At 35.1% G+C, this 71,174-nt stretch overlaps 9 protein-coding genes across 9 annotated transcripts; 4 read left to right on the top strand and 5 right to left on the bottom strand.

Annotated features, from left to right (window-relative positions):
• The first annotated feature begins 3,307 nt into the window (after nucleotides 1–3,307).
• LOC113766886 (UDP-glycosyltransferase 75C1-like) lies at nucleotides 3,308–4,815 on the top strand. The gene has a single exon (XM_027311050.1). It carries the CDS (start codon nucleotides 3,344–3,346, stop codon nucleotides 4,742–4,744), a length of 1,401 nt encoding a protein of 466 aa, XP_027166851.1. The 5' UTR covers nucleotides 3,308–3,343; the 3' UTR covers nucleotides 4,745–4,815.
• An 8,134-nt stretch (nucleotides 4,816–12,949) lies between these two features.
• Nucleotides 12,950–14,341, top strand: LOC113766048 (crocetin glucosyltransferase, chloroplastic-like). The gene has a single exon (XM_027310276.1). It carries the CDS (start codon nucleotides 12,950–12,952, stop codon nucleotides 14,339–14,341), a length of 1,392 nt encoding a protein of 463 aa, XP_027166077.1.
• A 7,638-nt stretch (nucleotides 14,342–21,979) lies between these two features.
• On the bottom strand, nucleotides 21,980–22,993 carry LOC113766047 (LRR receptor-like serine/threonine-protein kinase GSO2). The gene has a single exon (XM_027310275.1). The coding sequence runs from the start codon at nucleotides 22,991–22,993 to the stop codon at nucleotides 21,980–21,982; it is 1,014 nt and encodes a 337-aa protein (XP_027166076.1).
• Nucleotides 22,994–25,631: 2,638 nt separating this feature from the next.
• LOC113764740 (probable metal-nicotianamine transporter YSL6) lies at nucleotides 25,632–32,778 on the bottom strand. The gene is made up of 7 exons (XM_027308718.1): nucleotides 32,332–32,778; nucleotides 29,954–30,126; nucleotides 29,483–29,580; nucleotides 29,110–29,247; nucleotides 28,176–28,365; nucleotides 27,203–27,335; nucleotides 25,632–26,740 (listed from the first exon to the last, which is right to left on the bottom strand). Exons 1-7 carry the CDS (start codon nucleotides 32,711–32,713, stop codon nucleotides 25,815–25,817), a joined length of 2,040 nt encoding a protein of 679 aa, XP_027164519.1. The 5' UTR covers nucleotides 32,714–32,778; the 3' UTR covers nucleotides 25,632–25,814.
• Nucleotides 32,779–34,823: 2,045 nt separating this feature from the next.
• Nucleotides 34,824–35,726, top strand: LOC113766046 (crocetin glucosyltransferase, chloroplastic-like). The gene has a single exon (XM_027310274.1). It carries the CDS (start codon nucleotides 34,824–34,826, stop codon nucleotides 35,724–35,726), a length of 903 nt encoding a protein of 300 aa, XP_027166075.1.
• A 636-nt stretch (nucleotides 35,727–36,362) lies between these two features.
• Nucleotides 36,363–38,708, bottom strand: LOC113766045. Its single transcript, XM_027310273.1, has 8 exons — nucleotides 38,612–38,708; nucleotides 38,249–38,508; nucleotides 37,974–38,177; nucleotides 37,801–37,893; nucleotides 37,625–37,726; nucleotides 37,198–37,530; nucleotides 36,701–36,937; nucleotides 36,363–36,572 (listed from the first exon to the last, which is right to left on the bottom strand). Exons 1-8 carry the CDS (start codon nucleotides 38,706–38,708, stop codon nucleotides 36,552–36,554), a joined length of 1,347 nt encoding a protein of 448 aa, XP_027166074.1. The 3' UTR covers nucleotides 36,363–36,551.
• Nucleotides 38,709–38,899: 191 nt separating this feature from the next.
• LOC113766769 lies at nucleotides 38,900–40,347 on the bottom strand. The gene is made up of 4 exons (XM_027310924.1): nucleotides 40,241–40,347; nucleotides 39,848–40,156; nucleotides 39,645–39,744; nucleotides 38,900–39,556 (listed from the first exon to the last, which is right to left on the bottom strand). Exons 1-4 carry the CDS (start codon nucleotides 40,321–40,323, stop codon nucleotides 38,909–38,911), a joined length of 1,140 nt encoding a protein of 379 aa, XP_027166725.1. The 5' UTR covers nucleotides 40,324–40,347; the 3' UTR covers nucleotides 38,900–38,908.
• Nucleotides 40,348–40,355: 8 nt separating this feature from the next.
• Nucleotides 40,356–42,474, bottom strand: LOC113766044. Its single transcript, XM_027310272.1, has 2 exons — nucleotides 40,542–42,474; nucleotides 40,356–40,435 (listed from the first exon to the last, which is right to left on the bottom strand). Exons 1-2 carry the CDS (start codon nucleotides 42,472–42,474, stop codon nucleotides 40,356–40,358), a joined length of 2,013 nt encoding a protein of 670 aa, XP_027166073.1.
• Nucleotides 42,475–66,635: 24,161 nt separating this feature from the next.
• LOC113766043 lies at nucleotides 66,636–67,964 on the top strand. The gene has a single exon (XM_027310271.1). It carries the CDS (start codon nucleotides 66,636–66,638, stop codon nucleotides 67,962–67,964), a length of 1,329 nt encoding a protein of 442 aa, XP_027166072.1.
• Nucleotides 67,965–71,174: the final 3,210 nt, after the last annotated feature.

Below are 71,174 nucleotides of genomic sequence, written 5' to 3'. Positions count from 1 at the left end.
ACTTGCCATAAACCCGCTCTGAAATGCCTTCTAGTGACAAGTTTAAGTACTCTTCAATTTTCATACACCATTTACTTGGTTTCCCCCATTCTTTATTTTTGGCATCTTATGGTCCTAAGCATAATTTCATACTTATCAGTGTCTAATGTCAATCATGTTTCCTCTTTAATCCTTAAATTAAAGGAATATTCAAGAGATAAAGTGAGATAATCCATTTCTATGTTGAACTTAATTTAGCATGTTGACACTCAGACCTAAGCTCTTAAGTTGCGTACAAGCTTCATCTTCTTCTCAAATTATATTTTCTTTTCAATTCCTTGGTTGAAGATTCTACTTGCAAAAGCGGGAATTAGTCTCTGCCACGAGAAGATTGACCCAGTCATATCAGATACTGTACCAACAGATGAGTAATTAGAATTTGCTAAATGGTATGAAAAAGTAAATTAATTCACGTTTGCATACTTAGTAAAGTCAATAGCTACTTTTTTAAAGCAATCTATTTTCTTTATCTCTCATAATATAATATAATCATAATTACTTGAATCACAATTGCGTCGCAACATGAGCTCCATTCAGCCAAATGTTCTGCAACTTTCTTGACTAATAAGATTTAAGCCGGACACTTTATCTAAACATTGGAATTAGCTAGCCAGTTTCACGAATAACCATATATACGTACATGAAAATATCTTGTCAAAACAAAATTGATTGAAACCATACATAGGGTTTGCCATTCGTGCTGTATTTTTTTTTTTTTTTTTTTTTTTTGTCGACACAGGGGTGTCCGGGTCAATCCTTACGGGGCCCGACTAATCCCCGCGGCCCGGGCCATTCGTGCTGTATATTTGGTAGGATTTCCAATTGCCGAAAGCGTATAAGCCATGAGCGGCAATAGGACATTGATTAAGATTTTTTTGCCACATTTTTAGTTTGTTCGTTTATTATCCAGTTACCCGATGAAGTATGCATAATGTGCAGCTTCGACCATCATCCCAAACACAGCAGTTGTCAAACTGCTTTTAATTTCATAGTCCAATCCTTTATTGTTCAGCATTTTACATCTTCTAAATTTTGCTTTGAAAATATTAAGACTCATTTATAATTCACTGTACAGAATATTTCCATATAAATCTAAGGCCACTATAACCCTCAAAATATGATCTTTTGTTTTATTGAAATGAAATAAATGTGTTTTCTTTCTTCTAGTTTAAGCCCATTGACACTATCATGGGGAAAATTTCCCTTTTGTTTGTGTCTTTGGCAATGTTTCTAATTTTTCATTACAGGGCTAACGTGATCACCGAGCAATCATTCAAATATTGATACTTTTTGTTGGGGTAAACTACTGAATTTTGTTTGTGCTACTACCGATCGATACAACTTTATTGTTCTCTCCGAGTCATCAATTCTTTTGTATGGTAAAATGGGGCCTAAATTGTCATAACAAAAAAGAAATAATTCTTTGGTAGATGTCAGCAGCCGGATCTTGATTTCCCAATTACAATACTTTTTTTAAAACAAAAGATAAAAAGATAACATATTATTATATATGCATAAAGAGTCTACACAATTCTAACTATAAAGGTTTCATGCACTCACTGTTCACAATCCACGAGGATTAACTTGAGACATCAAACTAATGGGGTGTGATGTTCTGGCAAGGAACACAAGTATTTGTCAAATTACTAACTGGAGAGGAACTTGATTTTTCCAACCTATCAAAATAATCAGTTTTTCAAGAAGTACCTTTTCTGTAGTTGTTTATTTTCACCTTTTCAAGTAATTGGAAGAAGCCCGAGTGGAGCCTTTTTTGGAGTCGTTTATTGATGTGCATGAGACATTCCAACTTTTTAAGTAATTGGAAAAAGCGCGAGGATTAGTAATTTGCATAATAAGTGTTTCTATTTGAATAAAACATCACTGAACCTTTTGAAGTAATTGGAAAAAGTTCGAGGATTAGTAATTTGCATGATTAGTGTTTGTATTTGAATAGAACATCACTGAATAAAATTCAAATCGTAGTCAAATTATCTTAAGGGCATATCAGGCAAATCAAAAAGTAAGAAATACCCAACGGTAAATCATTTTAGGCACTTTTATATGTAGTGTCACAACCAAAAAGAAATAATTCTTTTGAATTCATGTATTAAAAAAAACAAACATATTAAATTTCAATAGGAAAATTTGATCTTTATTGAGTCATCATCATCAAGTAACATAACACAATTAACCAAAACAAAAAAAAAAAAAAAACCCAGAACAGAATATGAAAAAAAAGGTAAAAAATACAACAAATCAATAAAAAAAATTAAAACTAAATGCTAATTAAGGTTAAAAGTGTGGATATACCCAAAGGTGTTTGGCAGCCAAACGTAGATATAGATGAAGATATCAGCAACTGGATCTTGATTTCCCAATTACGATACTTTCTTAGGACAAAAGATAAAAAGAAAACATATTTACAACACCAGTCTCTCAGGGTGTTACCACAGTCTAGGAAGAACCTCCCCAGTCTCTCAGATGTCTTTTGAGTCTTGATTGTATAGTAACTATGTAACAGGGTCTTTGACCCTCCAACCAACCCAAAAAAGAGTCTTTACAATTCCAACTATAAAGGTTTCATGCACTCACTGTTCACAATCCTCAAGGATTAACTTGAGACATCAAACTAATGAGGTGCGTTATTCTGACTGTCAATGCTTGAGAGAACCATGAGTTTTCCAACCCGTCAAATTAATCATTTTTTCAAGAGATGCCTTTTCTGCAGTTGGCTATTTCCACCTTTTCAAGTAATTGGAAGAAGCCCGAGGATTTGTAATTTGCATGATGAGTGTTTGTATTTGAATAGAACATCATTGAATAAAGTTCAAATTGTAGTCAAATTGTAAACACCAATATGTAGACAAATTATCTTAAGGGCATATCAGGCAAATCAAAAAAGTAAGAAACATCCAACTATAAACTATTCAAGGCACTTTTATAGATAATAATAATAATAATAATATATGATATTATATTATTATATAGATATATAGACTAGCCCTTGTTAGTAACGGATAATGATCAAATCGTAAAGGTTTATCGTGTCCGCTGTCAAGATTGAAAAGTGGGTAGTGAAGTAAAGAAGTTGTGAAACTTGGTCAAAGCGAAATTTGTGCTGAAGTAAGTAATGAAGTATGCAAGACACCCCTTCGTCATGACAAACATCACCTTTCAATGCCTTGGCCCTATATAAATAAACATGCTCATAACTCTGTAGTCAGTAGACAAATAATCTACGTTAAACATACAAACAATCTTTCTTTTTCAATACAAACCAAACCTTACAAGCTTCCTCACTCCAATGGAGAATTGCCATTTTCTGGTTGTGACATTTCCAGGCCAAGGCCATATCAACCCTACCCTCCAATTCGCGAAACGCCTAGCAAAACTAGGCGTTAGAACGACATTTTCAACCAGTCTTGGTGCAATCAACCGCATGAACAGAGCCTCAGATTCGTTACCAGAAAAATTAAGCATTGTTGCTTTTTCTGATGGTTATGATCATGGCTGGACTACTGACGATGATGTTCAAATATATATGACTTCTCTGATTACTCGTGGCTCCCAAACCCTGAAAGACCTCATCATGGCTCAGAGCAATGAGGGCCGTCCAATCACTCATGTGGTCTACACCACACTTATGCCTTGGGTTGGTCAAGTTGCTCGTCAACTTCAGATTCCATCAACTCTTCTTTGGATACAGCCGGCAGCTCTTTTCCAACTCTACTATTGTTTCTTCAATGGCTGTGGGGAAGTTACTGGAGATATATCTAGCAGTAAAACAATTAAATTACCCGGATTACCAACACTAGCTAGCCGAGATCTCCCCACATTTTTTCTGGCTTCAAATCCTGATGTCTACAGTTTTGCTTTGCCCACGATCAATAAACATTTTGAACTACTCCAAGAGGAAGAAACGCCAAAAGTTCTCGTAAATACGTTTGATGCTTTGGAATCTGAGACTCTCATGGCTGCTGTGAAGTTGAAGCCGGTAGCTGTTGGACCTTTGATTCCTTCAGCTTTCTTAGATGGAAGGGATTCTTCGGATTCTTCGTTTGGTGGTGACTTGCTTCAGGAAACGAAAGATTGTGTCGAGTGGCTGAATTCCAAGAATGATGCATCTGTTGTTTATGTAGCATTTGGGAGTTTCGCAGATGTACCATTAAAACAGCTAGAGGAAATTGCTCAAGGGTTGCTGCAAAGCAAGAAGCCATTTTTGTGGGTGCTTAGGAAGTCTCCCAAGGGTGAGAAACTGGAGGAAAAGTTAAGCTGTAAAGATGAATTGGAAAAGCAAGGACTGATAGTTTCTTGGTGTTCACAAGTGGAGGTTTTGTCACACCCTTCTGTGGGATGCTTTGTGAGTCATTGTGGATGGAATTCTTCTCTAGAGAGTTTAGCTTCTGGGGTGCCAGTTGTGGCAATTCCTCTCTGGACAGATCAAACTACCAATGCAAAATTTATTCAAGATGTTTGGAAGACTGGGATAAGGCCTACGGCCAATGAAGAAGGAACTGTTGAGGCTGATGAGATCAGAAGAAGCGTAGAAATTGTTATGGATGGTGGGGTGAGAGGTGAAGAGATGAGAAAGACTGCTAAAAAATGGAGGGAGTTGGCTGTAGAAGCTGCCAAAGATGGAGGATCCTCCAGCCGTAATGTCAAGGCTTTTGTGGACGAGGTTGCAGCTGGTGTTATTAGAGGATAAACATATTAGCTCACAACTTTATACTGTACTTTTCTACTACTTAATATTGATTTTAATTGATTTAGTGTTGGATGATATAATTTTGATGGCGTTTGTTCTTCTACAGTATTAGTGAACCTTTTTATGGTGAATAATACTAGACTAAACTTTTTCTAGAAAGTAACTTTGTGGGTTCTATCTTGATAGGTTTTTTATTTAGTCCTTGAGGTATAAGATTATAATTTAAGAACTAAACTAATGAAGAACATCAATTTCAAAATTTGGAGTTTTAATATACACTTCTTGGGAAGGAGGTTAGACTTTAGAGCCGTTGGCTATCACATTAATTCCTTCACTCCACTTCCTAGCGCACGCTCTAGCATTCCATTATTTCCCATTGGTTCCTTTTTTTCCTTTTTTTTCAAAAAACATCTCCCGCGGCGAAGGACTTTCTTGGCCAGGTCCTTTCCTTATCTTTTTTTTTTGTATTTCATTGATGTTGTGTCGCATCTATTGTCGTTTTCCTTTGGAAGAAAAGTGTTACACTAATTAGTAATTACCCAAGAAGGTGAAACACGTTGATGTTCTAAATTATTGTGTAAACAATTAGGTATTTGTATATTCACATGTATACCAAAGAGAAATCACACGGCGTGATCAAGTTTTGGATTAATTGCAACATGCACAGCAAACTACTATCGATTTGCACTTTAGTTTTGAAACTATTAATTCTAATAGTTTAACATTAGGAGTACTGGTTTAAAAATTTGGAGGAATCCATGCAGGTTTTCATCAAAAAGTCGATTGTTATATTGCTCTGAAAAACCCTCCAATAACAGTTACTTATCAATTTTCATTCACCATTTACCCTTTTTTGCTTTAAACCATTCGTTATTTTTGATAATTTACTATTCTAAACTTAATATCATACTCGTCACTCTCTAATTTAATCATATTTCCTGTCTAATCCCAATTTCTCGTTTGGATTGCTATTTTTTGGAATTTTTGTAGAAAAATATACTATAGCAATGATGTTTGTGTGATAAAAAAGTGATTGAAAAATATGTTCATGGAAAATATAAAATTTTTTTTGCAAAAAATTCCAATTTAAACAATGTATAAGCAAGAAATGGTAAAACATGAAAAAGTTTGTTACTAAAAAAATTTTGAATCTCTACTTGGATGTGGGTCAAATATGTAGCTTTAAATCTCTTGGCCCGCATTATAAAAAATTCAGGTTTTTCTGGAAAAGTTTTCCGGCAAGTGCGTAGGCACTCGTTTGGCCGGTGATAATTTAGTTCCCTTTGAGTTCTCCTAGATCTCTTTAGCTCATCTCTCTTTCTAATATAGAGTAGGAGTATGTCTAAAATAGATTTTATTGTGTTTAAAAAAAATAAAAATTTTCAATATGTAAGCAAGGAGTGGTCCCAACAGCAAGAAAAGCTGCCCATACGAGTACAACGGAACAGAACACCGTAATTAACTCTCTAATCCCAATTGGGTATGCCACAATTAATCTCTTCTTTGAACATGACCGACAGAGCCGTGCATTACTGCCGATAGACTGAATTGAAAACCTTGTATCAGGCCACAGTGCATATGACATTTCAGTACTGACACGAGTACTGAAATGATTGGGCAATGCAACGGCTCTCAAATAGTAATTGTGAAAAGCATCGTGGGACAATTTTGGACTATCGAAATTAAAAATAGGGTTAACAACAAAAAAAGTCCCCTGTAGCATAGCTATCATACAAAAAAGTCTCCTGTGATTTCATATCATACGCGTCGGTACTCCATGGTTTGAATTATTCTGAAAAGTCGACGGAAATCGTCAAATTTACTGCGTTTGTCTTAAACGCACCGGAAAAGCGCATGTTTCTTGCGGGATATAGATTTCTACCACAAACTTTCACCTGATATGGCTACTTTACCCTTCACACTTTAATGAAAAGAGAACTTGTTCTGGCCTTTGGCACCTCTGGTCCTAAGCACCCCCGGTCTCCAGGCTTAAGGCAACAGGAAGATAGAAAGCCATACTTGCACACGACACTTGATCGTTTCTTTTCGACTTGGTGCTTTCAGTCCTGTCGAAAGATGTTTTTTTGACTTCTTTGGGCTCCAAGTTAAAATGGAGAGCGTTTTTCACTGATTTGATTGGTGGTTGAAGGCCTACTACAGACTTTTTTTCTTTCTTGCGCACTCCCATGGTCAAGCTCTGGATGAAGCTCGCGCTCAGCCCCTCGGTGACCTTTTCTGTTTCATTAAGGAGACTTGTCAACGATGGTGGTTCGCAAAGTGACTTCGTAACCTTTCTCTTGAACGACAAGTGTCACTACCCTCCTGGTCCACACTGGATCTGGCGGAGCGATGTCAGAAAATCACTCGTCTTGGTGAGGCACGACTCGGAGGAAGAGATCGATCCAGCTTTTAGGGAAGTAAGGGAGAGGAACGGATAGAAAGAGCTCGTTCAGGGATAGTGGGGAAGTGGAACAGCTGTGTTGGTTCAATCGGGAAATGGGCGATCACGCTTGCGGGTTTCAGATTCAAACAGCTCGTTGCTACACAATTAGTCAAGTTAAGAGAGAAAAGTGGAAATCCTTCCAATCAAGCAAGCGACCAATTAACTAATTCTGCGCCCTTTTTCTTTTTTCTTCTTTTTTCGCACAGCTTTAGCTTTCGACCAGCTTTTTATTTCTTTCTCTCTCTCTCTTCGTTGGTTTTGACAGAATGAAAGTGCAAAATTACTTCTGCAATTTTCGCTTATATCAAAAGGGTATTTTCGTCTTTTCACTCAACTCCGTTTGTTTTAACGATTTCCGTCGACTTTTCAGAATAATTCAAATCATAGGATACCGACGCGTATGATATGAAACCTCAAAGGGCTTTTCTGTATGATAGTTATATCACAAGGAGGCTTTTATGTTGTTAACCCTTAAAAATATATATAACTAATAGGCCACCACCCAAAACTCTCTGTTTGGATTGTTATTTTTAGAGTTTTTATAGAAAGGTATATTGTAGTGATTTTATGTTATAAAATAAAAAAATAATTGATAAATGTGTTTGCGAAAAATATAAAAAATTTTTTTTAAAAAATCATAATTAAAAAAAGTTTAAAAATTCAAATCTTGACTCTAATTATTTTGCCGCTAACACATGATTTTTTCAAATTTATATGGGTGCATATGACACTTATCCGATCTAATGATAGTTCAATTTTGGTAAATTCTTCAAAATTCAGTTGGGCTCTTCTGCCTTTATGACAGACTAGAATAAAAGTGGAGTGGATGTTGCTTAAAAAAATAAAAATAAAAAAATACATATTTAAAAGATAGGGTCAGATATTCCATTTTGATATTGAAGTTAATTTAGCATGCGTAAGAGTTGTCAGACGGAATCTTAAGCTTTAGCTTGCGTATCAGCTTCATCTTCTTCTCATAGTTTTGTCTTTTCAATTCCCCGGTTGAAGAATCCATGGTTGCTTCTAGCGTGGAAAGTATACTGAACTCTCCACCGTGGGCAGATGAAGTATTAACAAGACAACTCAGCGTGGACATCTTTCACATGTCAATTGGGGCCCAATTGAAATACGGCAACCGCCTGTAGGGTTGGCTTAACAAACCTGGCATTAATGATGGATAGAACCCGGAAATCCTGAGTGAATTAATGGCTTTCTTGCATCAAAACCTGAGTTTTGTTATTACTGACAACGTGTTTAACATACTAGTCCGGTTTTCAGAATTACGATCCCGAGTTTAACATGCCATGTTGGTACCAACTGGGTCATGGTTATGAAATTGGTTTCTTGTTAATTATTATTACAAAAAATATTTATAATTGAAAAAGATTCAATTCTTGCATACTGAATAATAAATATTTTTGGAAAAAATAGTTTAAAATGTTTTTCACATTTCGTTAAATGAATTTTTTCATCTTTTACTTTTCAAATATTAACTTTATATCTCTTACAAATTCAAATTCATAATTTTTGGTCCCAACTTAAGTTTCAATCATTTTTTAGTCTAAAATTATCACATGATTCATATGTAATAATTTTATATACAAAAATGTCAAATTTTACTTTTTTAGCGACAAAAATAAATATAAATTGACAAAAATGAATATGGTATCAAGTTAGATCTTGCTTGTTTAACTGCAAAAATGAATATGAATTTGATCATTTGTTTACTTTTAAATGGAATATAACTTTTTTGCCTATAAAAAAATGAACTTTTCTTTTTGCCATGATAAAAACTACTTTTACTTTAACTATCTATAACTACCCATGACTATTTTTTACTTTTAACTATTTAAGTATATCTTTTCAACATAACTACCCATAAATATTATAACTACTAATATAAAATTATTTTATGAAAAATATTTAAAAGATTAAAATTTGTTTTGATAATAAAAAAATTGATTTAAAATATATGATCATAAATATTATATATTTTTTGATTGCACACACATTGGATGTGCATGAGCACTAGTTATAATCGAATTCCAAATCTCACGCCTAGTGATAATGCAATTGTTTCAAATAGTGAATATCTCTCCTACTAAATAATTAGATTGTACTAAACTAGGTCCTAAGTCTGCCATTAGTTGTAATGAACATGACCGACTACAAATCACAAATTTGATAAGTGCAATATCAAATTTCGAGTCTTTTTCACTATTAATATTTTCCACTAGTTATAATGAATATGATGGATTATAAATCACAAACTTGATAAGTATACTAAATTTAAGGCATTTTAACTATTAACTCGGAAGCAACAATGTTTAGATGTCAAGTTATACTCCCATGTTCAATTTAATGTATTTAGATAAGGGTTTAAAGTATATATGAGGATCATTTTGATTTGGGATTTTTCAAGCACCCAATGACTTATAGTCACCTAGGTTTCTTTAAGTGCTCCATCTTAATAATAGTGTACCTATATTTACACAATCTTCACATTTGCTATTTTTTTTTTTGTTTAAAGTAATTTATCCAACTTTTATCATTTAGCATTTTTCCCTTTCTTTATTTGTTCAAAAGCAATTTTTTGTTCATTGCACTTACCTTCTTTTTATTATGTTTTTCTTTTGTTTAATGTAATGTAGCCAACCTTTTTCCTTTTTTGTTTTAACAAAAAAAACACCATTATTATCTTAGAACCATAGAGAAACTCAAGAAACAAGATGAAATAGTGGTTAAGCTACAAAAAAAAAAAAAATTGCACGCGATTAACATCTCAAATTTGAGAGATTTGAATGATAGGTATAACAGCAGAATTATAAGATCATATGCTTCCATACTGTGAATTTCATTTATGCATTTGGGATTTGCAAGAAGTGTACATACCTTTGAATTATCAAGATTTCTTGATTATTTGTGATTATTTATATGGTAGAATAATTCACTAATATAATTACTAAATTGAAAATTTTCATATACATACCTTTGCGTAATCATCGATAGTTGGGATAGCTATCACATTTACAAATTATAAGAATAGTATTTTTCTTAAAGAAAAAAGAAAAAGTTGGTTAAATTATATTAAAAAAAATTAAAAAGGATAAATGCAATAAAGGAAAAATGCTTTTGAACCAATAAATAGAATTAAAAAATTAAATGACAAAAATTGGATAAATTACTTTAAACAAAATAGAAAAAGGATCACTTTAAAATGTCTTTCGAATTCCCAAAGAGATAAAGACGTCATTTTAAAATAATTGGGCATGTTGCATTGGGTCAAAAAAATCTTACGGATGCTCGAACTGAAGACATGAAAGCGGCATCTTTATTCCTTCACGAAAATAGGCTTTATCTGAAGGAAGCGCCAAAATTAAACTACGGCCCCCTTGTTCATTACCGGTTCTGGCCTGTCTTCGGTTGCAAATTTCACTTTTTGTCTTTTATCTGGCCCACCTAACTGTGTTGGCCTATTCCTATTACGTCTTCCCCCAATGCAAAGATGACTCAGCTTTCCACCATAGAAGCAACCAAGAATCCATTTGGTATCCTTGAAAATTGAAATTACTCATGTCACGTCTCTTTTAACTTGTACCATTACAGGAGAAAATAGACCACGTAAAACAAGAAGGTATTCTACAAACAAAAGAGGAATTTGAACTTGCTAATTGTATAAAAAATTGGATTATTCCACTTTGCTTCTTAGTAGAACTCTTTTTCTTTCTTTTTTTTCCCCCTTCCCCATTCTAAAGGCGCAATCCAAATTTTATTTTTTCTTCCCTTTGAACAAAGTACAAGATGAAAGAAAAAAGGATTAACCTAAAAAACAAAGAAAACGTACAAACTTATTGCACAAAACCCAAAAAGAAAGAAGGCCAAGAATTGGATTGAACGGTAAGATAAAAAAGATTGTAAGTAAGAGATTTTAAATTCAAATTCTCTCACTTACAAAAAGAAAAGAAAAGAGAAGATCATTTACCAGCATCACAGAACAAGGGAAATTTCTTGTCACATACCAAAAACTGTTCATTTTCAGAAGTAGGTTCCTAAAGAAGTTTTAGATGGACTCGACGAAGGAGAAATGAGAGGAAGTCATGGGTGGTGGTGGCCATGGTGGAAGTCAGAATTGTAGAGGAGAGTGGTGGTGGAAGAAGAAAATGGGTGCATGTGTTTTAGAATGTGAAATTATGATTTGGATAGAAAAGAATTAGGAAAGATGATGAATTTGTCAGAAATAAATTGGTCTTTACATTTGGGTTAGGGCAATAAGTGATTTATCAAATTTACTTTTTAAATATAAAGCACATGATGGATTCGTAACTCATTTACAAAAAATAACTAGAAAGTTGTCGAAGAACAAAAAAATCACACAAAATATGTTAAGGACCAAAACCCCTCGTTTATATTCTTTTTTTTTTTTTTTATTGAGACGACAATTGTATAGCCTATCTATCCTAGACTACTGGGGAGGGGGAGTCTAAAGAGACTTTGTTTTGGGGGCTAGTAGGTACACAGACCTTACTAAACCATGAGAGTGCTGTGACATAATTTTTGAATTTGTTTTTGTTACAGGTGAAATTTGAATCCCCACCTACCGCTCAAGCAGGGTCTTAAGACCCACCTTGATGGCCACTGAGCTAAGCTCAATGGTTCCCCCGTTTATATTCTCAGAAATTAAAATTTCACCTGCACAATATGTGACGCAAGATTGGTGCGATTTTCTCATGATAAGGTTAGACAATGATGCAACAAATTACTCAATGATACAATAGTACTACTACTGTCCAAAGATCTTAACTATACTTGTCCGTAGTCCGTAATAAAGTACGGCGGATGCGCCTCTCAAGCGTCATCGCAAACGTCACATTTCAATGCCTTGGCCGTATATGATTTTGTTTTTGCAAGTACCATTATTGATTGTACCTTACCATATCCATGAGCAGAGCATCGTACAGCGATGACTCTGAACATCAATCCACATTAAACCAATGTTGGAAAAATCAGGCCGGATAATGATTTGATTAAATTATTAGATTAGATATGAATTGATCGAATCGATCAGATTGTTTTTAAAAATTTATTTGACGTTAATTTGATATTATAATTATTTGATATTTTTATTAATTTTAAAAATATTGAAATTAGTTTCTTGGTTATGTTTTGCCAAGATACAAAATGTTCCAAAAATATTAGAATTACAATCAAATATACACCTAAAACTTATATATAAAAACATAAATTCATGATTAAAATATGTCTTTTTTTCAAAATTACTTGAAAAACTAAATTAATGCAAGTTGGAATCACTAATGTTAAATTGATAAAATGATATAGATGAAATCTTCTTGTCTTGATTTAGAAATCATTTAGGAGATTCAATGATTTTGGTATTTATATTAAGTGAGTAGCATTTTCTTATTCCTATTAATAAATAAAAATTTTACAATTTAGATAAATCAAATTATGTTTGAAAGAAATCAGAAAGAAAGTTTAAAAACGAGTCAATCAATTGAATCAGGTCATTGATTTAGTTAGTTTTCGATGATTTTAACTGATTTTATTACCAACAAACCAATTAAAAAAGAAGGCTGATTAATGGTCCAACCAGCCGATCCAATTCGGGTCTAACAAGATTGCATTAAACACACAAACAACCAATCTTTCTTTTTCAACACACTATAACACCACTACATAGCTCCGAGCTTCCCCCAATCCCCCACCGTCACGCCCCCGCCCCAAAAAAAAAAAAAATCCCAGCAATGGAGAAATGCCATTTCCTGATCGTAACATTTCCAGCCCAAGGCCATATCAATCCTACCCTCCAATTCGCGAAACGCCTAGCAAAACTAGGCGTTAAAACAACATTTTCAACCAGTCTTGGTGCAATCAACTGCATGAACAAAGCTTCAGATTCATTACCAGAAAAGTTAAGCATTGTTGCCTTTTCTGATGGTTATGATCATGGCTGGAACCCCAACGTTGATTTTGGACGATATATGACCTCTGCAGTAACTCGAGGCTCCCAAACCCTGAAAGAACTCATCATGGCTCAGAGCAACGAGGGCCATCCAATCACTCATGTGGTCTACACCATACTTATGTCTTGGGTTGGTCAAGTTGCTCGTCAACTTCAGATTCCATCAACTCTTCTTTGGATACAGCCAGCAGCTGTTTTCCAAATCTACTATTGTTTCTTCAATGGCTGTGCGGAAATTATTGGAGATATTTCTAGCAGTAAAACAATTAAATTACCTGGATTACCGACACTAGCTAGCCGAGATCTCCCCTCATTTTTTCTGGCTTCAAATCCTGATGTCTACAGTTTTGCTTTGCCAGCGATTAATAAACATTTTGAACTACTCCAAGAGGAAGAAACGCCAACAGTTCTCGTAAATACGTTTGATGCTTTGGAATCTGAGACTCTCAAGGCTGCTGTGAAGTTGAAGCTGGTAGCTGTTGGACCTTTGATTCCTTCAGCTTTCTTAGATGGAAGGGATTCTTCGTTTGGTGGGGACTTGCTTCAGGAAACGAAAGATTGTGCCGAGTGGCTGAATTCCAAGAACGGTGCATCTGTTGTTTATGTAGCATTTGGGAGTTTTTCAGATTTACCATTAAAACAGCTAGAGGAAATTGCTCAAGGGTTGCTGCAAAGCAAGAAGCCATTTTTGTGGGTGATTAGGAAGTCTCCCAAGGGTGAGAAATTGGAGGAAAAGTTAAGCTGTAAAGATGAGTTGGAAAAGCAAGGACTGATAGTTTCTTGGTGTTCACAAGTGGAGGTTTTGTCACACCCTTCTGTGGGATGCTTTGTGACTCATTGTGGATGGAATTCTTCTCTAGAGAGTTTGGCTTCTGGGGTGCCAGTGGTGGCAATTCCTCTCTGGACAGATCAAACTACCAATGCAAAGTTTATTCAAGATGTTTGGAAGACTGGAATAAGGCCTATGGCCAACGAAGAAGGAACTGTTGAGGCTGATGAGATCAGAAGAAGCTTAGAAATTGTTATGGATGGTGGAGTGAGAGGTGAAGAGATGAGAAAAACTGCAAAAAAATGGAGGGAGTTGGCTGTAGAAGCTGCCAAAGATGGAGGATCCTCAAGTCTTAATGTCAAGGCTTTTGTGGACGAGGTTGCAGCTGGTGTTAGTACAGAATAAACATATTAGATCAAATCTTTAGATGTACTTTTCTACTTAATATTTCAATTGATTTTGTGTTGAATCGTGTAATTTTGATTCGCTTTGTTCTTCTACAATAGTATTAAACTTTATACTAGAGTAAACTTTAGATTTATTGCGTTGTTAAGATTTTCAATTTTATAATGCTATAATCACTTTTCACAATCAATTTTTGTAAAATCTAAGCTTGGTGTATTGGTACGAAATTTAAAGTTCAGCCCAAACTTAGGCCTATTGGTACAAAATTTGAAATTTATTACACAACAGAATGAAATAAATGCGGTTTTGGTGCTCAATGTTTGTATCTGAATTACATGAGACCGAATAACTGGAATGGTTGCAAGAACGAATTCTGAAGGTGAACTAATAGTGATACACAATCAACCCTTTAAAAGTAAGGTTCGGTGGAATCTTAAAATGTGAGGAAACTCACAATATTTGGTAATCAACCAAAGAGATTTGATACACATTGAGGATCAAAATTGCATTCCATCTTAACAAAATTTAAACTATCAGAGCTCAATTCGAAATTGGCTCACAAATGAATTTAGCTTGATGCATAAATAAGTCGCAATTTAAATTTGTCAAAATGAACAAACATAGTTCAATATTAGAGTTTTGGCTTGTTAGATTCAGTCCACCCCTAATTTATTTCTTTGTACCGGACCGTATTTCAATGTTCGACCTATGCAACTTAGATCCTATATTCAGGTTCAACACAGAATATTAAGAGTACCTCGTTTAGTTTAAACATGGAGGTGTCCAAGTAGCTCTGGATATACCTTCTAAGGACAAGTTTAAGCACTTTTCAATTCTCATAAACCATTTACGTTCTTATTATCCATTCTTTATTTTCAATAATTTACGGATTTTTTGTTATAATTTACGATTCTAAGCTTAATCTCCTACTTATCACTCTTTAATCTAATCCTATTTCCTCTCTAATTAATCACAATTGCCTATGCTAAAATTTTGTGCTCTCCTTTGAACATGACCTACAGGGCTGTGCATCATTTTGCTGATCCCACTTAATTGAAAGCCTCCATCACATGACAATATATATGACCTTTTAGTGACATGAGTACGGGAATGATTGAGCAATATAACTGCTATCATGTACTCCTCTTAAAGTGTTCCATTTTAGAATGTTTCAAAATATTTGTCACGTTGAGAAAATTAAAACATATTTTAGTCTCTCCTTCTAATATAGTCCCTCCCTTTAATCATATGTATATTGGAATAATTTCAGAAATCTCTCCTAAGATTTCTAAGAATTTCACTAGCCTCCCATGTGGTTTGTTAAATTACATGAACCTCCCCCGATCGAGTCTAAAGTCTTGACAACAAAATTAGTCCAAGTCAGGAAAAAAAACATTTAAAAAGTATTTTAAGATGAGAGATGAAACTTTTATTTTATAAATATCCATGAAACTTTTATTTCATAAATATCCCTTAAACATGTATATAAGTTGTGTTAATAAAAGAATGAAAATAATTAAAAGGTACAAATAATTAACACGCACATTTTACTATTCAAAAAGTTCACATTCAATACATTAGACAACACAAATAAGTAACAAAACTACACTAATGATCACAAGATTTAGCAAAATAGACCACTCATCGTCCTTAAAATGAGGTATGTTATGATTCTTATAATTTTGAACAGAAAAATAACTTTGAATTTTGCCTTTCTTTTCCCTCCTTTATCCTTTGTTTCCACGAAATTATTTTACAACTATCACAACTTTAAGAGTTTCAAAGAAAATTTCCTCATGAACAACCTTCTTTTGCCCTTTGTTTTTTTTGTTCTACCAAAGCCTTTCTTCTCATATTGTATACGACTTATTTCTAGTCATTGTCAAGTTTTATCAATCATAAGATAGTGCCATTTGATATATCAATTGACATTATTTTGTAATTGCAAGTAATCGTTCATCATTAAAGAAATTTCCAACAGTTATTTCCATTAGTTGGTTATTAATAGTTAATTAGTGCTCTAATTACTCAATCATTAGATATTAGTTTCTAATTTGGCATAATGTCTTAGGGTATATGAGTAGTTTCTCTCCATGTGATATAAGTAACTAGGCTCACAATTCTGTCAAGGGAGATAAGTGTAATTTTACAAATTTCAAGGGAGGCCAGTGAAATTGTGAGAAACTTATGCATATCACTATTCAAATTCAAAATTTGAATTTGTGGGGATAAGATTAAAAGAGAAGTACATACATCACAATCAAATCACCTTTTTTACAAAATTGGATAGCTGAAACATGATAAAATAATTGGGATGGAGGGAGTAATCTTGAAAAGTATCATGGGATCATTTTGGACTATTATAAGATTAAAAAATATTTAAAAGATAAGGTCAGATATTCCATTTTGATATTGAATTTAATTTATCATGTGTAAGAGTTGTTAGACTGAAACTTAAAGCTTTAACTTGCCTATCAGCTTCTTCTTCTTCTTCTCATAGTTTTTTCTTTTCAATTCCCAAGTCGGAGATCCATTTGCTATCCCTTTTGATAAAAATATAATTTTATTGGAATATCTACACTAATATTAAAAAAAACGTAAAACATGAAACAAATATATACGTATCTAAAAATTAATTAATATAATATATTTTTCTCTTTTAACTTGTATAGCATTAAAGGGGAAAATAGACCAATTAAAACTGGGTATTCTTCAAACAAAAGAGGAATTAGACCAATTAAAACCAGATATTCTGAAGTACCGAATTGTCACATACCAAATGTTGTTTATTTTCAGAAGTAGATTCCTTGAGGATTGTTGGATAGCTCTACAATGAGTAAGATTATATATCGGTGGAAAGTTGGGGGAAAATTTTTTGATTGATTAAGATAGAAAATACTAGGATACATTAATATGCAATCTCCCATCTGCACAGGACTAGTGGTGATAAGTAGGTGAAAAAACATAAGTATTAAAACAGCTCGACCGTGGACATGGTGTAACAACTGGGAGGATGAAGGGGAGATTAAAGAAAGACTGGACAGAATTATGGTCAGTGGAGGGTGGAGGAAGGATTACAGAAAGGCAAAATGTATTCATATCCAAAATGAGGCCTCTGATCATTGCATGTTGTTGCTTGATACAGAGCCAGGAGGTAGGAAGTGGAAGAGAAGGTTCTATTTTGATAGAAATTGGCTTAAAAATCCAGGGGTAGGGGAGGTAGTTAGTAGAGCTTGGAGCAAACAACAAATTGGTTCAAGAGGTTATAGACTACAGTTGAAAATAAAGGAGTGTAGAATGGCTCTTCTGGACTGGAACAGGCGACTCAACAGTAATGCTAAGAGACAAATCAAGTGTATAAAGCAGGAATTGAGGGAGCTACAAAGGAGTGGCAAGACGGATGGGAGAGAGAGAAAGAGGGAACTGAGGGGGAAATTGGCTGAGGCCTATAGAAGAGAGGAGGTGTTCTGGGGGCAGAAGGCTAGGAGTTGTTGGTTAAAAGAAGGGGATAAAAATACAAAGTATTTTCATGCCATGGTGGAGGGTAGGAGGAGGAGGAATACTATCTCAGTTTTACAGAAGAGTGGTGGGGATTGGTGTAAATCTGGGAAGGATATTGAGGAGGAGATAGAGGGGTATTTTAGGGGCCTGTTCACTTCTTCTAATCCTCAGCTTTTTGACACGGTTTTGGAAGGAATTCCTCAGGTGATTACGAGGCAGATGAATCAAAGACTGGTGAGACCTGTTTCTGAAGAGGAAGTCAGGAAAGCTGTTTTCTCCCTTCATCCAAACAAAGCTCCTGGACCTGATGGTATGACGCCTATTTTCTTTCAACAATTTTGGAATACCATCAAATTTGATCTTATAAATGCTGTCTCTAGCTTTTTTCACTCAGGTAACCTGTTAAGTGCCATTAATAGTACCATGATAACTCTCATTCCAAAAGTTGATAATCCTGTTTGTGTGTCTCAGTTCAGACCAATCAGCCTATGTAATGTGGTTTATAGGATTATCTCTAAGATTCTAGTTAATAGGTTAAAACCTTTGTTGAAGCATTGCATCAGTGATAATCAATCTGCCTTTATACCTGGGAGACAGATCATTGATAATGTCATAATTGCTCATGAGTCAATTCATTGTTTGAACAATATGAGGAGTGGATCTAATGCCTTTATGGCCCTAAAACTAGATATGTCAAAGGCATATGATAGAGTGGAATGGCAGTTTGTGGTGAAAATGATGGAACAAATGGGATTCTGTCAAACTTGGATTAAGTGGATTTTAAAGTGCATGTCTTCTGTGACTTTTTCTTTAAATATAAATGGCGAGAGCAGAGGTTTTGTGAAACCAACTAGAGGAATTAGGCAAGGAGATCCCTTATCTCCTTACCTTTTCCTTCTTGTTACTGAAGGTTTCTCTAACCTGTTGAAAAAGGCAATGCAGGAGCAAAGGTTGACTGGGTTCAGAGTGGCTCGGGCTTGTCCAGCTTTATCTCACCTTTTCTTTGCAGATGATACTCTTATTTTTTGTAAAGCTAATAAGGAGGAGGCTGATGAAGTGATGCAGATTTTGAAGCTATATGGGGAAGCCTCAGGTCAGATTGTAAATGTTGAAAAATCTTCTGTTTTCTTTGGGAAGAATGTAGGAGAGGGTAGGAAAGTGGAGGTACTGAGAGGGCTGGGGGGAATGAAGGTTGCAAGACAGAGCAGATACTTGGGCCTTCCTATGGTGATTGGAAGACCAAAAAGACAGGTGTTTAGTTATATAAAGGATAAAGTTGTGACTAGAATGGGTGGCTGGAAGGAAAAACTTTTAAGTCAGGCAGGTAAAGAAGTGATGTTGAAGTCAGTAATTTTGGCCCTTCCTACCTATGCAATGAGCTGCTGTAAGCTGCCAAAGTCTTTATGTAAGGACATATGTAGAGAAATGGCTAAGTTTTGGTTGGGGGATAGTGAGGAGCAGAAAAAGATTCATTGGATTGAATGGGGGAAGTTGTCTGATGTAAAAGGGAAAGGGGGTTTGGGTTTCAGGGATCTCCAATGCTTTAATAAAGCTATGTTAGCTAAACAGCTTTGGAGAATGTTGACTAATCCTGGATTGCTGGTTAGTAGGGTGATTAAGGGTAGATATTTTAAAGGTTCATCAATTTGGAGAGTGAAGGAAAGGGGTGGGGATTCCTGGATTTGGAAGAGTGTTCTGAGTGCCAGGGATTTGCTAAATACGGGTGTTTGTAAAAGAGTTGGTGATGGAAGCTCTGTTAATATATGGAATGATAAATGGATAGTTAATAGTGAGAGTGGAATGGTGCAATCTAGGAAACCAGAAGGGTGTCAGATAGTAAAGGTGCATGAGCTCATTAGCAATGGTAAGTGGAATATGGACTTGTTACAGACGCTTTTCAATGAGGATGACTGTGCTAGAATAGGGAGCATCCCTCTGAGTACGTGTGGTAGTAAGGATAGATTTGTTTGGCCTAGGTCCAACTCGGGGAAATACACTGTCAAATCTGGTTATGTGCTGGCTAAGGAGATGTCAAGCAGGAAGAGGGGCACACAGGTAGGAGGGGGAGATAGCAGTAGAAATGAGGCAAACTCTGGAGCTTGGAAATTTTTATGGGGTTTGAATATAAAACATAAATTGAAACATTTCATATGGAAGTGCTTAAGGGGAATACTACCAGTAAATGAGGTGCTGAAAAGGAGAACTGGAAAAGGAGATGACAAATGTGTTCAATGTGGAGAACAGACAGAGACATTGGAACACATGCTGTTTTTTTGCAGGAATGCTGAATTTATATGGAAAGCTGCTCCTATTAGGTGGGATGGTTTGCAGGAATTCAGACACAATTTCTGGCATTGGTGGAATGGTCTTATGGAGGCTCAAAAAAGGGTGGAGGGGAGAGACCATATTGCTCTTACTATAAACATCCTGTGGCAGGTGTGGAAGGCAAGGAATGGAGTTCTTTTCAATAGAGAAAAAAGGTGCCCGGGTCAGACTGTAAATAAAGCAGTGCAAGAATGGTTGGAGTACAGGAATATTAGTTCTGAAGCTAATATGAGCAGAGGAACTGGGGATGGTGCAGCTATTGTAGGTGGCAAATGGACTCCTCCTCCCAAAGGTTTTATTTGTATGAATACTGATGCTAGTTTGCACATGCAAGAGAGGAAAGTTGGATGGGGGATAGTGGCAAGGAACGATGATGGTGCCTTGGTGGGGGCCTGGGCAGGGAGTGAAAATAGAATTGGGGATCCGGCTGTGGAAGAGGCTATGGCAATCAGGAAGGCCTTGATCATTGCAAAGCAGAAGGGTTGGGGGAAGATTGTGCTACAGTCGGATTGCAAAGCAATAATTGACAAACTTAACGTAAAGAGTGCAGAAGATCTAAGTGTGGGAGTCATTCTGTTTGATATTTTAAAGCTCAGAATGGACTTCATTGAATGTTCCTTCTCCTTTGTCAGAAGGGGAGTGAACTCTGTAGCTCACCATTTGGCTAAATATGCCTTACGAGTGGTAGATGAGAAGGTGTGGCAGGAATCATTTCCTGACTGGCTATGTAGTTTAGCTAGTAAAGATGTAGGAGCACATGCTCCTGTTTTGTAACTTTTGATTTGTCTAATGAAAGTGTTATCGTTTGAAAAAAAAAAAAAAAAAAACAGCTCGACCTGACAGTTCAATCGATGAATCTAATAAATCAACCACTTCGCTGATTCAGATTTCCAATTTGATTGAATAGAAAGAACCCTATTGAAAAGTCAAAAAATTATCGGTTCAATCGGTAAAAACAAATAACCGGGTCAGTTCAATTTAGTGTGACCCGACAATCTTCAAAAGATTCCCATTTTTCCATTGATGAGGTTCCGGTAGGCAACCTCTAGCTTTGTTCGTATGCTAGAGCTTACAAAGTAATTAGCAGCTCTTGGTCCACAATATTATTTTAGATTATTCATCTATTTTATAGTAAATAAAATTATTCAAACATACTAGTTATCATACTGTAGAACCCACCGATTCAACCAGTCGACCAATAATTAAACTAATAATTAAACTGCAAACTCATTGAACCAGTCCCCTTGCTAGGTTGGTGGTCAAGTTGTGTTTAATAACTATCTTGCAAAATAACTATAGCAAATATGGCAAATTTTTGGACAAATCCGGTGTACTAGCTCATCCCTGGACCTTGTGGTCTTTAAATGCCCTAATCATCATTGTAATTTCAAATGATGTTAACAATTTGAGGTAGAGGAATATTATATAGTTTCACAGTGATTATCTTAAAACTTGAATAGCCAAAAGGTCTAGAGTTGAAGCTGCCTACCAAGTTCACCTAAAAAGTTTGTAATAAAATATTTAGTTTGTTCGGTTATCAATGTTTGCAACAAAAAAAAAATCAAATTTTATTATACTTACATCATAAGCATAAATTTCAATCATTTTTTTTTAATTTCATATATATCATATCATAAAAAATACTACGATATTATTTTAGATAATTTTTTTTCCAATTAATCTCCTATCCAAGCTGATGTATAGATATTTATCATCCATAAATTTACAAAAAAAAAAAAAAAAAAAAAATGGTGTGGGCTGAATTAGATTTACTCGATCCAGAACATTCATTAAAATTTTGACATGGACATTCTAGATCAAGGCAATGTCATTCAACCAGAGCCGGCTACAGACCACACCATGAAATTGCTTCTGCAAACTGCAGACAACCCCGATCCCCTCCCTAGAGGCAAGAAACAATAGCGTACCATCTAAATTGTTAGAACCAAGATAAAGAAGCTGGAGTTCCGTCAAGTTCCCAATTTCATTTGGTATGATCCCAGTGAAATTGTTGTATGACAAGGATAGCGATTGAAGTGCTGAGCATTGAGACAACGTTGATAGTATTTCACCGTTGAACTTGTTCTCCGATAGGTTAAGCCAGAAGAGTTTCTGGAGTCTGCGACACATATCACTAGGAAGACTACCGGATAGATGGTTGGCTCGTAATGCAATTATTTCAAGGGAGGAGACATTGAAGATCTCAGATGGTAGAGACCCTGAAAGCTGGTTACGTTCGCAGATCAATTTCTTCAGATTGTGAAGCTTTCCAATCTCTTTTGGAATAGTCCCTTCTAGATTATTGAATGACAACTGCAACTGCTCTAGAGTTGATATATTAGAAAATATTGAGGGTGGAATAGAACCGAGAAAACTATTGTTTGCAAGGTTCAGGTATTGGAGTTTCGGGAAAGAATACCCAAACCATGATGGAATCTCTCCACTGAAGTCATTGATTCCTAGATTAAGGAATCTTAATCGGCGTAAATGTGCTAATTCATGGGGTAGTTGGCCATCGAAATCGTTTCCACTCAGGTCGAGAGAAACCAAGAAAGATAGATTCCCAAGGGTTGGAGGTATCATCCCTGTAAAACCCATGTTTGAAATATTCAGAGAAGTGACTCTTTGTCGACGAGCACCACAAGTGACTCCTGTCCATTGACATACAGGAAATGCCACAGACCAGTTTTTGGCTAAGGGATCTGAAGTGATTAGAGGTTTCAATGAAAGAAGAGCAGATTGATCAGTTGTGATATTGGGTGGGGTAGTCGAGGCAATGCAAGCCTGGAGAAAATGAATAAGCAAACATGGAAAGTAACAATTCATATTTCATCATGAACATCTGCAAATGCAGGTTGAAGCTCACGTTGGCAAACACTCAAAATATATACAAAAGTTTTACAGGTGTAAAATCACTGGTTGGGGTTGGGGTTCCCTGCAGAAAATGGTCAATAATACTTGCTTCATAAAGGATGTGAATTAATATAGCAGGTCCAGACGCTAGACAACAAACGTTAATACTCCACTGTTCTAGTGTTCTACTTTCCTTTTTTGTTTGTTTCAAAATATTTGTCATGTTTGCCATTTTAACTACTTTATATTTTGAAATTTCCCTTATACCCTTCATTAATGATGCATAAAGACAAATGTAATGAGATTGCCCTCTACTTTTTATTTTGACCAGCACATGAATAAGGGCAAAAGTGAAACAAAAGGAAAATTTTTTGTGTGGAGTGTACTATGTATAAAAAGCACATATCTCCAAATATAACTAAATATATGGGATGGAGGGAGTACTAAAATATTATCACAAAAAAAAGAAACTGTACTAGTGTCAACTTATTGGCATTTTATACCAATTTATTAAAATTTAGAGTATAAACTAAGAAACAATACAAGTACTTTATACTAAAAAAAGGGCTTATAATAAAGCCTTGTTTAGAAGAAATGAAAAGGATTTTAAATTTTCATTCACGAACTCTCTATTTATAAAGATACATGAAACAAACTAATATAATCTTTGCTAACAAATCTCTTAATAAATCATCTCAACAAAAGATACTTGTAACATAAAATACTTAATATTTATTTGAGGTTTGATTGCAAACCTCAAATAAATACTTAAAATTGTGGTCAACAAGTGGCTTTAATAATTCTTTGGCCATCCCAATTGATGTCCCAATGCGATGTGTCATACTCTTCCTTTTCACATGGAGATGTGGTGGCATTATCCTGCATCTGAATCGAATCTTATCATTAGTGTAATTTCTAGACGAATGTAAGTGGAAACCAAATAAAATACTATGCACCATTGATTATTTTCAGCTGGTGTTTGGGCACAAAAATACATTGCAATTGTTTTCAAAGTCTAGTCACAGACTCGAAAAGTCAAAAGGCCACCTGCATTTTGCAAGTCTTCTTTTATTTAGTATTAAAAGCCATAGGCCGGCCATAATTGGAAAGTTTCATTTACCTCAGGGTTCCTCCTAGGACCCTCGGACCATTTCGACTAATTATCTGCAATGATCTGAGCTACATAACTTTGTTTAGTACAACCCAGTGCTTTAAAATTTGTTAGAAAGACAGTGAAGCGCAATTTAATTGGTAAGAGGTTTCATCTGTAACCAACAGGTCACGGATTCGAGTTGTCGATGAAGTGAAGAATCACGGTTGATCTTATTTAATAAAAAAAAAAATTCTGGAGAAACTTCAGACAATATACCCAAAGGATGCACCCAAAATATCCAAAAAAAAGAGTTTTTAATTTTTTTTTTTTGGAGCACCAAGCTTCTAATGCCAAGTCCTCCTGCTTTAATTAAAAGGTATACATGGTACATACTTCCTTCCATGAACCTTTGGCAAGATGCTTACTTGCCTCTTTGACCAGTTCAAAAAGATGAGGACGGCAAGCCTTCAGTCTTCTTCAAAATACAGCTTCAAGTAAGATGAAAAAGCTACTCTAACAAAGTTGAATGCTAGATAGCATAGATTTAGCTAATTGTAGTCGAACTCCATAGCTGAATCTGATTTTGTCCACCAAGCACCGATAATCCTTTGTTGCAAGCCTAGTTGAGAAGAGTTGAGAGATCCCATAATGGCTTGAAGGAACTGGTCCATTGGGCTATTAGTCACTTGGAATTTTTCTTTCTTGATAATAATGACATTTTAAGTTATCAGGCTAGCAAGATGTCGCACTAGTAATGCACCTCTAAGCATCCCAAACTAATTACATATGTTGGTTGAATCAGTAAAAACTCAGCATAGCCACATGAGGTTTTCACATTTCATATATTAGTAGGATCATCTCGTCTTAATCCTAAAAAAAAGAAAAAAAATCATCCATTACAAAGAAAAGGAGGCGGTTTGAACACAATTCTGCATCCAAGCTAAAAAAGTAGAAGGAAACCCCATCAACTCCATAATATGTCAAACAGAAAATTCCATGCAACAAAATGTCATATGCATTCATGCACGTGATATACTTTGAAGTCACATCTGGACCTACCACCCTCTTTATGATAGTCCCTCAACAATACAACCCTGTCCAAAAGCATTCTGATTTCTGCCAATCAAATTGGGAAATAATTTCTTCGATCTTTCAGCAGGCAGCCAGGCACCTTGGAATGGCATTTATATAAAATATTATGCATTATTTAGATTAGGCTGGATAAAGTCAAATAAACAAGTAAAATGGGACTGAGACTGGCTAAAATATTTTTGTTTTCACTCTCTTGCAAGTAACGCTTGGGAGAGGGAACCGGCTTTACATTTGTTTTTCATGCATAAGATATGTCAAGTTTAGTAGCTAATTTTGGAGTAGATACTCAACCATAAAAAAAGGAAAAAAAAAAAAAAAGTGAAAGATAGACCCCAAGTGAAATTGTGTAAACAAACTGTTTCGATTTCCCTGTTTTTTAAAAATTAATTTTTCAGATACAATGCTACAGTAACATACAAACAAACAAAAAACAACTCAAAAAAATCTTATACAGAAGTTTTTCATACATACTGTTACAGTAAAATATTTTAAAAACATACTTAAAAATAGCTAATCCAAATAGTTAATCCTTGGTGGATTATGGCCAGAAGTCAACGGCAAAGATGGGATTGCCCAACCAAGGCTAAGAATCCCTAGTTCTAGCTACTTCTACGAAGGGACAAAGTACATACATATGGGTGGATTAATCCTAAAGATAGAAAGGACTGCTGAAGGAATTGACCAAATACCGTCACCACATATTAAACCTGAGGCAACAGCTGGTGCATAATCTTCTGCATCCTTTCTATTTAGCCTCTCCCAAACAAAAAGTACTACAGTACCAACAAACATGTCAACTGCAAAGGAAGCTCCAATATAAAATGTCAATGCCATTGCAATTGGTACAGGAATAAACTGTGACACCTTTTTAGGGGCGACATCCCTCAAAAAGTTTATAACAAGAGCTGCAACGAAGAAAACCAAGCAAAATGCCAAGCAATGCTTAGGAAGTTCAGAGAAGCCCTGAATCGCCAAAATAGCCAGTTGCCTAGTCGTCACGGCATACGGTGCTTTGTATGGACCTTCGGGAGAACCAATATCGAAAGCGCTCCAGTACAACCAAAATGTGAGCGGTGCAATGACACACCCCATGGCTGTTCCAATTAACTGACTAACGAACATAGATTTGGCTGATGACAAAGTCAGATAGCCTGTCTTAAAATCCTGCATCAAATCAGCTGCAGTTGCGACAATGGACGTCATTACCCCAGCAGCTGCCAACCCAGCAAGAACACCACCATTACTTCCCACTAATGAAGCAAAAGTGAAAAGGCCCATCTTGCCATATATCGTGGCCATGCTCATGTCTGTTAGCCCAGCTCCATAGGAATTGCAGAAGGCAAGGGCAGGAGCGATGATATATGAGCAAATTACCAAATACCATCTAAGAGGAGGAAACATGATTGGTATTGTAGCAGTGGATATTGCAGCCAAGCCAACATATCCAGAGGCAGCAAACCAGAATGGAATCCTGTCTTTAAGGAATACTCCATCCCTCTTTTTCCCCTCCAGCAATGATTTGGAACTCTTGTTATCTGTTTAAATATTATTATAGGATATCAATTTCATGCTACTATAGCAGTCAAGGAATGTGCAGACCATCTATGGTTTTAGTACAAACTCAAATTAGGAAATGTTATATTTTTTTTTGGGTTGGGGGGGGGGGGGGGGGGGTTGGTGGGGTGGGGTTTGGGTGCTTGGAAGGGGAACCACATAAGGATAGTGCCAGAAGAATTATTTCTTCAACTGCAGAGCTCAAGCCACAAACAACTTAAATAAGCAAAATGAAACAGATATAAAGATCAAAAGGAAATGCTAGTACAATATAAAGGAGAAATGATAAAGTTTCTTTTTCTATGATTGCGCCTGCAACTGCAGAGCTCATGCCACAAACAACTTAAATAGGCAAAATGGAAAGATATAATAAAGATAAAAAGAAAATGCTAGTACAATATAAATGAGAAATGTCAAATAACCATACGGACTACCACTCTTACCTAAGACCTCTTCTAAAATGGGAAGATCCTTCTGGCTAATGATAATTTTGCACATTTCCTTAATACTGATTGCAGTAATTTTAATCAAATTGTAAAGCCCATCGCCCAAACTAAGTGAAATAGCGATGAAAACCTGCAAACATAATAATAGAATAAGATTATGACACAAAACATCCCAGTTCATCATGAAAAATCTTATTTAGTTTATATAGGATATTCTGCTGTATATCATAATCAAAATGGATGTCTGGCAATGATGCGAATCTAAATAGCTTGATAGTGACTTTATCAAAATACAAAAAAAAATTTTGAGATTGAAATTCTTGCCTCTATAAAATCTCCTTACTGAACTCCTCTAATGGATCAATGAAGTATGCAAAGTCAGACTCTGTCTACTAAATCTACTTCCATTCATTTTATGGTACCATCCCCAAAGTCCTGATAAAGCCTTAAGAGGTCACAGTGACATACTTCAAACACAAATTTATTAATCTACCGGAGGAAGAGGGGAAAGTATGTCTGATGGAGCTTCATTATGCTTCATTATAACTTTATAAGCAGGGCATGTCAACTGCAAAGTGTGGCAGTTGCAGAGTCATGCATCAAACAAATTCAGCCTTTTCTTGTGGCAATTATGGTCTATAGAGTAGGACTGCACAAGTGTAGAGGTACTAAGGTTGTGGGACATACTAATCCCTTGATCTTGCTTGATATCATCATAGGAACAGTAAAGCTTAAAGACAGTATTCGTGGTGACCTTTAATCAGACTATCTTTTGGATCCTCAAATATTTCTAAAGATATTTCTTCCCTTGTAAACTTCCAAAGATTAAATATCAGGGGCGGATAAAAATGGAAGCTTTAACAACGTAGAGCACATTTATTAGCCACCACAGTTAAAACTGCCTTTACTAGTTAAGCTCTGCCTAATCACATAGCTTATGACATCCTTAAAGAAAAATATCTTGAGCTACCTTATAGCCATAAAGACCTCTAAAGTCATTGGTGCCAAGGTCTGCTGGGTACCAATCACCAGCACGCTGAGAAATGAAGGGCCAAAGAAAACCCCATGAGATAATGGCCCCTAGAAGAAAAGAGCAACTGACAATATGAGGGCAGATCAAACCACATCCTACATAGATAGGACTAAAGTCAAAATAAAACCTGCATGACAAGAGCAAGACACAAGCATCAGTAATATGTGCTACAAGGAATCTGCACTCGTGATCCTAAATTAACACTTGCATATGGCCCCAGCAAAGGGCTCTTGATTTAAAGGATAATAGTAACGTCAACAATGACATGTTCAATAAGACAAAAGTGGATGAACCACAGCATCCTCTTTCTTTCACTTTTCTTCTCTTTACCATTGAAAAGAGAAAAATTGATGCTTATTTCAATATCATCTGATCAGACATAAAGCTATGCAGGAATACAAGATATCTCGATACATTTATGACAGCTAGTACCACCCTCCTAGGGGTAAAGAGTTATTCCATTTAACGAGTGTGATATATGTGTATACCACCACATATTGAGAAAAAACTAACTCACCAACTGAATAGCGTGGCTTCAACACCTATCTGTACTATGAAAGCAACTAGTCACTTGTACAGCTATGCATTTTCAGTCAGTCATTTTCTAGCTTGGCAACTACATATTCTACAACATGTGCCACGTCTCCAATGGACTTGCACCATCTTACGAATTCAACGTCAGGAGAAACAATGAGAATAAGAAATTATATGTGTTTACACTAAACTATTTCAAGTATTTGCTACGTTTCTCGGGACTTATAAAGGAGAGGCAAAGACTGAAAATCAAATTCACTTGCTGGTCTAAAAATTGCAGCGTGGACTTGAAATCAACTGCACCTAGCATTGGTAAATCACCAGAAGAGAAGCTTACGTGTTCTTAAACAATGTCAACCCAAGGCTAGGAAACTCGTCAAATCCACATGAATCCCCAATACCACTGAAGAACCATTTGAAGCAGCTCCAAAAGAAGCTAATGCTCAAATATTTTCCAAGACAGCTCACTTGTTTCCTGAAAAGCCCAAAGTGATATACATTCCAGAAATTAGGACTAAAGATTGAAAGACACAACTGTTTGCACAAAATAAGAACCACACAGCAACATGCCTCCACCTATCTTTAACATTATAGTCATTTTTCATTATTGTAATTTGCTTACTCTGCTATACACATACAGGACAGGGCTTCTCTCAATTTTTAACCAACAGGAGCAAAAGACATTTGAGAACTAAGAAAGCAGAGCTTGCCTTGCAAGTTCAGCTCCAGCATTTGTGTGGAAGCTATTTATCAACATTGCTGTGGCTGTTCCACTGGGGTATGTCAACTTATAATCCATGACCATAACCTAAAATTGAGGCAATCAGAGATTAACAATGAATGACACACAAGACAGGTAAGGGGGGATGGGAGGGAATTAAGGGCTCCACTCCCCAACTTCAATAAGCAAGAGTCTATCTAGAAAGCCAACAATAATAATGCAAATTAAAATCATCATTGTCAATTTCCTAACACATATAATTTAAGAAAAAGGAAAGAACCAACTGATACATCAGTAGGTCATGAAATGGACAACGAAACAGTGTTTAAATTATGTAAAAAAAAGACTGGAAAAATTAAAAAGACTTGAGCTAGAAGTCAGAGCCTAGTGGCAAGGTATAATTTTATTTTCCTAGAACCAGCAGAGCAAGACCGAAGGAATTTTTTCCATTGAAAGTTACCTTACGGAGTGGGACAAGACTGAAAAGGCCGAGGAAACTGACAATAAACAGGTAACCTGTCATCCACAACAATCCTGGATTTTTAACGTCTTCTGCCCTGTTACCAGGATAATCCTCACCTATCAATTTGTATGTTTTCTCATCCATTGCAAGCAGAAAAGATCCAAAACCCCCTGTCACAGCCATGTGAAAAAAAAGGGCACCAAAAATCAGATGGTATGAGCACAAAATAGGTAATTAATCAGACCAATCAAATATAAAACGATATGGGGAAAAGATTCCGGTTAAAAATCCTAATCAGAAACTATGTTCACATGCTCTTTACAGAAATCATGGCGTAGAAGTTACTATAAGCAGTTCTTTTACTACAAGTCCTAATCCTAACAATCTAAAAGTGGGAGTTGACGTTATGAACAGTGTTTTATGGTCCCCTATCAACACCTTCACTGTTGGGTAATTGTGGAAATTTATAGCTGCCCCCACTAATTGTAGTGGTTTTTTAGTACATTAGCCTCTCATTCCAAAAATACCCCAACATTGGTGATAGAGTGTTGAGTTCTGTGGTTGGTATTTTCGCCTTTTTAAACTTCTTCATGGATATGCTTTCTGGCCATTTCTTGATTTGTTTACCCACAGCCAGACCCACCTGCCACTGCTCTGCCTTCTTCTCTCCTGATTATTTTCTTATTGCCCTTTTGGTCTTCTGGCTTCTTATAACATAGTTCTATATTCCTTTTAGAATGCTTGCTCATGTGGCTGTACAATACTTCACCATGATCTTGATCTAGCTCTTGTTCTCTGTTCCAGTTTGGGCTTCTGCAGTTTTACCTGTATTTTGATCTATAATGATCAAGTATATAATATACTGCATTAAATCTATTACTTACATGTTAAATATACTTGCACTTTTCCATCTCTGTATATGTGTTATTTTACTCTTGTCACTTTAAATATTGTATATCCTTTTAGAGTCACTGATTACTCAGATCTTGAACGAGAATATCTACCTACCTATTGAAGTTGTCATGGTTTCCTGACTTTCCAAGTTCCTATTTCTTATTTCTTTCATCTGCTTATGAACAAAACTTGGCTTTATATGCAGTTATAGGCACAGTATTGTTGCAGAGTAGTAAACGAATGACAACCTAAACGAACGTAATTGCCGGAGTCTTCTTGACTTTTGTAATTCTTAACTTCTGAGTTAACATTTAGCTAAATTGATCTTTTTCTTGTCCATCCAATCATATTACCATACTCTGTTCTACTGACATTGTATTGCAGAATTATGACCTTCCTATAACCTGTGAAAACTAAATTTTATTGCCACTAAATTCTTTGGGAGGGCAGTATCCTTACTTTGTCAAAGAAGTTATATTTGTGGCCGGATTCATGGCATATTGATGTATATATTGGGGATTATGGAGTGTCATTATAGAGGTCTTAAATCATTGCATGTACACTGCGAGAGTTTTACATTTTGGTTGTGTAAGCTATGATTGTCCTATCATCCTTTAGATTACCATGTGCAAAGGGCTTGACTGCTTGCAAGCTATTTAAATGCTTTGGTCTGATCAAATTTGGTTTTTAGTGTGCACAAACTTTAAAGGTAAAAAAGAAAATAATTTCACTTTTCATTAAGATCTGGTTTCCTGGAAAAGATGGTTTTCGGTCATTAGATTTAAGGCAAGAGAATCATGTTGAGGTATTTTCTTCTGGTCCAGAAATTGTTCATCTGCCTTTGTTATTGTTGTCCATTACATATACAACTTCTTTGTCAACTGCCATTGCTTTGTTAAATGAGCGACTTAAATGCCTTCACATTTCCTATGGTCATTTGCAGGCACTGCAATACTGTGCTTTCACAATAGCTGCTATCTGTAAATAGTCTACTCTTTGACTATTGCTGTTAACATAAGGTAAGCTTGGACAATTTCTAGGGTGATCAGCAAATAATTTGCCAACCTGCTAATCTTTTTGTTTGCACTCTGATTTACCAGCACACAGCTATCTAACTTGGGCTCATCTGTAAACATAACTCACCCTGTGTAAACTAACAAGTGTAAGATCTTCCCTTCATCTTTCTACATCACTGCTTGGGTAAAAATCCGGCCAACATTTCCTTTAGAATCTCTCTAATGTCTCTCTTCTCCAACTAATTTTATCCCTTTTAGATTATGAATTTTACATACCACACGAAAAAACTCCCCGGGCAACCTCAAGCAACGCATGAAGCCCCATTAACTAGTAAACTATAATTCGTATCCAGCAGAAGTAAATTGCTAGCTAAAATTACTGAAGAGCCAAAATTGCCAGAGCAAAAATAGAAAAAAAAAAACAATTAAGCAAGTTAAAATTAAGTACAGAGTGTGGGTTAGTACCACTAGCCGCGAGGCCATAACAAGCAACAACGCATGTCTGGATGACAGTGTTCTCTTGACGGGTAAAGGGCCGACCGGAAAGTCCAAATTTGGACTGAAAAGTGGTCCAGAACTTGAGGAAGAAAAAGCCAAACAAACCGGCGGCGACATTGAGGGAGGGGACGATGCCGTTCGAGAGAATGAGCTTGTGAGTTATGATACAGAAGACAACACCCAAGACGGCGCTGACCAAAATGGCCCGGAGTGTGATCTGATCTTTCCAATCGGGGATGAATTCCTCGTCCAGAAGATCCCCGTCGCGCTTCTTGGTTTCTTCATCCACCGGCTGCAGCAGTGGCTCGGATATCTCCACAGAAGCAGCGGCGTTCTCCAGAGTCCCCATGTGAAAACTCTAGGCTGTTTGGATTCGGTCCAAATTCGGATTTGAAATGCACCATTGAGAGGAGAGCAGTTGTCGGTGGTGCTGGCAGGTTACGGCCTGAATCGCGTGGTGAAAAGGAAAAGTTGGGATATTAGATATTTACCCCTAAGGTCTTCCGGTATTTTAAATTTATCCGCTCTAGTTTTGTTTAATGTGAATCCTATCCTATATATATATATATATATATATATATATATATATATTCTCTATATTTATAGGATTAAGCTTTTATACACTGTTAGTGTAAAGTTTTTTTTACACTAATAGTTGTATATATATGTCACATGTGTAAAATTAAATTTTAAATTTAATATTAGACTACGTGACATACATTCAATGCCACTTGTGTATGCACTGACAGTGTATAAATAAATTACTCATATTTAGGATCCATATCCAATTATCCATCCATTGAAACCTAAATTAAATGGATTTGGATAACTTAAAAAATCGAGATAAGAGTTTCAATGGATGACCATTTAAATCCAAATAAGTTGGTGAATTTTAATGGATTGTACATGATATGCATGTAAATCCAATTATTGAAAAAAAAAAAAAGTCTTCCCACAGCTGAAGTGGCCCACACTTCTACACACTCAAAGACCTAAAACGCTCACATTTATGTTGTTCAGTTGCAACTTGCAAGGTTTAACTACTTCACCCATCTGGAAACTCGAAAAGGTTCGGTATTTATAGTTCCACTTCCACTCATGGGGAGTCTCAAGCTGCAGCTCTTGTGGCTATTGGTCGGCACAGGATAGGGACGGTTGATTTGATTAACCGTCATTGAATAGTGTAATAGTTTTTGAATGTTTTGTAATTTTATATAAATTTTTTGTATATTCTTATAATATAAATGTGATATTTTGTTACTGTTCATGTGAATCCCATATATAATAATTGTATCTCTGTTGTTAAGTTTTACGAGTAATTCACGCATTGTTTAAAAAATATTATATTGTTCCGAACGATTGTTACTGACAACCGTCCAAACCCCGTGTCTTATTCATTATCGAGATTTGAATTTGGTTTTAACTCCAATTAATGAATTAATTTAGGCATGTTTCAGTTCGACCCGGATAAGGCAGTATGATTGATGATGATGGTAACATTGAAGTTGAAGGCTGTGCTGAAGTTTGCCGGGTTAACGAATAATGACTGCGATGATCATTTGGACAAATATAAGGTGCTTTGAACTGGGTCAAACTTTTTAACCATTTGAGGAATGCTCTTGATTACTATTTAGCAAAACTTGAATCATAGGTCTGAACCTGACCCAGGGCTGAAAAGATGGATCATGAACTATGTCCAGAGGAGAATGAGATTTAGGAATTACAGTATATATCACTGTACTTAATATATGGTTTCTAGAGATGCAATACTTAAAAGGTAAGAAGCCAATTAATTGGTGAGATTTAGGAAGTAAAATATATGCTTGGGAAGGCTAATGATAGAAGGATTTTAAAATTCATTACTTTCTGGTTTTTTTGAGAAAATCTTGGAATGCAATGCTTAAAAGGTAAGAAGCCAATTGGTGAGATTTTTGAAGTAAAATATATGCTATTATCAAAAAAAAAAAAGAAAAGTAAAATATATGCTTGGGAAGGCTAAGGATAGAAGGATTTTAAAATTCATTACTTTGTGGATTTTTGAGAAATCTTGAGATTTGCAAATGATTTACCATGTAGGGTTAAGTATATCTCACTCTTAATTCTGTTCTTTGTATTGAGAGTAGATGGTTTCGTAGGAGTAGACTTACCATTTTTTAGCCAAATTATTCTCTGCAATTCCCTTCCAATTCCAACCTTTTGTATGTATAAGCCTTTAGAAATTAGACCTATATATACATGTTATAAACAAGTAGTTCCTTCCCTTGTTGAGCAATCAAGGAAGGACACAGACCAATATTCACCATTTCAAAGGTTCTTGCAAACTTCTTAGGCACAAACCTGAGCCAAGAATGCAACACTTTCTCCAGTCTACTCATCTGAGTGCCGCCTAATCATTCATATCGTTAGTTAAAAACTTCATAGGCCTAAATAAATCATTCAAAAAACGAAAAATTTGACAAATGGCACAACCACACATTTTGATTGTGAGTTATCCAGCCCAAGGCCACATTAATCCGTCCCTTCAATTGGCCAACAAATTCATCAAAATTGGAGTAGAAGTTACCTTCGCCACCAGCCATTTTGCCCTGCCGGTTGTCCCCAAAGCCTCATGCAAAGTATCTAACGACTTCCATTTTGCAGCCATTTCAGATGGTTATCCTGATGGATTCAAACCTCAAGGTCTCGATGTTGATCATGTCAACGCACTCAAAAAATACGGTCCAGAAACCCTTCGAAATGTAATCCAAGCTAGCGCTGAAACAGGTCGTCCTGTTACCTGCATTGTCCACACTTTAATCCTCACATGGGCTGCAGAGGTGGCGCGTGAATATCACATTCCATGGACTCTCCTTTGGATTCAACCAGCCACAGTTCTGGGAATAACTTACTATTATTTCAATGGATATGAAGATGAGATCAGGAATTGTTATGAGCCCTCCTGGTCCATTCAAATGCCGGGAGCACCATTGCTCACAACACTTGATCTTCCTTCTTTTATGCTTCCCTCAAGCTCAAGTACACAGAATGTTGCTCTTTTATTGGTTAAGGAGCAAATGAAGATGATAGATGAAGAAGAAAATTCGTATGTGCTGGTGAATACTTTTGATGCACTTGAGCCTCGTGCTCTCAAAGCGATTGACAAGTATAACCTGATTGGAATTGGACCGTTGATTGACTTTCCTTTTTCAGAAGGAAGTGGTGATGTTATGCAGAAGGAGGAATATTATATGGGGTGGTTGAAATCACAGCCTAGATCATCAGTTGTCTATGTCGCATTTGGCAGTCTTTTGACGCCATCGAAACATCAGATGGAGAAGATTGCAAGAGGCACTACTACAAAAATGTCATTTTATGACATTTAAAAGCGTCATTATAGCTCGATGTAATGACGTTTGAACTATAATGACGCTCTGCTAGAAACGTCGTCCATTCCAGCGTCACTATAAGTTCATGACAGTTATATGAGTCCTAATTTGTAGTTCTATTGGCATTTATAAACGTTATTATTTATCGTTTTAATGACACTTTTAAATGACAAGAAATGCTGGAGAACGGTTAAGGTTATATGAATCTAAAGTGATACTCGATGCCTGTCATTTATTGGATCTATCATGACGCTTCTATTATGTAAGTACAATAAGATAGTATGACACATTCGCCGTATAAGTAAAATGAAATATTATGACACTTTCATGGTGTAACTAGATTAGATTGTTCTGACACTTGTTAATATGAAATTTTGTGAATATTATGAACCGCAAAACTCGAAGTGGTGACACTTTTAAGTGTCAATACATCATATTGCATTAGCCCTGTATCCCATCCGAGGTTTTATACCCAAAAGTAGAATCACATTTCATCCTGCCTACACAATATAGATTCTAATTTTTGCAATAATAAAGTTATTACTACCACCTTATAAAGGAAAACCAAGGCGATTTACATTTTCATAGTAATCACTGCAATACAAGTAGCCAAAATGGTGCAAAAGTACTGCATTGATCCAAGCAACTGACATTGCTGCTATGTCAACAAATTACATGCCAATTCAGAGATTTTTCAAAAGTTATGAGTATTACAGTAGCATTGCCAATACATATCAAAGAAGCAATAGTTCAACAAGAACTCAACAAAAAAAGCATTGACAATGTCTTCAAAAAATAGCCATTTGACCCAAGGACGATCCTTTAGTTTTCTTCAAGAATCACCTACAAGTGTCATAAACCAAGAAATAGAAGTTACAATCACATCTACAGCTCTTCTTTTACAGTTTTAATGTTAGAAAATAAATAAAAGCTAAGTTAACCAAATGATAAAGATAAGATAAAAAGATTACCAGGTTTATTGGCCAAGCAACAGCTACTCCAATTGCATCTCCAATCTTGAGAAAATTATGGTATGGCCTCATTAGCTCTTCATCATTCTCCACAGGCACATTCACATGAATTTCACACCAATGTGATCCCAAAGGTATGTCACCAACTTCAGCAGTTGGATCCAAATTTCTAACCACACCAACAGCACAAATTTTGGACGAATCAACCATGCTTCTTATTGTAACTTTATCCCCAACCTTGAAAACAAATTTTATAAAACATATAACCACATATAAGAGAGCAAGTCTTGAACAGATATTTAATACACAGTATCACAAGAACCAACCCAAAATGACAGCCACAACAAGTACCAAAATCAAAGTGTAGTCCATTACAATCAATAATGATATCCAAAACAAGAATCTCAACAATTAACATATAGCAATTACAAACATGTTCATGAAAATCATTTGTGAACGCAGCATGTAAAGAAGGTCATTATTGAACTGTTTATTACTTTTATTGGCCGAGAAATAGCATTTGATGACTGTGAAGTATGTCTTTGCGAAGATGGCGAAATTTGTCCTTGTGATCTTCCTTGTTGAATTGATTCTAGTTGCTGAATTCTTCGCTCCATTTTTGACATCGCAGCGCTTTGTTCCATAACCAAGCGAAAACATGTTGAACGACTTGGTATATCGCCCCACAAATCAGATTGTGTAACTCCTAAACCATATGTACGAACTCTTCCACTCCTTTCTTCACCCATTACTTTTGCATACACGTCATTCCTACCCACATTATCTTCTTCTCCTTCCGGAAGTTGATTTTTTAAGCTTTCCATCTCCTCCTAAAATTAACAATTCAAAGTTACTACATTCTCGTTCTTATCGTAACAGAAAAAACCTGTTTATGAATGAAGTGAATAAGCAGCAACAACATACCATTTTTTCCCCAACTTCAAAACTAGATGGCACTCCATTAGAATTAGTGTAGCATATGGTGAACATATCTGCTCTAGAGAGAGAATGCCCAACCTCTTTTTCCTACATATAATAGTACATCCCAAGAATATATCAGAATGAAAAATTAGATGTTGTTACCAATTTATATATTATACCTTTTCTACTCGAACTTGAGCAAATGGCTTTTTCCCTGTACTATGATTCATCTTTTTCTTCTTTCGGTGCTCCTTGTTTGTTGCAGATATGCTCTACATAGTTAAACATAACAAAAAATAGTTAAGTATAGGCAAACAGAAAAAATGATCACGACTTTGAGAGCATTTCATACCTTTGCCTCTTCGGAAAGCCATTTAGTCAAAATATTTCTCCATTGCTGTGGAAGAACTCGTTTTGGTCTTTTAAGCACTTGACTTTCAATTGACTCATTTGGATTGAAATAAGTTTTCTTGAGAGCATGCTTCCAGCTTCTCCATTTCTTTCCTACTGATTGCTTAACTCGTTCTTCTATGCCAATAGGGAGATCAAATTTTTCCTGTAATATTGAACACTCAATTAAAAGAGAACAAGCATTCAACTAATGTAGTAGGTTCAAGAAATGGGTACCTTTACTACATCTATCATGTCATTCTTTAAAGACTTGGGAACTTTACGCCAACTATCAATGTCAATTGGTGCATATTTTCCAATTCTTGCCAATGCTCCCAAAAATTCATTGAATTTGCTTCTATTTGTACCAACTGGCTCACCAAGTGTATTGAATTTCACTTTAATTCGCTTGTCAGTACCATGTCTACCCCAAATGTGTCTCATATAAGTTGGTCCCCGAGTTTTCTTAGGCTCCTGATCATCATCAGAACCACCACCTGCAAGTATAATAAACAATTATGACATATCTTATGAAATAGAAACTATTGTTATAGATTATATCTAACTGAAATATTAAGTAATTAGTAATTAATAACATACCAGTGCCTTCCTCATTTTCCAAATTTTCAGGATCTTCATCACGCAATTGAAAGCTCCTTGATCCTCGATAGCTTGAACCTCCTCTTGTTCTCGCCATATTTGTATAACTACAATTTTAAATTCATAACAGAAAGTGTACAGCTAATAGCATATTAACATGTAATAAACAGCAAAGCATAAAAAATTTAAGCATGTAGATACACCACAATTCAATACATAAAAAGCAACCGAATTTACTGGACATTAAAGCGAAATGAAAAGATAACATTCATTTAATTTATATAAGATACCCAAAGATCATCCCTTGGAACTAGATGCCACTCTAGTAGTATCAACTATTTCTCCTATGACACCTTCTCGAACCCAATTAATATCATCAAATGTCTCTCTTTGATGACTACTTGAAGGCTGACTTTGCAAGTACATCTCAACATCTATGGGATCCATCTTCAAATCATCTCGTGGTACAGTTGGAATAACAACATTCCACCCCTTATCCAAAGGATCCTCCACGTAAAATACTTGTTTCACTTGGGATGCAAGAACGAAGGGTTCATGGTGGCGCTTCACATTCATAAAATTCACAAGTGTAAACCCATCATCATCTTGTTTCAATCGTTTCCCCTTAGAGACCCAATCACAGTCAAACAAAACCACTCTTCGACCTCCACCATAGTCCAATTCCAGAATATCCTTTAAGACACCATAATAGGCCAAGTCACTTGAAACCGGATTCATATCCTTGGTGCTTGCGAAACTTGATGTTATTGCAGTAACAATCACCCCACTATTCTGATTTTTTCTTTTGCTCTCCAAATATTTTGTATGAAATCTAAAACCATTCACAATGTATCTCTCATACTTCAAACCCACAACATTTGGACCCTTGGCCAATAATCTCAAATCTTTTGAGATAACTTCATTCTCGGGTAGAAAATCATCCACCTATGCAAAATAAAAAAGTAAATTAATAAAATAACTGTACAGAATTTGGACAGCTAAAAGCACAATGATACTTTGTATATTAACTCACATGGCTGTCAAACCAATTTGCAAATGTCTCACTATGAATCCGCTCCTTTTCATGTTTTGAACTACGCAAATGCTGCTCTTCAACCAATTTACGATGTTGGCTTCATCAATTACAATAGTCAATCAACATAGTTGTCTATATACATCCATCATTATTAAAAGATGATTAGTTTTATACAACAAGTATGGAGTACAATTACTTACTTGATATATGGATCCATGGCTTCACAATTGAATATCACATATTGATGTGCCTTTTTTATGGTTTCATCATCCATTACAACTGAATTTCCTTTTCCTAATGGCCGACCTTGTATAGAAAAAATCTCAAGTCCTTCAGTTGAACTTTCACCTCCATCTTCATTTCTACTTGATCGATTGAACTTAGTTGTCACTTCATCAGACAAGTAGAGAGAGCAAAATGTCAAGCACTCATCAACTAGGTACCCCTCTGCAATTGAACCTTCAGGCCGACTTCTATTTCGTACATAATTTTTCAAAGTGCATAGGTACCTAAGACAATTACAAATGTAGTAAGTGATTAATAATGATACTCACATAGCAATAAAATAGAAATTATAAAGTTATAAAAGTTACCTTTCAATCGGATACATCCAACGATAATGTACTGGACCAGCTATCCTTGCTTCGGTTGCTAAATGAGTGGTCAAATGCACCATTATAACAAAAAAAGATGGTGGAAACACGCGCTCTAACTGGCATAGTACAACAGCAATTTCCTTTTCCATACGAAGCAGTTCCCGAGGACAAAGAGCTTTACAACATAAATCTCTAAAGTATTTGGACAGCTTTATCAACGGAGACCGCACCGATTTTGGAAGAAGTTTTCTATAACAGAGTGGTAACAGTTGCTGCAATAATATGTGATTGTCATGACTCTTAAGTCCGGTTAGCTTGGAAGGTTTCAAATGCACGGACTTTGAAATTGTGGCTGAATAACCATCCGGTACTTTAACCTTTTTCAGAATTTTACAGAATAACTCTTTCTCCTTCTTATCCAAATAGAAACATGTTGGAGGCAAGTATGCTCTCCCAAACTCATCTGTAATAGGATGAAGACCTGCTCGTATGCCCATTTCTTCCAAATCACGCCGTACACCAAGGTTATCATACTTGCCATCCACATTCAATAATGTTCTAACTATTGTCTCACATACATTTTTCTCAATATGCATGACATCAAGACAATGACGTAACAAATTGTTCTTCCAATATGGCAAGTCAAAAAAAATGCTTTGTTTCTTCCAGTTAAAGGGTAATTCAGGGTTATCATTGACTGCCTTCCCAAATTTGATTTTATAAGACCTCAACTCCTCCAAGATCATATCACCTGTCAAGCGGGGTGGTGCAACTCTATGTTCTTCCTTTCCATCAAAGTTACGTTTATCTTTTCGATATGAATGCTCCTTTTCCAGAAATCGCCGATGACCCATGTAACATTGTTTTGAACCATGTCTTAAATGGTGTGAAACGGTATGCTTATGACATACTGGACATGCTAAATAACCTTTAGTACTCCAACCAGATAAATTAGCATAACCAGGAAAATCACTAATGGTCCAAAGTAAAGCAGCATGCATCTGAAAATTTTCCTTTGATGATGCATCATAAGTAGTCATACCTACATCCCACAATTCCTTCAACTCAGCTATAAGAGGTTGAAGGTAAACATCAATGTTATTCCCAGGTGCATATGGGCCAGGAATGAGTAGTGACAACATAAAGTATGGCTGTTTCATGCACATCCATGGTGGCAAATTATAAGGCATCAGTACTACCGGCCATGTACTATGGTTCACATTCATAGATTTAAATGGATTAAATCCATCAGAAGCTAAACCCAATCTGACATTACGAGGATCTTTTGCAAATTCGGGATTTTGGTAATCAAATGATTGCCAAACCGGAGTATCTGCAGGATGTCTCATGCGACCATCCTTAGTACGACCCTCGACATGCCATTTCATGGAAGATGCTGTTTTAGATGACATGAACAGACGCTGCAATCTGGGTTTAAGCGGAAAGTGCCACAAAACCTTGTGGGGAACCTTTCTTTTTTCACCAGTAGGATCATCCTTTGTTCCTTCCCACCGTAGATGCTTACAAGTGTCACATTTTATCTTTGATTCATCTTTTCCCCAATACAATGTGCAATCATTAGGACATGCATCATATTTTTCGTATCCAAGTCCTAGTTCTTTCATTGTTTTTTTTGCTTCATAATAAGAATTGGGTAGATTTACACCTTCTGGGAGTGCTTGCCTCAACAAATCAAGAAGTGTATTAAATACAGAATCGGGCATTTTGCTGAGACATTTAATATGTAACAAGCGGACCAGAAAAGATAGTTTAGAGAATTGCGGGCAATCTGGATAAAGGGGCTGCTTCGAATCATTTATTAAATTGTAGAATTTTTCTGCCTCAATATTCGGCTGTTCTGGTTCTAATCTTTCTCCCACATCTAGGTTCTGGTTTAGAACTCCTACTGCATCTTGTAACAACCCCTGCATATCATCTATGGGATTGAGTGGTGGAACTTCATTTGATGAGCCATGTGAAGATGTATGATGCAAATTCGAAGATAGCTCTCCATGAGCTAACCATTGAGTATATCCCTTAATAAATCCTTTCCATATCAAGTGTGATTTGGCCTGCTCTCTCGTGACAAATACCCCATTCCCACACCTAATGCATGGGCATAAAATCATCTCCCCTATACTTCCATTCGTAAATGCAAAATCAAGAAAATCTTCTAAACCAGCTTTATACTCATCACTTGATCGTGACATACTCATCCATCTTTTATCCATGTTCACATAGATTCTAATTATAAAAAAAAAAAAAAAGCTTCATTAGCATCTACAAGATAGTTCTACCTAAACTATTACTGATTTTTGCATAAAATATTTACTTAGATAAGAAAACTAATTTCAATGAGATTAATAGAAGACACAAATCACTCACGAAATATCTTCTAAAGTAAAGATACCAAAAGTATCAAAACAGAATGTTAGCACCAATCCAAGTGTTCTAGACATATCAGAACAGAATCTTCACATATCCAGGTGTTCTAGACATTTGAGTAATAAGAACTAATCCAAAAGTATCAAAACAGAATAATATCAAAAGGAAAGACGGCAAAAGTTCAATTCCAGATTGTAACACACAAACTATAAAACATATGGTAGGTACAAAAGAACTTTTCTTAACTCCCTCCAAACTAGAAACTTTTTAAGAAGTACCTGGATCAATTTCTCAACTCCCTCCAATCTATCAACAGTGTATTGCCCAGAGAACTGCAAACCAAAAAATTATTTGGGCAGTAAATACATATATCAAAGAACCAAATAACAATACTCTGACATAAACTAGCTTACCTGATTTGATATGGAAGGCTGGTAACCCTTCACAGGAGTGTTGAAACCTAAGTTTGGCACATTAACTGAAGTACTGGTATTTTCTTGCAACTTCTATAGGAAGAAAATGAAAAAGATCAATTGAAAGAACCATCAGAAACCAAAAAAATGTTTCATAATCATGCCTAATGGCATGTGAGATATGCAAACATTTGAAGCCTATCTCATAAAAACTTGGATTAATACCATTAATACCCGTAACCTGGTATTGTAGCAGTGCACGTATAAACAATCAGCAAAGTGGTTTGCAATCTCATTATACTTAGTGACAGGCCTGAACTTACAAAAAAGGAAAGCTAATCTTCCAATTCAAAAACTGAAAAAAATGAAACTTGGAAGAAATAGAGTGAACAACTACAATTCATTTGCGCACTTGCCATGCTATAACATGCTCCTACTGAATCTTCACCCAGGCATATTAATCAATAAAGGGTAAACGGACATTTGTATACGTGCAGTAAAAGTGTCTTATATATACCTACCATATGGCCTAAAAATTTTACCCTTTCACCACCTCACACTCCATGCTAAAGTGAAACTGTTAATAATTAGAAATAAAATTTAAAAAGTGACTCCTTAGAATCCTCACTGCTATTAGTACAATCTTATAATTGAGTTTAACGAGTTATTAGTTCTCAAAAGGTAGCCTATGAGATTGGAAATGAGTAAATTCAAAATGATACATTTCATGATTTTTTTTTTCAAAACAGTGATACCATTCCAACTGGATGATTCTGGTACTAGGTAAGTGGGGTTTCCCCACAACAAATATTATGTGGGCAAAACAAGACACACTGAAAAACTCTGTTAATTCTGCCATATTGCGTCCGCCACATACTAGAGCCCAATTTAGAGACCCTGTTGACTGCCTGGTTAGGCATGAGTGAGCAAGAGAGGGAGGTGAAGGATCCTATAATTGAGGCCATGGCTGGATCAAGAGAGAAAAATGGATCTGAAGAGAGGAAAAGAAGGAAGGAAAATTGGGAAAGGAACGAAGTAGCGGAGAGCACGAAGAGTGTGTATTGTTTACTTTGAGCCCCTTCAGCATAGATCAATCTCTCAATTAATTGCTTTTTTTTTCTAATTTCAGTGAGTTGAAGGATCAAAAAATTTCGAAACAAAATTTTTTCCTTTCTTAAGCAGAAAAGGACTACATGCATTCTTAGTTAAAATAAACATATCCTTCAACAGTATCCTGACATGAGGAATGCCTTTTGTTGCCTTTTCATTCGGAAGCAAAAGCAAATATTTGTGGGAGGAAAAATTCCAAGTCATACAACCTGTGTCAAAGAAGAAGACAGCAAACAGGTGATCTGTGTAAGAGCAACGCACTGGCAGAAGGGATTTAGATGTTTACAGTACATTGGAATCAATGTTTCCTTCCAAAGGAGGAGAAGTGTGTGGGTTTTGAAGCATGATGTGAAAGATGGGTGATGAAATTCTCGGGGAAGTTTCCAACGGCAGAACCAGCAGAACAGAACTGTAAAATCCATAGTAATGAAGGACAGGGATTCACTTGACAGGTGTTATTGCTGCCAAAAGTCATTTTGTGGTCGGAGATGTACACATTAGCAAATGGTAGGAAGAGGAGATTTTGCAAAATGAAAGCAAGTGGTTGGTGGTTACATTCATCACAATAATCTTATTAACTATAAAGGTTGCACCACAAGGACAGCTATAAAGGTTGTCACATGGAATTTGAATCTTCCTTTTTATTCTGTTCTTTTTTTTTTGGGTCAGTTTGATTAATTCATCCATAACATCCCCTTTTATTCATCCCCAATTAACCCAATTTCACATACGCTGCTGTTGCAGAATTAGTATTACTCACAATTCAAGGTAAAAGCACTCATTTACAAAATTTAGATTCCGTCTTACCTGAATTTTCCTTATGCAAGAAAGGAACAGCAATATCAGAAGTAAAAGCATCCTAGATACAAAATTTAGTTGTCAAATGGAGCAGCTAGACATCGGATGCTGTCCTTCAAAATGAGGAATCATTTGGATCTTTAAGACAAATTCAAAAAAGCTACCATCTTAAGTTTTACTGTATGACACTATGTCTAAGTACTCTTGGAGAGCTGTTATGCTTCTTTGCAACAGAAAAAACATAAACAAAAGATAAGAAACCAGAAAACCTGAAAATCACCATAACTGAAGAAACCGTCGCTTACCAACTCCACAATGCAGAACGATATCAGAAAATTTCCGAATAAACATACGAAATAGTGTATCAGACGAATTGAAAGGCCAGTTTTGTTTCCCTACAATTTTCCCATCCACATCTACTCTTCCTGCCATTTCGTCTTCCCCAAATCCTTAACCCTCTGTCACCCACCTTGCTCCTACCCCATTTCCCATGCGTTCCCGGAGAAGAAATAAAGTAATAAAAAAAAAGCTATCAATTTTGTTGCAAATGTATAGGTTACCTGGTAGTAATCTTCCTTCAGATGGCAATTTTCAACGAACACCGTAGCTCCACTGTTGCTAAAAACCCAGATACCAATTCCCGTTCAAACTCCATGCTAAAAACTCCATGATGTTGTTGATTAAGCTACCTTCTTAAAGGTTTACCTGTTTGTCTTCAAATTGGAGAGAGTTAAAAATCGGGTGGAAGAAAGAGAAAGAAACAAGGGATTCGGTGGTGAGAGGGGCGAAGGATTTAGGTTTTTTACAGAGAGTTTATTTGATTGAGGGTTTTAGGAGAGAGCACTCGGATGAAAAAAGAGTAAAGTACATTGGATTCATTGGAGTAGTTAGAATATTTCCCCCAAAAAAATGGCGCCGAAGTGTAGCGCCATTCTCTTTGCCGTTTTTGTTTTTCATTTTTTACTTCTATTTGGATAAGTTAGAGTGATACGATGTCGTACTGGTCATTTTCTTTGTCACTTTAATGACGTTCCTTACTGCATGTTACATTAACTTGCTGTTGTGACACTTTTAGGAAAATGTCATATTAAGTGTGTGACTAAAGGTGCTTTTTGTAGTAGTGAGGGTTATTGGAGTGTAAAAGGCCGTTTTTGTGGGTGATAAGAGCAAGGGATGATGGAGAAGAAGAGAAGCTGAGTTGCATTAAGGAATTAGAACAAAAGGGGTTGATAATTCCATGGAGTTCTCAAATTGAAGTTTTAAAACATCCCTCATTAGGATGTTTTGTTACGCATTGTGGATGGAACTCAACTCTAGAGACTATCACTTTGGGAGTGCCAGTGGTGGCATTTCCTCTGTGGGCTGATCAAGGGACAAATGCCAAACTAATTCAAGATGTGTGGAGGATTGGAGTTAGGGTGGTCCCAAATAAAGATGGCCTTGTTGAGAGTGATGAGATCAAAAGGTGCATAGAATTGGTCATGGATGGTGGAGAAAATGGGCTAGAGTTTGGTGGGAATGCCAAGAAGTGGAAAGATTTGGCTGGGGAAGCAATGGTGGAAGGTGGATTATCGGACACAAATCTAAAAGCATTTGCTTTTAAAGATGTCTGAAAAGATTGTTAGGTTGGTTTAATCTAGTATTGTAGTTTCCCTTATGGGGATCCCTTGGGTTTTTCAGTTTTCTATAGCTGTTGATCTAGTTTATGCTTCTTGTTTTTCTTCATCTTTTTTGATCCTTTACTAGTGTTTTGGCCTTTAAGACATTGTGTGCTTGTTTTGAATCTTTAGGGTCTAATTGGTTACATGCGAATTGCTTATGCAAATAAAAAAGAAATGCAGTCCTGCAATTTCCTATCAAATGATAATACTCTGATGGTTTAAATGATTAAATCTGTTGTATGCACTTAAAGCTGCTCATTATTGTTATTTTAAGATATGGCTTCCCATATAATCCAGGAAATAGAGAGTCTTGGAAGTTGAGTAATTGACAAAAAAAAAAAAAATAGTGTAAGGAGGTTACACTGGCACCAATTGAAGTTTAGAAGAGAGTGACTCTAAATTACCGAAAGCTTTGTAATGACTTTATGCTACTTCCCCATATGTTCATTTTTTGTTTTCAGAACGGAAGCGAGAATGGAAGAAATGAGAAGGAAAATGGAGAATCCAATCCTTAATTTCAAACAATGGATTAAGACTCTTCATAACTAGGTTATTTAATTTTGAGTAAAATATATTTTACTTTTCTGTAGTTTGACGCTTTATCATATAATTGTCCTATGGTTTCAAAACTTATATATAATCCCTTCATGGTTGAGTTAAAGCGTCACAATTAGTTTTTTCGTTAAAACTAATGGTCAATAGTAAAAAGTTAAAATGAATCTAATAAATTGACAAATTCACCCTTTCACTACTTTTTTTTCCCTTCTCTGCCTCTCTCTCTCTCTCTAGGAAGAGAAGAGCTTATTTTGAAAATCTATATTTTGGCCAACAAAATCTTAATTTTCTCCAAATATAAAAGAGATCGAAGGGAAATAAAAAATAAATAAATAAGAAACAAAAAAGATGGAAGGGAAATATAAACCAAATAAATGAAAAAACAATATCAAATCTTTTTTAACCAAAAATATTATTATAGTTTTTAAACCAAATCTTTAATGGTATTTTCTATTTTCTATTTATATGTTTTTTATTTCAGTTTCTTCCTTTTTATGTTTGGAGGAAAAAAAGAAGTTACTAAAGGGTAAATTTATCAATTTATTAGTTTGATTTTGACTTTTTAATATTGACCGTTAGTTTTAATGAAAAAACTAATGGTGATACATTAATTCAATCATGAGAGTTATATATAACCTTTTAAACCATATGAGGTTATATTGTAAAACATCAAACTACGACAGAATGAAAGGTAATTTACCCTTTAATTTTTAAGAAAAAATCGGTTACATACTTATCAAGGAAAACTAAGAATGAGATCCTTAATTTATTGCAATGAAACAACAAGGTCTCCTGATTACTAGGTTGTATTGATTTTCTAAAGGACAGTTGGTTTTATACATGTAACTTGGTACGAAACACTATACATGCACCCACTATAAAGAGTTAGACAAATTATTTGTATATCATTTACAAGAAGTTAAATAAAATAATCCTTTTAACACCGAGGTTTCTCAACATCAAGTGTAAGCAGGTGGAGGTAAAGTTACGTATGTTAAAAAGCATTTTTTCTAAAAAATAATCAAAGAATTAAAGAAAAATATAAATTTATATTCTAATTTTACAAATTTTTTTTATTAGTAGGAGATTTTGAACTCAAGACATTTTATTTACAATCTCTTCCACCTTACCACCCAACCCTCTCCTCTCCTCTCCTCAAAAATCTATATGCTAGTTATTATGCTTAACATTCAATATATTTGTGAATTTACTCAAACTTTATCTATTAGTGTTTGTCTCACCGAGTGTGGATTAGTAGTACTCTTAATGAGTCATAAGATGTTATTTCAATTGTATTATTCCCAATTCCACCATAGTGGATTACATGTAATCCCATTAGATAAAACAGCAACAAAGTGATGAAGATTTTTCTTTTTTTGCAGAATTTCTCACAATACAAAACACAATATTCACATGTGTTGCACGTGTTGCATTGCTTTGAAGCTTGATTTGGTTCTAATAAGCTCTTGAGATTTTGAACTTAATCTTCTGAAAATTCAATTAGTTAATGAAGCACCAAAATTAGTGTCCAAATCCCTTTTTGGTACCTATTTTTGTTTCAAAGTACCAATGAATGAAATAAAGCAAGTCAAATCATTGGTGTTATATTCTTTTCTTACAAATTAATTTATCACCAACCATGATTTCCAATACAGTCTCAAATGTTTATGAGGCAGAAAATAGAATTGAAATTGATCGCAAGGGCACAAGAAAAGTTGCACACACGGACATTTGCAAATAACACATAGAAGACAATCAATTAGCCATCAGCCCGGTGCCCATCACCATAACTATTAGTCCAGACAACATAAGAGAAAGAAAGAAAATGATATCAACAAGGTGAAACTCATAGATTGTTTAAATATACCAATCATATACGCTGGTGGATTTATCTTTCTACGTTATCATAGGCAACTGCAATGTACTATTGTAACAGAGGATATATTGATCATTATTCGATCTTATCATAGTCTAGTAGAAACATAAGTTTAAATTTTGTAATCTAAGCAGAGGTAACAAATTGAAACTATTTGAAATTTGACTATTTGGATATTGACTAGATTGAATTTAATAGATAATTTTGACAAATAAAAACGAGAACTTAATGCATATAGACAGCCTATTGAATTCTGGTGCTTCTTTCTCTAGTGTTCAACAAAAATTGTTGTCTAAATTACCTGTTGATTATAGTTTGCTGCCCACCAAGAATCTCGCACATGCATTCTATAAAAATCATTCTTTGTAAAGCTTTACAATTAGAGCAAACTATATGAAGTTATATTCTATTTGTTATATGGGCAAATTAAATTTTATTCCCCTGTGATTTAGTGTTTTTTTACATAACCCCCATATGATTTTAAAATTTATACATAACCCCCTCATAGTTTGGATTAAAGTGTCAAAGTGACGAAAATAGTCACTCATAACGGAACTTTTAAAAATGTCGAAATTACCCTTATAAATACATGACACATTAACCCCGTATGATTTTATATTTTACTATATAACCCCCTTATGGTTTAATACTTTACCATATAACCCCCTTATGATTTTCAAAATATACACATAACCCCTCTTGGTTAATAAATAATTTTTAACTTTACATAAGGGTATTTTTAACATTTTAGATGACTCCGTTACGAATGGTCATTCCCGTTACTTTGACACTTTAATCCAAACCATAAGGGGGTTATGTATAACTTTTGAAATCATAGGAGGGTTTTGTAAAAAAACGTTAAACCACAGGGGGGTAAAGTGAAATTTGCCCTTGTTATATTTAAGCTTTAAAATTTTTTTTCCACTTAAGGTATCTCAACTTTTCGACCAAACTAATTCCCTAAAATTATGTAGAATCTTGCCCGAAGAATACACAGCAAGATAGCATACGGGAGTCGATTACAAGACTTGTTGGTAACTAACAATTTATAGAACTAGTCGGATTACTCGCGGGAGAATATTTAAGCTTTTAATAGATAAACAATTTTTTTTGTCTGCAGAACTTTTCAGAATACTAGATACAGCACTCACGTGCACTACACGTGTAGTATTGCTTGTTAGCTTGATGCCTTTACACCAAAAACCAAGTATGAGGAACCCAGAAGGAATATCTACTGTGATACAATCTTTAGTCTGCTACTAAGTTTTGAAATGATCAAAATCAGTAAATGCTCTTCTCCAAAAGTACCCTGGAGCTTAATTTGTGATTTAGTTCTCACATAAATGTCACTGCTGGACTAGGTAATAGATATCAAATAAATAAACAAAAAAAACTTCATTTTTTGAGCACCCTTCAATCTTCATGCACATACAAGACCAAAAGATCAATACTGAAAAAGACAGCGAAACCTGCTGCATACATATAAATCTAACGATGAAATTTCTTCCTGTTATCATCATTTAGGAGCAAGTTGAAATTCTTGGAGCTGATCCTTGCTGAAGATGGCACTGGAAAAGATGAAGATAGATTTAGAGAGTGCAAAATTGATGAGGTTATACTTCGTCGCCATAAGGGGAGATGAAATTTTATTTAAGGAAATCTTAATGATATATATAGAGTTTGCATACTAGATGTTCGTGCGAGTTTACTAATAAAAAATGAAATCATGAAAGAAAATTTTACTAATAGCAAGGCTAATGGTGTTACTGGACAAAATGTAAGCTTACAAAATACTACACTTCTCCTGCCAATTATCATCTACATGAAAATTACTGCTTAAAAAATGGGAAGCAGGCTCTTGGCTACTGAATTGCTTTTAGCTGAAAAGTTTCCAGGAAGTGACAAAGGAAGAAGTGAGAAGGAAAGAAAAACTGAGAATCAAATCCTTAACTTTCAACATCGAATAAAGACTCCTACTCGCTAGATTGTTTTTATTTTTAGTTTTTCTATAAGTCAGCATTTGTTAGTATAACTAACTAATTTACATTTAAAAGTATCATTTGAATGCATATAATCACATTTACCAGCTTAATCATGTTTAGACACTTTCTCGACTTTAACATCAATTTTCCAAAAAATCAATACCTCAACCCCATATAAACAAGTTTGTCTTAAACAATTGAACCCTTTCAAGTTTAAAAGGAAAGTTGTGTTACATATCTATAAAGAAAAGGAAAATACATGCATTATAGTCCGTAACTCCCTTAAAATACATGCATTTAGAGACATCCAGGTATGACTCTAAAGAAAAAGACTGAGAATTAATCCTAAATACAAAATAATGGTTAGAGACTCTAGATAGGTTGTATCTTTCTTTTATTAATAGTATATATACTAACAGGATTGGAGGCATGACAATCAATTTTAATTTTAGGGCAAAATATACTTTAGCCCCCTATGAATTATTGATTTTTCGCATAACCTCCCATATGGTTTCAAAAGTTATATATAATCCACTTATAGTTTGGATTAAAGTGTCAAAATGATAGAAATGATAATTTGTAAGAAAAACCATAAAAATGTTGAAATTACCTTTGTTTAAAAACTAAAATGGTTGAAGTGACCAAAATATATAAACATAATATGCATAACACTCTAACTTTATATGGTTTTATGTTTTACCTTATAACTCCCTTATAGTTTAGTACTTTATCATATAACTTCCTTATAGTTTTCAAAATATATACATAACCTCCTCATGGTTAATAAATAATTTTTAACTTTACATAGGGGTACTTTTGATATTTTAGTTTACTCCATTATGGAATGTAAATTCCGTTATTTCGACACTTTAATCCAAATTACGAGAGGGTTATGTATAGCTTTTGAAATCATGGGGGAGTTATGTGAAAAAGTGTTAACCAAAGGGGGTAAAGTGTTTGCCCTTAATTTTAATTTGAACTCTAAGTTGATTCTAAATCTCTGTATTGATGGAGACCCTTCACTTACGGATACTTCAAATTACTATCAAACAAAACTGGCACTTACAAAAACAATAAAAGAATTAGTTGTTCCCCTCTTCGATCTCCCTTTTTGCCTAGCTAATTGATGAAAGAAAGCAACATAAGGTCACTATAAATTGCAATATTTGGCTAGAAATTACAATATATATCATTGTATTTAGTGGTTTCCCAGGATGCAATGCCTAAAAAGGTTAGGACCAATTGGTGAGATTTAGGAAGTAAAACATTTGCTTAGGAAGGCTAATAATAGAAGGATTTTAAAATTCATTACTTTTTGGTTTTTTGAGAAGGCTTGGGATTTGCCAATGATTACTACGTAGGAACACCTTCAAAAGAGTAAATGCTTTCATAGGTGCAGACTTACCATTTTTTAGCCAAATTATTATCTGCAATTCTCTTCAAATTCCAACCTTTTGTTTGTACGAGCCTTCAGAAATTAGACCTATATATACATGTTATAAACAAGTAGCTCCTCCTTCCTTTGTTGAGCAATCAAGGAAGGACACAGACCAACATTCACCATTTCAAAGGTTCTTGCAAGCTTCTCAGGCACAAACCTGAGCCAAGAATACAATACTTTCTCCAGTCTACTCATCTGAATGCTGCCTAATCATTCATATCCTTAGTTAAAAACTTCATAGGCCTAAATAAATCATTCAAAAAACGGAAAAATTGACAAATGGCACAACCCCACATTTTGATTGTGAGTTATCCAGCCCAAGGCCACATTAATCCGTCCTTTCAATTAGCCAACAAACTCATGAAAATTGGAGTAGAAGTTACCTTAGCCACCAGTCATTTTGCCCTGCCGGTTGTCCCGAAAGCCTCATGCAAAGTATCTAACGACTTCTATTTTGCAGCCATTTCAGATGGTTATCCTGATGGATTCAAACCTCAAGGTCTTGATGTTGATCATGTCAATGCACTCAAAAAATACGGTCCAGAAACCCTTCGAAATGTAATCCAAGCTAGCGCTGAAACAGGCCATCCTGTTATCTGCATAGTCCATACCTTACTCCTCACATGGGCTGCAGAGGTGGCACATGAATATCGCATGCCACGGACTCTCCTTTGGATTCAACCAGCCACAGTTCTGGGAATATATTACTATTACTTCAATGGATATGAAGTTGAGATTGATAAGTATATATTTTACGAGTTTTTAGTGTATTTTATTAATTAGTTTTGGTGTGTTTTAACCACTTTTATAACTAATTAACTTGGATTTTAGTGAAAATATGTATTTTATGGTTTAAGTGGTAAAAAATGCATTTCTATGAATTTTAATGATAAAAACTTCATGTTTTTGTAGGTTTAATGATTCAATCATCAAATGGAGTGACTTGAGAAGATAATTGAATGATTGATGATGATTTAAAGTGATAAAAAGAGAATATGAATCGCAAAAAAGGAAATGCAATCAAGAACAAAAGAAAAGCAAGTTTCACAGCTTTGATACCTTGTGGTATTTCAGCAATATCTTGAGCTACAATGATCGGATTGAGGTGATTCTTAAACCATTTTGAATCTAAGAGATAGATCTACATTTGGTATGAAGACATCGAAATCGAGTTCAGTCGTTTTCCTAGTCAAAAAGCTGAAATACAGAAGTGCATGTGCATTGTCAAAAGCTGAAATTGAGCTCTAACCAATTGAGAGTATTTTGGTCATATCTCTGTCCACAGAGCTCCAAATAAGATGATTCTTGAGGCATTGGAAATATAATTCAAAGGATTACAATTTTTATGCTTTTCACAAGAGCTAGTTCGGTCTTAATCATTGAGAAAATATCGGTTGAAGTGGTGCTGAAGTGAAAACGTGACTATTCAATACGCGAGATGAAGTCGCGTATTCTCTTCTGTTTTCTGCAACTTGCTCATCAACTTTCTTTGCTTTCACACAAATTTTCCAACTCAATTCTAGCTATCAATTCTTGCTGTATCTGATCAAGAAAAGGTTGAAAAATTAGAAAGACAACTCATGAGAGTTTCAAGAGTCAAAAATGACAACTAGAAACAAATCATTTGGCTCTTGAAACCTCTATTAATAGCAGCCTTTGAAAACCATTTTGATAACTTTGGAAGGCTAGAGAAACTCACAAAAAATGTAGTCTTCACTAGAATTTCCTTAGTTCATTAGTTAGGGTAGTATAGTATAGTTAGTGTAGTTTTTCCTTCTTGTATTTGTAGTTAGATATGGATGAAGATTGAGGAGCAAAGATGAAGAGTTTGAAACTTATGTGACAAGGGTGACTTCTCTCCTATCACTTTCTTTTTTGTATTTGATTTCATGTTTAACTATAATACAAGTTGAATTTGTTTTTCTTCATGTTTAGTTAAAGTTTATGCTTAGAGTATGGATGAACTTTCTATATCTTGTTTGTGATATTGACTTGGTTATTTGATGATATTATTTTGAACAAGTTATTTATAACTTTTGCTTTTCTAATCATGATTAACCGGCCATTAATTGTGATAATCTTAAGGTGTTAAGTTTGAAATAAGAATTGGAATTTAATACTAGTTCAAGGAAATGATAAACCTAGGGAGTTCACTCACGAGAGTAGAGGAGCAACTTTGTGGGTTTAATGACTTGTTTCATGTAATTTTATAGAAGAAATTAGCTTGTAGTTAATTTTATAACCACGAGAGTAGGTATGATTTAATTACAAGTATAGTTGATTCACTATGAGAGTAGGTTTCACATACATTACGAAATTACGCCATGACTAGCACAAGATAATAGCATTCACTTAACCAGTAATATCATTTGCAAGAGTAATAAGGAATTCCATACCTCTAGGAGCTTTCCAGTATTAATTTTATTACTTTTACTTCATGCTTATAGTCTAAATAATAAAGGAATTTGAAAATCACCAGTAATTGAAAATCTTCTCTGTGGGATCGACCCTTAATACCCTATATTCACTCTCGACTCGTATACTTGCGAAAAATCACGTGTGGAGTATTTAAGAATTATAAATATGAAACTTGAATATGGATGAACTAATTATTATATGTATACCCCGCAGAAGTCAAAGATCAGGAATTGTTATGAGCCCTCCTGGTCCATTCAAATGCCAGGATTACCATTGTTTACAACACTTGATCTTCCTTCTTTTATACTTTCCACAAGCTCAAGTACGAAAAATGTTGCTCTTTTAATATTTAAGGGAGTTTTCTAGCTTTGATATCTGTTGGTATTTTGGCTGTATCTTGAGTTAAGAGTATCAGATTGAGGTGATTCTTATACCATTTTGAAGCCAACATATAGCTCTACGTTTGTTATGAAGACTTCGAAGTCCAGTTTAGTTGTTTTCATTGTCAAAAAGTTAAAATACAGAAGTGCAATTTTGTTGTTGAAAGCTGAAACAGAGTTTTGACCAATCAAGGATATTTTGATCATTTTTTGGTCTACAGAGCTCCAAATTGAATGATTCTTAATGCATTGGAAAGCTAACTCAAATATTTTATACAAGAGCTATATCAGCCTTCATTATCGAGAAAATACCAGTTAAAATTGGTACAAAAATAAAGTAAGGATGAAGATTAAATGTGGGGTCAATACGCGACCTTAGGTTGCATTTTCGAGGTCATGTATTCTTGTTTTGTGACTGCAACTTGCTTTGCAACTTGTGCTTTTTTCACACAAGTTTTTTGAACAATTTTTCTACAAGAAATCTGATTGAAAATGAGTAAGTGTGGAATCTTGTAGAAACAACTTTTAGAAGTTTCAAGAGCTAACTTTGCCAACTAGAAATAAGTGATTTTGTGGCTTGAATCTCTCTATAAATAGAGGCCTTGGAGAGCATTTTGACAACTTTGGAAGGTTAGGGAAACTCCACAAAAATGTAGTTTTCACTAATTTTTCTTAGTTCATTAGTAGAGTATAGTTAGAGTATTTTATCCTTCTTGTATTTGTAGTTAAATTTGGATGAAGATTTGAGGAGCAAAGATGAAGAGTTGGAACTCACGTGACAAGGGTGATTTCTCTCCTATCACTTTCTCTTTTATATTTGAGTTCATGTTTAGTTATAATACAAGTTTGGATATTGTTTTCATTCTTTTCATGTTTAGTTAAAGTTTATACCTAGAATTATGGATGAATTTTCTATATTTTGCCAGTGATGTTTACTTGGTTATTTGATGATATTATTTTGAGTAAGTTATTTATCACTTCTGCTTTTCTAATCATGATTAACCGGCCATTAATTGTGATAATTTTAAGGTGTTATGTTTGTAATGAGAATTGAGATATAACACTAGTTCAACGAAATGATAAACATACGAAGTACACTCACAAGAGTAGAGGTGTACCTTTGTGGATTTGATGACTTGTTTCATGTAATTTTATAGAAGAAATGAGTTTGTAATTAAATTCATAACCACCAGAGTAGATATGGTTTAGTTACAAGTATAGTTGCTTCATCACGAGAGTAGGTTTCACGTACAATAGAAAATTATGCCATAACTAGTCAAGTTAATAACATAAAAGTAACCGGTAATTTCATTTGTAAGAGTAGTTATGAATTTCATACCTCTAGGAGTTTTCTATTATTATTTGTATTATTTTTATCTCATGGTTATAGTGTAAATTTAATTTCTTACACTTGTGATAGTCTAAACAATGAAGGAGTTTGAAAATCAGCGGTAATTGACAATCTTCTCTGTGAGTTCAGTCCTTTAATCTCGACTCGTATACTTGTGAAAAATCGTGTGTGGGGTATTTAGAATTTTATGAATATAAAACTTGACTATGAAATGAGTTAAATTGTGATATGTACACCCCACGCTCGTCAAATTACATGCAATCACATTAGATTAAACAATAATAAAGTGATGAACATTTTTCTTTTTTGTAGAATTTCTCATAATACAAAATACAACATTTACGTGTATTGCACGTGTACCATTGCTTTTAAGCTTGATTGGGTTCTAATAAACTCTTAAGATTTTGAAATTAATCTTCTGAAAATTCAATTAGTTAATGGAGCACCAAAATTAGTGTCCTAACCATTTTCCACATTGGAGCATTTATCATGAGCTGCTTGCTCAGACTTGATACTTTTGCTCCGAGAACCGTGTATGCGAAGATCAAGAATGGACCTGCTATGGTACACTCTTCAGTCCATCATTAATTATTTCACATAAGATATAATCATTTATGAACTTAGTTATCACATATATGCCATTGGAGGTAAAAATTTATTTATCTTCTTTGTGCACTTATTATATTTTTGGTACTTCTTTCTCTAGTGTTCGAGAAAAATTGCTATCTAAATCACCTGCTGATTATAGTTTGTTACCAAGATATCCATGTCATATCGTTTACCAAGAAATCTTGCATATGCATTCCATGAAAATCATTCTTTATAAAGCTGTACAATTAGAGCAAACTACGAAGTTATATTCTATTTGTTATGTTTAATCTTTTTTAATAGATAAACAATCTCTTTATTTTTTTCTGAGGAACTTTTCATAATACTAGGTGCAGCATTCACGTGCAGTACATGTGTTGTATTGCCTGTTAGCTTGATGCCTTTACACAAACAACCAAGTACGAGGAATCTAGAAGGAATATCTACTACTGTTCAATCTTTGGTCCGGTATTAAGTTTTGAGATGATGAAATCAGTAAATGCTCTTCTGCAAAAGTACCCTGGATGTGAATCGACAACATGCAGCCGTTTCATTAGCTTCTATTCATTTGGCTGATTATTGCCTGTGTTTGGCTATGGCAGATTTACCTAAATAGTGTATAGCTACTATTACGTTAGATTCGAAAGGACTAGCATATTGTTGTCTTGTCGAGGAGTAGTAGTCCTCATTTACTGATTTTTTTGCTTGTACTCAAGGTCAGGTATAGTCCCCCTCCATAGTTTATTTATGGGTAAAAAATAAAAAAATTCGTTGTGATAAACTTAATATATAAAAAAGTTCTACATGGTTTCAAAATTAATTATGGGTAAAACAAGGATTGATTGAAATTCATTACAGATGACGTGGTAAATGAATAAAATTAAATGTTACCAAATACAAAAGAAAATAGAATAAAAACCCCCAAAGAACCACAACCATTGAATGTTGTTCTAGTGGTGTTGAGGAGGGTCTACTTGGTACAACGAATCCAACTGAACAAATTTTCAAAATAAATCTGAACAGTGAATTATTAGTATATTAGATTTCAAGCATGTCTCTGTCTGCTATGAATTGGGCAAAACGAAGGCTATTTGTGAATAATTTGAGAGATTGAAATGGAGAAGCAAATTTTTTTGAATGATTATACTACAAAATTTTCACAATACTAGAATTGCATTCACGTGTCTTGCACGTGTAGTATAGCTTTTAAGCTTGATTTGGTTCTCTTGGACGTTCTACACATCAACCCCAATCTTGCGTAAGATCAATTAGCTAGTCATTGTGGTACGAAAATGTAGTGACTTACGGTGGAATGTATTTGGGAGTCAAGCGATCATCAGCTACTTCTCGCAACTTTCAAAGTGGATTTACTGTATATCATCCTCCACCAATTTAAAGGCCTGTTTTCCTTGATCTCCTCTTTTAGTTGTCATGTTCTAATTGCTATACGATAGATTGCAATTTTGTTATTTATTTTATAATTAATTTCACGTATTATCTTACCAAATGTAGATTAATTATCAGATTCTACTCATTTTTGGCATTTGTGCTTTCTGTAGGGAGTTGGAGCAAAAAGTGATAAAAATGTGTAAATTTCTCACTACATTGCCTTTGAGACGTCTAGCGTCGCAAAATGGGCCACAAATCATGCCGAAATTGCAAAGTTGTGCACCTTGACGGTAACTAGCAGAAGAGTTTAAATAGTACTCCCTCCGTTCCTTATTAGATGTCCTAATCCATTGTTTCTTTTTATCTGTCATTTTATGATATGAAGAAAGCATTTATGAACTTTTTTCCAAATTTACCCTTGCTTACCCTTTCAACTTTCTTGAATTGGAACTCTAAATAATTAAATGCAATATTTGTAGCATTAACAATAGAAGTAGTTGAAGAGATGAAGAATTAAATTAAAATGTGTCTATAAATTGGGATTGACCAACTCCATTACATAGTCATCTAAAGAAAATGGAGATCGATAAAGATATCAATGTTTCAAATTCTATAAAATTGTCCAACTCAAGTGTAGTGTTCAGTGGAGAAAAAAAGAAAGTTACTCTAAATTTTGACTTGAATGTACCTGCAGATCGTGGGTTCGACTTGAACAAATTTCCAGACGAAGGAGATGAAGCTTTTGCAGAAGAAGAATTCCTGCAAGTGGTTAGGATCATGTTAAAAGTTTATCTTCCCAAATTCTATTAACTCAAGGCCAATAAGACATGTCTCCTTCAAAGTCCTTTCTTGTTCGGCTTTATTTTGCTTCATATGATGGCCTACTATTATTTTACTTGATGTCATGGCTGCTTACACCATATAATAGGTAAAACTAAAATGGACAAGCAAAAAAAAAATTACTGGCTTTGACTTGATGTCATGGCTGCTTATCACATGAATTACAATTCCTACAGAAAAATATAAAAAACAAAGCATAGAGACACCGGAGAAGCATCAAATACGTGCTACTTTGAACCAAAACCCCAGAAAAAACAAAACAGCATATTTAGTCATTAATCATTACAAAATTAACTTGGCTATCAAAAACTTAAATAATCAAGAACTTCTTGCACTAATGTGGGATTATATTTCATCCGAGTAGGGAGTCGGCCACATCTTTCTAGCACTGCTTTCTTACTATGTGGGATCTTATATTTGTTGGAACCTTTTGCCTTCATGATTTCTATCATACATGTCTGAAGTGTCAAGAATATTTTGTCAGATTCCACAGTGGAGAAAGCTTCAAATGACTTCACAACAGCATTAACAAGCTCATCAACTGTTGTAGGTGCTTCCTTGTGTTGTAATGACTGAATTGCACGAAAGAACCCAAGATCTAAGACATTTAAATCCGGAGAATTTGCTGGTTGATACATCAAACGAATATCAAACCCATCTTCTGTAGCTGCTCGACAAAAATCAGCATCATCAATGCCAATGTGAGTTCTTGCATTATCTTGTTGAATAAATATTGGCTGCCTTAGATCATCTCTTGGCCACTTTGCTTTGATGGCAGGTAACACCTTTTCAATTAGAAACGATTTTATAACTTCTTTATTTATTGAAGTTATTGGTTTTGTTTCTAATGTACCTGCAGATCTATTAACACTAGTTCTTTTGGCTGGCTCTTGAGTGACGAATGGGAAGATACCAATTTTTCCAGAGAAGATTTCAGTCCTTTGTGTATCAAATCTTGGACGACTTATAGCAGCTAAGAACATGACTTTTGGAATGAAATTTTTACTTTGACAAGTGCATAATGACTCTTCCTCATCTGGTAGCAAGTAATAGTTTTCAGACTTCTTTGACATGTAGAACCATTTTTCATCGATATGAATAATGTTATGCATACCTATGAAAGTTGGATCATGTGGTATGCTGCAACTTTCTAGCATGGACAAACAAAATTGCAGTCGACATCTTTTGTTTTCTTCCTTCAAATATGGTTTTATGCCATTTGAGTGACGCCGTATAACTCTAATATTTAGAAGTCTAAACAATGAGGTCTGATTTGTGTCTAAAGCGGAAGCTAAAGATCGAATAGATGTCCTCTTTGATAAGGGGGTCTCACGAAATCGAACCATGTCAATCTGAACTCTTTTTCGTCCACAATTTTTGTCTTCCTATGATGCACATCACCACTGTCCTTTGCTCGTTTCTAAATACATTGAATAGTTCTCAGTGAAACTGAATAAGATGATGCCAATGTCAAGAGAGTACCTTTTTTCACTTTTCCAACAACACTTTGTTTCAACAAAACACAATGTATTCTTTTGCGTTCTTCATTGGTCAAAGTTTTAAGTTTCCTTGTGCGACCACCACTTTGTGCTTCTACCACTTCTAAATTTGGATTGTCATCACTGACGTTGTTATCTAGTGAAGAATAAAACAAAAATAAGAAGTTACTGGTACATATAGGTAAATAGGAGTCAATAATATGGAAAGAAATTGTAATACCAGCATTCAAATTTGGTTCCGCCAATTCTATCACTTCGAGATTTGCTTCTGTTTCATCTTCTGCACATGGCTCTTTGTTCAAGTCAAAAAGGAATTGACTTGAGGATATCTCAGTTGTTGGAGGACTTTGATTAAGGTTGAAGTCAAGAACAAAACCTTCTTCAATAATGCAATTAAGATCTGGCAATTGATATTGCAATTCCTCTGTAGCAGCTTCTTGAGCCTCTTCACTATGAATGCTAGAATCTGCCCATGAATTATTTAAATCGATTTCAAGTATAGGCATCTGATATCTTTGCCTTAAACCCATGGATAAAGTAAGTTGTTTTGAATAGATTTAACGTCCAGCATACTTATAATATCAAAGTCTTTTGTTTTTTAGAGACAATTTTTGGTGGGAATTAATATTCAAATTTTGAGATATATGAAAACAAATTTGGTGGGAACTATTCAGATTTTCAGATTTAATCTATTGATTGAGAAATGTGAGAGAGAGTAAATGACAGGTAGTATTAATTAGGTATAGTTGAAGAGAGATAAAGGGTAATTTTGAGAAGTAAAGTAAAACTTTTGTTGATTTTTAAAAAATAACTGACAAGTGATTAATTTACGTAATAATTGTCTAATACTTTATATTATTTTTAGTCACTTTGGTTATAATATTGGAAGAAAATGAATCATTTTGGCTATAATTGGTGAATAAATGTTTTTAAGTGATTAAATGAGGTTTTTATCACTTTTTACTTGGATTTTGTGTATTTTGACAGTTTTGACACATTTTCGTATTTCGGCTATAACTTGAGTTACAATGATCAGATTGGGATGATTCTTGAACCCATTTAAAGATAAGAGATAGATCTACAACTTTGGTGAAGACATCTAAATCCAGTTTGAAGGTTTTCCAGGTCAAAATGCCGAATTACAATAGCAAATTTCTACTGGTCGAAGCTGGAATAGGGCAATGAGCAGGTAAGGGTATTTCGGTCATTTCTCAACCTACACAGATCCAAATGAGGTGATTCTTGATGTATTGGAAAGCTAACTCAAAGGACTACAAGTTTCATGTTTTGGTCAAGAGCTAAATCAGCTTTTATCATCAAGAAAAATGCAGTTGAAATTGAGTCAAAATCGGAGCAGAGCTGGAAATTGAACCAGAAGTGATCAAATGGTCACTGTATCAATCCAGCCGGAATTTGGCCGGATTTAAGGCCGGATTTCTGGCCGGATTGCGGTCAGAAAAGGCTGCTCTGTACGCGTAAAACTCAATTTCACTCCCACCAACTCACATGTGATGCTATACATGTGAGAAACATTCCCAGCTGTAAAAGGGAGATGTAATCCTCATTTCTTGACCAACTTTCATCATTAAATAGCCAAATTCATTGCAAAGAGGGGGAGATTGGGAGTCCATAACAAGAGAATAGAGAGACATACGGGAGAAGCTTGAAGTTGCAGAAATGTAGCTCTTTCATCTTCTCTTAGTGTTAGTTTAGCTTAGTATAGAGTAGTGTAGCTTTTCCATTCTTGTTTTTTATCTAGATTAGGATGAAGAAGGCAAGGAAGAAAGCTCATGTGACAAGGGTTGTATTCCTTCCAAACTCTTTATCTTTTGTATTTGATTCTAAGTTTAGTTAATATACAAGTTCTGGATTTTGTGTTCATTATGTGTTTCTAAAGTTTATACCTTGGGTTTGGTTGAACTTTCTATGATTGTTAGTGTTAATTGTTTGGTTATTTGATTGCTACGATTTGAGCAAGTTATTTAGCACTTTGGCTCTTTAAATCATGATTAATCTGGTACCATTAATTGTGATTATCTAAGGTGTTGTTTCTGCAATGAAAATTGAGATTTAACACTAGTTCAAGAAGTGCTAAACATAGGGAGTACACTCATGAAAGTAGAGGTGCATCTATGTGGTTTTTAGTGATTCATTTCATGTAATTTCATTGAAGAAATGAACTTGTAGCTAATTTCATAACCATGAGAATAGGTATGGATTAGTTCTAAGTATAATTGATTCACTACGAAAGTAGGATTCAAATGCATAAGGAAATTACACCATAACTAGCCTAGATGTAGTAATTAATGATCCAAATATAGCACTTGCATGAGTAGTTAGGGATACCACAACCTAAGGAGCTTTCAGTTGCTATTTTCTTGCATAATTTCAGTAGGTTTTAATTTGTTATAATTCATTGATAGTTTAAATAATAGAGAAGCTTTAGTAATACCGGTAATTGTTCACTCTTCCCTGTGGGATCGACCCGATATATACCATAAACTACTAGTTGACCTGTATACTTGCAGTGAACGGGTGTAATTCGGTATTTTTTAACTTGTATGTATGTAAAATACCCGTCAAGTTTTTGGCGTCGTTGCCGGGGATAGATTTGGCAATATCGGTGTGAAGAGCAACTTTATTAGTTTAGACATAATATTAGTTATAATGTGAATGTTATTTTCTGTTATTTTTTTTTGTATTTTATGTGTATGTGTTTCATTACCTATTTTTCTTATTAATTTTGCTTTTGAGGTTGTTTAAAAGCAATTTTAGGTGATGAGAAGGGTAGGTCAATTTGGAGGACAATGCTTGAGAAATGGAAGTTTGGAAATGGATGGTTACCAAGTGCAAAGCTCCTTCAACAGAGGTAATCAAGAATTTGCTGAATGTATGTCTTTTGAAGATGGTTTAAGGTGTTTAAAGGCTAAATTTGATGTTATGATGCTACAAGTTCAAATGGACACAATTATGCATGAAATTGAGCAAGGGAGGAATGTTAATGCTTTTAATTCTTATCATGTGATTTGTGACTTGTGTGGAAGTTATCATGCTACTAATACATGTATGCAAGCACAAAATGTGGATTATTATGATGAATTAGAGCATTACAATCCCTGTTTTGATCGATATAGTGCTAATTGGAGCAATTCTCCTGCTTATGGTTGGGATAATCAATGTACATATAGTGATTATTCATATTTTTATGATTACCAACCTGAAAGTGTCCAATATGAATCAAAACCATCTTGGGAGTTGGCAATAGAGAAGTTAGCTAATGCACCTCTACCTTGGGAGTTAGAAAGTGAACCATTAGCTAATGATTCTAATGCATCTTGGGAGCTAGCAGTAGAAAATTTTTCTAATCAATTTGATTCAGCAATAGAAAAGCTAGCAAATGCAACTTCCGACCGTTTTGATAGGATTGAGGAAAGAATAGATGAATTAACTTCTCATTTTGGTAGAATACATGAGCAATTGAATGTATTGTGTGAAGTTATTTCTTCTAATAATTTGCAAAATGATCCTAGCATGAATGGTGGAAATGTTGTATGTGAAAATGGATTGCATTTGGATGAAAATGATGAATCTCAATTATATTTCAATGAGCAAATATCCATTTCACATGATAATACCTTTGAAACTAACTTTGAGCCTCAAGAGGTGAGTTTTAATGACTCATTTTTCACCCCTCTTGAGGAGTGCAGTGAAAGTATAGGTTCTAAAGGCATTCCTGCCCAAGATACTCTCATGACATTTCCTTTGGTAAGTTCTCAAGTGGTGTATATTCAAGGTAATATCCATGAAACACTTGAGATAGGTAAGTCACTTTCATTTCTCATATCATTAGATCATGTGGCTTTGGCTATAAAGTCACCATTTGATAATCCACCACGACCTAAAATGGTGGATTATTCGTTAACTAAACCTCCTTGAAAAAAATGAGGAGAAATAGTCAAGCTATTGACTTTAAAGAAGCGCTTATTGGGAGGCAACCCAATGCTTGTTTAAGTTGCTGTTACTTTGGAGTGATTTTATGTTTAAAGTATAAGTTTGAATAAGTTTGTTGTTTTTCATTTGTAGGTTTTGGAAAAGTGACCAAATGAGGTGAAAAAGGCGAAATTTGATCAAAGATCTCAATACCTCAAATTCAGTAATTGTGGTTTTTGATGCATTAAAGAGGTTTAGAATGCATGTTTAGATCATTTTACATGTGCGCGAATGGTTTATTTTGACATAGAAATGATCTAGGGTGTATTTTGAAGAATTGAGGTCAAACTGAAAATTACAAAAATTCTGCAATAAGTGCAGATTCAATGGATCCAAGCCCTCGGATCCACATGGATCCAAGCCCTCGGATCCACATGGATCCAAGCCCTCGGATCAACTTCTGCAATCAGAAAATTTTTCGCAGCAGAATCCGGCCAGAAATCCGGCCATTTTATGGCCGGATATGCAGAAATTCAAAAAAAAAAAAAAAGAGGTACTGTAGCAAATCCGGCCAACAATCCGGCCAACTTTAGGCCGGATTAAAGGCCGGATTACCCAACAAGATTTAAAAAAATTTCCGTGGCTACTGGCCAGTATCCGGCCGATAATCCGGCCGTATATCCGGCCGGAAACTGGCCGGATTCTAGCCAATTTCGTGCAATAAGGGGAATCCGTGCGCGGATTCCCTAAGCTTCCTTCTTCCTCCTTTCTTCAACCTCCACACACACTCACACCTTGAACACACACTACTCTTAAAAACCTTCTTTTCACCATCCAATCTCCAAACTAAATACACCAAAACATTTTCCTTTTCCTTGTAAGTTGATTCCATAGCTTAAATTCCTTCAAAAACAATTTCTAATTCGGATTTGAGCTTGAAAAGAACAAGGGTTTCAAATTTTTGAACTCTTCATTTGGGGTCAAATTGGAGTGAAATTTTTGGGGGTTTCTTCACCATTTGCATCATTAATCATCTACCAACAAGTTTGAGGTAACAAATCTTCACCAAATGTTGTCATTTGAATTTTGCCAAATTTCACTTTTTTCTATTTTTGGGCAATTTCGAATTTTTTACATTTTGTGAAGTTTGATGCTTTTTATGATGTTATTGAGCTTATTGATGATTATTGGTGATATTTAACTCATGGGTTTGTGAATATTTGGTGAATTTAGCAATTTTTAGCTAATTTTGAGAATTAATTTGATTTGATAACTATTAGCTAAATTCTTGAGGCAATTGGATTGAAGAAAATTGTATGAGAGTAATGAATTGCTTTAGGATATTTACATGCTAAATTTAGGATTAATTAGCTTATCCTTTGATTTTTGGCATGTTTATTCTAGAAAATTTGATTAAAGTCGAATTAATGACCTTTTTAAGTCTAAACTCATGATTAAGGTGCTTTTTAGCATTTCATTATGCTTATTTAGGTCATTAAGTTGGGAGTAAGTTGTGTGATTGTTTAATTGCTTTCTCTACTTATTTGGACATTTTATGCTTAAGTGTTTTATTTGGAAAAAATGAAAGAAGCATTTGTTGTTGATAATCAATTGTAAAGTCTTGCTTGTGAAGTTAATTGCTAATTATTATGCGAGTAAGTTGATAAGATTGGCTAATTAAAGATAAAGAGGTAAAAGTGAATGAGTTTTCATTATCTTTACTTAGCAATGTACCAATTCAAGGAAGTTAACATTTAATAATTTTAATTAGGTACAATGGCTCGCACTAAGAAAGGTGCGGTGAAATCACCTCCTAATAGGAGAGGAGAAGCTTCGACGTCTAGACCACCGCGCTTGAAAAGAAAAGCGAGTAGACGCCTTGCGCTTCAAGACGAGCCATCATCTGGAGAGGAGACTCAACAACAAGTGGAACAAGAGGTGCAAGGGGAACAAGAGGAGGAAGTCCCTTATGATAAGTCGCGCTTCACCTCCATCGAAAATGAAGCTTGGTATAATGTTAGAAGGGGAGCTAAGGTATTGGTGGAAAAGGATGTCACTCCGGATGTTGAGGAGGTCTACCATCTCAAGGCCTCCTTTGCCAAGTTGGGATGGGAAAACTTCTTTAACATCCCCAACTTTTATTATGAAGAGCTTGTCCGAGAATTCTACGCGAATGTGGAGGACAAAAAGAGGTTTCAATACAACACGGAGGTGATTACTAGTATAGTGCGAGGGAGAAAAGTTCAAGTCCATAGAGCTGATTTGGAAAGTTATCTTCATGTTTCTGATGTGGGGTACAAGGTAGATTTGAAGAAAGCCTTCAAACCCAACGATTTGGACTCTTGGAACATGCTAGAGGCACTTGTACGCTTGGGGGTTGAGTATAAAGCTACTAGGACGACTGGGCGATATTCCGTATTGACTTCGTCATTTCCAGAGTCGCAACGTCTTCTTATTTATCTATTTTCCTCCAACATTATTCCGAGGGCGAGTGGAACCAATGAGGCGCGCACAAGCGACATCTATTTCTTGGATAAAATGGAGCATGGCTTAGGAAACATCCAAGGCATTCCATTGGGAAGCATTATCACCAACCACATGTGGGCTGTGGTTCGCAGTAACGACATCAAACATGCCTTCCCATATCCTCGGTTTTTGACCTTGAAGTTTCAAAGGGCTGGAGTGGATTTTTCTAACGCTATCCCTACGGGTCTCAAGAAGAAGGATGTCTTTACACTGGATTTTTGCAGGTTTATTTTGAAGAGTAAAGACATAGGTGGTCCCTCGACTCAAGGAGGTGCTCAAGGAGACATTCGGCAGCAGGAGGAAGCTAAAATTGAACGAATTGAAGAAGCTCAAGGGGTTGAAACAACCACCCCACCGGTCTCAACTGAGCCGTCTTCCTCCCGTCGTCCATCCTCACCTCAGGACATTAGGTCGTTTTTGAAGAAAATAATGGATAAGCTGCTTTGCGTCGAGGCTGAGGTGAAGAAGAGCCGCCAAGAGAACAAACGGAACTCCGAGCGTCTTCGTCGCATCGAGACCAAGCTGGGTATTGAAGCTCCTCCGACTCCACCATCGTCACCTGACCAAGCGACTACTTGAGGGAGTGCTCGTCACCTCGTGACACTGTTACTAGTTTTCCTTTTATTTTCTGTAGTATTTGTGATGTTTTTAGTGATTTTCTTTATTTCTTTTTTGTGAACTAATCCAAGTGATCTTTATCTCTATTGTGGTGATAGTGATTCGGACTACTAAAAGTTGGAAATTCATCACTTGGACATGGATTCGGATTGCGCAAGTTCAATTGAGCAGTATTTTCTTTTACTCTTGATTTATTTTCCTTTTCTCACATTGATGACAATGTGAAGTTTAAGTGTGGGGGAGGAAAATATTGAACTTGCATTTACTTGCTAGGTGATGATATTTTGTGGATTTAAATCTTTAGAAATGTTTGGAATTGTGTTTGAATTATTTGCCATGTGGATAATTGCTTGAAATTGGGTTTGTTGGCAGGGAGTTTTCATCCATTTATAAGGAGAAACTCTATCAAAATTTTTCTAAAATCTTTTCCAATATTTCACTATGGCCCAAAAAGTTCTTCAAATTTTTGCATTTTTATTCAAAAAGGGCTAAAGTATTCCAACTTTAAATGTTTAAATTCTTTCAAGTGTTGAAACTCTATGTGTATTTTGGAAGGTTTAGTCCTCATTTAACTTGAAAATGATTATTATGCAATTAGGATGTTTACATTTTAGAAAGTATATTTGGTAAAGTGAGGAAAATTATGCCTATAATTTTACATGTTTAATGAGATTTCTTCTCTTTACTTAAATTTGCAAGTAAGTGATTGATATAGTCGATAAAGGTTATACTCCTCCTGTGATTATTTTTATATATTTTTCTATGAGGGAAAAATAATAATAAAAAATAATAAAAAAAAGAGAAAAAAGAAAAGAAATGAAAGTAAATAAAAATTGTTCTACTCCAATGATTCTCGTACCGAGTAACCGGGGGTTGGCATCTACAAATGTCGACATTCGCGTAAAAAGGTACTTGAATTAAGAGTATGCATAGCAACTTGAATAGTGAAATGTTGAGTAACCGGGGATCTTCACCTAAAAGTGTCGATTTTCGCGTAAAAAAGGCATTCTCACTATTTAAGTAAAAATTAGTATGAATAAATCCCTCTTAGTTATAGAATTTTGAGAAAAAGATGATTATAGGAGGAGGAAGGCTATAAATCGACTATGTGGGTTGCTTATTTGTGAAATTAGGTTGGGGTAAGAGATTAAGTTTAACTTGTTGAATTAAGGTACAATTATCTTTCCTTTACTTGATATTATGAGTATTTAATGTAATTTGAACAATTGTATAATGATTATTTTCCAGGTCATGAGGAATTAAAATTGACAAAAGTGCATATATTGTTTCACCTCTTAAATCATTGTAATTGATTTTGTGTGGATTGCTTGAGGACAAGCAATGATTTAAGTGTGGGGGAGTTTGACAAGTGATTAATTTACGTAATAATTGTCTAATACTTTATATTATTTTTAGTCACTTTGGTTATAATATTGGAAGAAAATGAATCATTTTGGCTATAATTGGTGAATAAATGTTTTTAAGTGATTAAATGAGGTTTTTATCACTTTTTACTTGGATTTTGTGTATTTTGACAGTTTTGACACATTTTCGTATTTCGGCTATAACTTGAGTTACAATGATCAGATTGGGATGATTCTTGAACCCATTTGAAGATAAGAGATAGATATACAACTTTGGTGAAGACATCTAAATCCATTTTGAAGGTTTTCCAGGTCAAAATGCCGAATTACAATAGCAAATTTCTACTAGTCGAAGCTGGAATAGGGCAATGAGCAGGTAAGGGTATTTCGGTCATTTCTCAACCTACACAGATCCAAATGAGGTGATTCTTGATGCATTGGAAAGCTAACTCAAAGGACTACAAGTTTCATGTTTTGGTCAAGAGCTAAATCAGCTTTTATCATCAAGAAAAATGCAGTTGAAATTGAGTCAAAATCGGAGCAGAGCTGGAAATTGAACAAGAAGTGACCAAATGGTCACTGTATCAATCCGGCCGGAATTTGGCCGGATTTAAGGCCGGATTTCTGGCCGGATTGCGGTCAGAAAAGGCTGCTCTGTACGCGTAAAACTCAATTTCACTCCCACCAACTCACATGTGATGCTATACATGTGAGAAACATTCCCAGCTGTAAAAGGGAGATGTAATCCTCATTTCTTGACCAACTTTCATCATTAAATAGCCAAATTCATTGCAAAGAGGGGGAGATTGGGAGTCCATAACAAGAGAATAGAGACACATACGGGAGAAGCTTGAAGTTGCAGAAATGTAGCTCTTTCATCTTCTCTTAGTGTTAGTTTAGCTTAGTATAGAGTAGTGTAGCTTTTCCATTCTTGTTTATTATCTAGATTAGGATGAAGAAGGCAAGGAAGAAAGCTCATGTGACAAGGGTTGTATTCCTTCCAAACTCTTTATCTTTTGTATTTGATTCTAAGTTTAGTTAATATACAAGTTCTGGATTTTGTGTTCATTATGTGTTTCTAAAGTTTATACCTTGGGTTTGGTTGAACTTTCTATGATTGTTAGTGTTAATTGTTTGGTTATTTGATTGCTACGATTTGAGCAAGTTATTTAGCACTTTGGCTCTTTAAATCATGATTAATCTGGTACCATTAATTGTGATTATCTAAGGTGTTGTTTCTGCAATGAAAATTGAGATTTAACACTAGTTCAAGAAGTGCTAAACATAGGGAGTACACTCATGAAAGTAGAGGTGCATCTATGTGGTTTTTAGTGATTCATTTCATGTAATTTCATTGAAGAAATGAACTTGTAGCTAATTTCATAACCATGAGAATAGGTATGGATTAGTTCTAAGTATAATTGATTCACTACGAAAGTAGGATTCAAATGCATAAGGAAATTACACCATAACTAGCCTAGATGTAGTAATTAATGATCCAAATATAGCACTTGCATGAGTAGTTAGGGATACCACAACCTAAGGAGCTTTCAGTTGCTATTTTCTTGCATAATTTCAGTAGGTTTTAATTTGTTATAATTCATTGATAGTTTAAATAATAGAGAAGCTTTAGTAATACCGGTAATTGTTCACTCTTCCCTGTGGGATCGACCCGATATATATCCTAAACTACTAGTTGACCTGTATACTTGCAGTGAACGGGTGTAATTCAGTATTTTTTAACTTGTATGTATGTAAAATACCCGTCAATAACCAACTTTCTTAATCTAAGAAAATTAGTTATTCA

This window comes from Coffea eugenioides, chromosome 3, assembly GCF_003713205.1.
Source record: "Coffea eugenioides isolate CCC68of chromosome 3, Ceug_1.0, whole genome shotgun sequence".
Classification (NCBI taxonomy): domain Eukaryota; kingdom Viridiplantae; phylum Streptophyta; class Magnoliopsida; order Gentianales; family Rubiaceae; genus Coffea; species Coffea eugenioides.
The sequence above is the reverse complement of the archived record's forward strand: the minus strand, read 5'-3'. Positions and strand labels throughout refer to the sequence as shown.

Bases quoted from the DNA above. Each gene is read 5' to 3' on its own strand.
- LOC113764740 (XM_027308718.1), bottom strand. From the start codon at position 32,713: ATGGGGACTCTGGAGAACGCCGCTGCTTCTGTGGAGATATCCGAGCCA. The intron at 29,248-29,482 runs GCAAGCTCTGCT...TGGGCTTTTCAG, and splicing joins GCTGGAGCTGAACTTGCAAG to GAAACAAGTGAGCTGTCTTG. The intron at 28,366-29,109 runs GTAAGCTTCTCT...CTTGTCATGCAG, and splicing joins TTGACATTGTTTAAGAACAC to GTTTTATTTTGACTTTAGTC.
- LOC113766045 (XM_027310273.1), bottom strand. From the start codon at position 38,708: ATGGCGAGAACAAGAGGAGGTTCAAGCTATCGAGGATCAAGGAGCTTT. The intron at 38,178-38,248 runs GTACCCATTTCT...TCAATATTACAG, and splicing joins ACATGATAGATGTAGTAAAG to GAAAAATTTGATCTCCCTAT. The intron at 37,894-37,973 runs GTATGAAATGCT...TTAACTATGTAG, and splicing joins GGCTTTCCGAAGAGGCAAAG to AGCATATCTGCAACAAACAA.
- LOC113766044 (XM_027310272.1), bottom strand. From the start codon at position 42,474: ATGGATAAAAGATGGATGAGTATGTCACGATCAAGTGATGAGTATAAA. The intron at 40,436-40,541 runs GTCATGACAATC...CAAATACTTTAG, and splicing joins CAAGCTAACCGGACTTAAGA to AGATTTATGTTGTAAAGCTC.
- LOC113766048 (XM_027310276.1), top strand. From the start codon at position 12,950: ATGGAGAAATGCCATTTCCTGATCGTAACATTTCCAGCCCAAGGCCAT.
- LOC113766043 (XM_027310271.1), top strand. From the start codon at position 66,636: ATGGCTCGCACTAAGAAAGGTGCGGTGAAATCACCTCCTAATAGGAGA.
- LOC113766769 (XM_027310924.1), bottom strand. From the start codon at position 40,323: ATGGTGCATTTGACCACTCATTTAGCAACCGAAGCAAGGATAGCTGGT. The intron at 39,745-39,847 runs GTAAGTAATTGT...TAATTGATGAAG, and splicing joins GCCATGGATCCATATATCAA to CCAACATCGTAAATTGGTTG. The intron at 39,557-39,644 runs GTGAGTTAATAT...TATTTTGCATAG, and splicing joins CAAATTGGTTTGACAGCCAT to GTGGATGATTTTCTACCCGA.
- LOC113766046 (XM_027310274.1), top strand. From the start codon at position 34,824: ATGGCACAACCACACATTTTGATTGTGAGTTATCCAGCCCAAGGCCAC.
- LOC113766047 (XM_027310275.1), bottom strand. From the start codon at position 22,993: ATGAATTGTTACTTTCCATGTTTGCTTATTCATTTTCTCCAGGCTTGC.
- LOC113766886 (XM_027311050.1), top strand. From the start codon at position 3,344: ATGGAGAATTGCCATTTTCTGGTTGTGACATTTCCAGGCCAAGGCCAT.